At 37.6% G+C, this 72,089-nt stretch overlaps 1 protein-coding gene across 1 annotated transcript; it reads right to left on the bottom strand.

Moving 5' to 3' along the window:
* Nucleotides 1-43,907: 43,907 nt before the first annotated feature.
* Nucleotides 43,908-45,428, bottom strand: LOC110571297 (M-phase inducer phosphatase 2-like). The gene is given in 1 exon segment (XM_044912763.1): nucleotides 43,908-45,428. A coding segment is annotated over 1 exon segment (1,506 nt). The 5' UTR covers nucleotides 45,414-45,428.
* Between the last annotated feature and the right edge of the window lie 26,661 nt (nucleotides 45,429-72,089).

Raw genomic sequence — 72,089 nt, 5'->3', positions numbered from 1 at the left:
CATTTTTAGGAAAAAAAATCAAGAAAAATGACACATTATAAAATTGGAAGTCCTTTTTAGAATTTTCTGAGAAATCTCTATAATTCTATACAATCCTATTCCAAAGAATACTTACAAACTGTTTTCCCTTAGATGACAGCTTAGCCTAGCTATGATCAGAGTAAGTGGCTTTGATTCCCAGCTATATGACCTCCGAACTGTGTGATTGTGGATAAATTACTTAATCTCTCCAAGGCTTAACTCTGCAGAAAGGTGAAAACAATTGTAATAGTGAAGGATAAAAAGATAAGGAATGTAAAGTACTTAGCACGGGTCTGATATATGTCCTCTCAATAATAAAAATATTAAACTTATATGTTATATATACATTATTTGGAACCAGACTGCCTAGTTCTAAATCCTGACTTTGCAACTTACTAGCCAAAGAATCTTAAACAAGTGACAATCATTTTGTGACTTGGTTTCTCGGCTACTAAAAAGGTAATAATAACAGGCCCTCCCTCTTAGAGTTGTTATAAGGATTAAATATGTTAGGGTATGAAAAACCTTTCATGTATAAAGCCCTGGCATTTAATAAGTACCACATAGGAGTTAGCAAGTACTATTGATATTGTTTTCATTAGGAATATTACTCTTTGAGATTTTCATCTTTTCCTACCAAATCATAGTGATGGTACAGAGTGGGACAAAAGTTGAACAGGTATTATTATACACCTAAAAATAAATGAATATTTTTTGATTTTCTCTTCTAGAAAGAGTTCACCTTTTCTTGCATCCAGGGCTCTGCCATGATTTCCCTGCCATCTAAAGACTATATTTTCACCTCCTCTCCTTCCTTAGCTCTCTGAACTTGTCCTTCAGCCTCCATGTCACATTTTACTCTAGAAAGCCTTCCCTCCACCTTCTCCCAGCATGCATCCTGCTGTGGTCCTGGAGTGCAAGTGCTGTATTGTACTCCCCATATCACAACATTGCACTGCTGTCCATGGCCTGATTAATTACCCTTGTTTCTTACAAAATGATAACCACTTTGCAGGAGAGGTCCCTATTTATTTTACTTCTCATTAGAGATCCTCTGTGGCATAATACATGGCCATAAGATATTGCCTTGGGTATTCATTAAATTAACAGAGGAATCTGAACAGGCCAGTGTGTAACATTTGCATGGCTTGGGACAAAGATACAAATTAATGACTATCTCAATATCACTTTATTTTTTTATTACTATCTGCACTTTATTTTTTTGTATAGTTTTTTTATTAACATATAATGTATTAGTTATTTCAGGGGTACAGGTCTGTGATTCATCAGACTTACACAATACGTAGCACTCACCACAACACATATGCTCCCCAGTGTCCATCATCCAGCCACCCCATTCCTCTTACCCCCCTCCCCTCCAGCAACCCTCAGTTTGTTTCCTGAGATTAAGAGTCTCTTATGGTTTGTCTCCCTCTCTGGTTTTGTCTTGTTTCATTTTTTCCTCTCTTCCCCTATGATCCTCTGCCTTGTTTCTTAAATGCCACATACCAGTGAGATCATATGATAATTGTCGTTCTCTGATTGACTCAATATCACTTTAAAAGCAATAACAGAAATATCTACTTTCTTACTTTGATATGCTTAAGGTTATTGTTTTTATAGAACTAAAATTTAGGAAAATATGAAAAATTAATATATTATCACAAGTATGTAAATATTTTATTGATGTTCTGGAGGTATCTGGAAGAAAAGCAAAAAGCAGTGGAAATATATACAAAGTCCTATATTTTTATTGCAGTAAAATCAGTGTGTTGCTATAAACAACTTCATATAATGTGTGTACAATTATAGATATCTAAAAAATGAAAGTAAAATGGAACTGTATCTAAGATGTTGACAATCCGAATATATATTCACTAAAAGTAAAACTTAGCTATAAAAACAGAAAATTTAATTTTATGCTTTTCAAAAACAACTTTTCTGAAATTCTAAAAAAAAATTAAAAGGCTAAATACAGAAATTAATAGCAAATTTTAAACTAAACAAAGCTGAAATTCTGATTTTAATTTTAAATTAGGTACTATATTAGTTACTATATATTTTATATTATAATTATAAATATGTAACACTTATGTATTATGTATGTATATCTACGTATCCATGAAATACATATTGGACCTTTGGGATATACAAACGATTGACATTTTGATATGCAAGAATATATTCTATCCATGCTATCTCAGATCAGAATTTGACCAGTTAACTTGTCTCTGCTCTTATTTAAGCACTGCACAGTCAAGTCTTCCCTGAAATCAAAAGCAGTGTTCACCTCAGACATCAGAGGCATGACAACTACAGTCTTTACAGAATTCAGATGCGGTTGTCTTTCATTTGAATGACATAGGGGCAGAGGAGTGAAGAAATATTTCTCTAGGGCCTCAGTGGGGTCGGTCATGACAGCAGATGTTTAGGGTTTCTGGATTGTGTTTCAATGTGCTGAGTACTGGACCCCAAGTCACAGAAGCATCCATGAGTTCTTTAATAAATGTACTTACTTTTTTTTTCTGTTAGTGATACGTTGGGAGCTCCAAAGAAAAGGACACAAGGAAAAGACCCTCTTGGCCAGACCTCAGGATGTACTGAGCGGGAGTCATCTTGTATACTGTAAATAGGTCATCGATAGCCTGACTGCTTAACCCCAAGTGAAACAAAACATGGCTCCCTGAAGATGGAAACTGAGACTTTTCATCATCTTAAATCAAGCAAGTAGCAAAGTGCCTGGTACCAGATCTCAATGCAAATTTAACAAACAAATGAATGAATAATTGAATGGACAAGTTAATGCCACAGTGGTAGGCTCCTTCTAACTTCTGTAAAAACTTAAGAAAAGATAGACTGGCTTAGCATTCTTTTGGGACTTTAATACTCTAGTATATCCTTCCTTACCTCCCCTTACTTTCCACCCCAATTGTTATAATGCACTTCGTGGACATTCAAGAGTGAGAATTCGAGTTTTCCATCTATCTTTACTCGTTATAGACAGGAAAATAATTCTTCCTTGATTTGGACTAGTATAGCATTCATATTCTATTTATATCCTATGAACATTAAAGCATTCACCTTGAATAAAAAACATTCACTTTGGTCTATATGTATTATATTGCATGAAAATCTGTGTATTAAAAATTTTTTCCTCCATATTTACCGCTGAAACATATACAAGATTACTAGATGGCTTGTAATCTTAATCTCTTTTAAAATGAATCCTGGTACTACTGCGTTATCTGACAAAACCATATTTCAGGAATTTTTCTGAAATACCAGAAACTCTGTAGGTATGTCCATGTGACATATACACACATGCACACACATAATCCTGTAAGATGAAGAAGCATCAGTGATGTTCATCATGAAAAGCTTTTGTATGTATGTTTGTGTATGACCTATATTAACAAAACGTCTCCAAGAGAACTAAGTGAAACCAGACAATTGTGGGTTTTTATTTTCTCTTTTTAGAACAGTTTGTCTTATAAGATATTCAAAGAGTATAGCTGTCAAATGTCTTTTTGCAAGTTCACCTAACGTATTGTTTCCACATGTGTTAAACTTACAGCTCACTGCTGACTTGGACACAAGAGGGTATCCAGTTGCCAAAGCTTTCATTGAAAGGCAATTTTATTCTGTTTCACTGTGGAGATATTTGGGGAACATTCTGATTCAAGAAATTCTGAAAGGTTTCTTCATACAAACAATAGCTTAACTTTATAGAAACTTTCCGTTAATTATACCTAGATGTTTCATATATGTGCCTGTGGTGGGATTTTCGGGCATATTCTTAATCTTTGTGGAGTTTCCACATCTTTGAGTGTGGTCCCACACAGCAAAACTAAGCCAACAAGCAGCAGCAAAGTCCATTAATGTGCTGCCTGCTCAGCACAAATATTTTTCTTTTTTAGATCATCATCTCTGATATTTTATATCTGATGACCCAGAGGCAAGGATAGGTTTTAAGTGAAAAAATAGTCCAGGTGTACACACACACACACACACACATGATTATGATATCCTACTTGTCATTAAAAAAAAAATCAAACACACATTGGTCTATAGTTATTATGGCCAAAAGCTGTTGTGTATATTCAAATAGTATTCTCCCACTCTTCCTCAGTCTCTTCCTCCCTCTTTCCCCCTCTCCTTCCCCATCTCTTCTTTAACTCAACAGATAATTGAGTGCTGAGTATGTGCTAGGTGTTATTTCAGGTTTTCAGTGGCAGAGTTAGAATACTATATAAGATAAATAGGGCCCCTGACATCAGGGACTTTGTATTTGAAAGGCAAGAAAGCTTGCCTAGTCACAAGTAAGCAAGTTGATAGGTTGGATAAAGTTAGAGAATGATTGGTCTCAGGAAGAAGATAAAAGACAATGGAGGGACAGAAAGTTATTTGGGGAACCAGGGAAGTGGGACAGAAAGGGAAACCTGTTTGAAGTGACAAGACAGGGATGTGCTGCTTCAGGTCTAAAGCTGATTGAGGTCTTCCTCTATTGATTTAGTACTTCCCTGACCTGTATCTTTGATTTCTGGGCTGGAGATCTATTATATTTTGCTGCCAAGCCTCCCGCTTTCCCTCCTCCTGGGAACATCAGCCATTGTACTGACAACAATTCCTTCACCAACTCTTAACTGTTCCCAGAGGGTTCCAAGTCATAGTGCCAGCCTGACCCTATAGCGGTACATGTGGCAGGCTTAGTCAATTATATTTCACCATCCTCTAGTCATAGCTAGTGGCCCATTGATGGACAGGTGGGTACCGTCTGGTCAGACAAGGTCTTTCTCTAAGATTGTACATGCTGATGCTGACTGAGAGAATTTCTCTTATTTTTATGGAACGTGAAACAATATTGTTTGGATCCCTAGACTCAGCCCCAACCTCAGATGTCACAGTTTGAGTTAGTATTTAAATTTTCTTCCTAAAGTTATTTGATATGGGTCATTGTCACTTGCAACCAGAAAAGTCCTGACTGTATATGCACACTCTGCTGATTTATTTCCATTATATGAATATACCCAAGCTTCTCTTGTTAAAAACAAGACAAATTACATTTTCCAATACCATGTCCTCATCCAGATACCATGTCTCATTCTTTTTCTCTTGTCCTCTGTCTTCTTTTTCACTAACTCCTTATTAAGTTGTATGCCCTCAATCTATTTCTTTACTTTCCATTAACCAGTCGTATTTCAGTCTGCCTCTGTTTCCACCACACAACTCTGAATTTGTTTTTAGCAAAATCAGTACAATGATAACCTTGTTGCAAAATCCAATAGATACTGTTCAGATATTGCTCTGTATCGGCCTAAAATAAAGAGATTTTCTGCCATGCTGGTTAAACCATCATTTTGACTTGGTTTTCTACCTACCTCTCTGATGATTCTTCCTCTCTTGATTACTATTCACCTTTAGTACCTGTGTCTCTCTTAAATGTTGTTGTTCCCCCATTGGTGCTCTCTTTGGAACTCTTCTCTTGATGTTCTTTCTCTAGACCATCGTAGGCCTTCTCTGGGTTTTAATTGCCACATATTCCCAACAATTCCCAAGTCAATATTTCCTGCCCAAACCTGACTTCAAAGATCCAGACACATACATAAAGTAGCCCTTTAGACACTAACTATAGTTTAATAGAACCCTCACATTCAATATTTGCCAAACGTAGATCATATTCTTCATGAAGCTCAGTCCACCCCCTGTGTTCCCCAGCTCAGTAAAAAGCACCAGATGCCACCCCGTGTTCCAAGCCAGATACCGGAATCTATGAGGCAGTTAAACCTGTAGGGCTATCCTGAGCCTGAAATGAATTATGTAACACACTGGGCTGAAACGCTCAACAAAGAGTAGGTACAAAAGAATGAAAGATATGAAGAGAATCAAACCCATTTTAAGGAACTGTGATATATACAAGACATAAATGACTCGTAAACCAGGTACATAGACACAGGACCACATTAACTCATTTATTTAGTCTTCTATTAAAAGAAAAAAAAAACTCTTCTCCACTTCCTCAGCACAAAACCCATACTGCTTCTTAACATAGGCTACAGGAATGCCTGAAAAATCCCTGCTCATCCTTCACTGGCATGTTAAGCTTTATCTTCTCTTGGGGACCTCTGGGCATTGCTTGCTGCCTTCTGAGGGCTCCCCCACTTCCTGTGCATTCCTCTGTATGAACATTTATCACATTGTGTAGCTATTATTTGTTTATAAGCCTCTCTCCACTATAGGCTTTGAACTTCTTAAGTTTGAGGGCCCTGTCTTAACCATGATGTCTCTAAGTTTGATGTGATGCGAAGTTCTCTGAGAAACATGCACATTTTAAGTGGCCTATAAAATCCTCCCTCCCCTAATTACAAACTTGTGAACCGGGAGGCATTCCCAGAAAAGCAAAATGACTAAAACGTTCAATGCATTTTCCCCTTTGTGTTTCACAGACATGTAGCAAAGCAACATCAGCTTACCTTCGTCCAGTAACAATAAATATATGTAAATTTGGTGAATTTAACAATTAGGTTTTCATATTGAATACCTGCAAATTTGTACTGAGGATTGGCCCCACCATCAGCTCAGACTGAGAAAATTTGTTATGAGGAACATTTGCTTATCTCAGCTGTCTTTGATTTACTCTGTAGCTTGACTCCCAAGTGGAACCTTTTGATTTGAGTTCATTTCATGACTAATGCTATAAGATGCTGATTGCTTGAATTAAAGTCTCTGCTTCTCAAGCTATTCACATGCAATCACTAACAAAAGAACAAAACAATGTCAGCCTTCCAAGATCTAAAGCGCTCCATGTAGCGTTCCCAGGTTGGCTACAATACGAAAGAACTGAGAGTGGTAGTAGGAAGGTGTCTGGCCTCTTGATCTTCCTTGAAGGGTATTTTCTAGGTCTTGGTTCAGATTTTTGAAACTCTTTCATTAAATTATCACAATATGAGAATAAATGGATTCAGCCTACCTATTGCTCAATGACCACCAAAGTCTTCATGAAAACACGGGTATTACTTTCCTATAGCTTCCATAAAAAAAAAAAAGCAAAAAAACAAACCACAATTTCATGTCTGAAAAACAACACAAACTTATTACGTTATAGTTCTGGAGGTCAGAAGCCCAACAAGTCCTCACTGGGCTAAAATCAAGATGTCTGAGGGGTTGAATTCCTTACTGGAGGCTCTATGCGAGAGTACATTTTCTTGCTTTTTCCAGTTTCTAGAGCCCACTTTCCTTGTCTCATGGCTCTTTCCTTCACCGTCAACACTAGCAATGTTGAGCCAAATTGCTTACACTTCCATCTCTCTGGTTCTCTCTCTATCCATCTTTCTCTCTCTCTCTTTTTTTAAGATTTTATTTATTTATTTGACAGAGAGACAGAGAGAGAGCACAAGTAAGCAGAGCGGCAGGCAGAGGCAGAGGGAGAGGGAGAAGCAGACTCCCTGCTAAGCGGGGAGCCCAATGTGGGGCTCGATCCCAGGACCCTGACCCATGACCTCAGGTCATGAGCCGAAGGCAGATGCTTAACTGGCTGAGCCGCCCAGGCTCCCCTCTAGTCCATCTTTCATTTATAAGGACACTTGTGATTACCTTGAGCCCAGCTGGATAGTCTCCCCATATCAACATCAGCTGATTAGCAATCTGAATTCCATCTGTAACATTAGTCTCCTTTGCCATGTAACCTTACAGGTTCTGGGGATTAGAATATGGACATTTTGAGGGGCCATTATTTGGCCTACCACAATTTGTAAGAAAAATCTTGATTGACAGTTGCCAGGGAAAATACAGGATGCCCCAATATATTTGAATTTCAATTAAACAATAAAATTTTTTTAGTCTAAGTATGTCCCATGAAATATTTAAAATTTACTAAAAATGCATGGGTCATACTTAGACTAAAAAAATTTTATTGTTTAATTGAAATTCAAATTTAACTGGGTGTTTCTTATTTTTATTTGTTAAATCTGGCAACTCTACCAGGGATAGAAGTAAGTAATCCTGATTTCTGATCTAGAAACAAAAGCATCACTGAAACTCATTACAGTGTTGTATTTAAAAGTGAAATTTATGACTCTAACCCTATGGGAATTGTTAAGTAAAATGTAAAATATCTTTTTGATGGAATAAATGTGCCAATTAAAATGTTATCTTATTAATTCTCTAACAGAGAAGTCATGTGACAGTGTTATGAAAAAAAACAGGATACAATATTGCGTACAAATTATAACAACATAAACAGAATAGTTTAGGACCATGAAGATACTGGAAGCAAATACTCCAAAACATCAAGAGTGGTTTCACTTTCTTGGTAGGAATAAGGGTGATTGTTTTAAATTTTCTTTGTACTTTTTTTCTCCTTCCTTAATTTATTTCATGTATTGCTTTCATTATATAAAGATATAATAATATGTGATGTGAGCAGATAATGGTAAAGTGTATCCTGCATCTCCAAGAAGTATTATTTTTATGATAGAGATAGTTAGGCTACATTGGAGCAATACCAGGATACTTAGTATATATGAAATTTGTTCACCATTTATGAGTGGAAAATATTACATATTAGTGTATTGTGGCCATTCTGCAAATTTTTTTTACACTCCATTCTGTCCAAAAGTAAACATCAAAATATAGTCTGTTTCTTTTAAATTAAATTCATTCAAATGTCTATTGGCTTAATAACACTTAAGAAAACATATCTCATTGGGGGCATTTAAAACTGTGATACAATCATGCAGATAACAGCATCAGGAATCATTGTCACACAACTTCAATGCCTTTGTTAATTAGCAACATTTGTGAGAACCTGGTCATTTCCAGCAACTTGCTCTTTTGATTAATGTCTTGAAAGTAAAGCCAGCTGTTAATTATGTTAACAACCAATTCCTTGGGAATCATCATAATCCATTTTAATGGACTGACAATTATTATTAATCAAACCCAGAGACCTGAAGAAGTGTTACAAATTTGAAAATTCAGCTTTGCTGAGCATCAGGGGATAAGACATGTGTGCAAGCAAAGAATGACAGAAAATTTATTCTCTTTTTTTTTAATGAAGAAAGCAGTGCTTTTTTCTAATTATGTGAGTAGTCCTTTGATTGTAGTATTCAGCTAAGCCTCCTTTCGTGATGCAAAACAGCAAGCTACAGAGTGGAAAAAATAATTCAGAATTAGTTGTTTGGCATACTGCAGAAAGAAAAAGGATGTTAGACAGAATTCAGCAAGAAACAGAAAAATAAACAAAACCTGATACTGTGGCCATGAGTTCAGAAGAAAGGTCAATGGAAGTAGTAATAAGCTAGAAAAGAGGACCAAGGAGAACTCTGGGTTTTCCTTCCTGCCCTCATCCTCTATCATTTGTTACTTCTAGTCATTTGTTTTGGTAAGTGGATCAAGAGATTTATGACTTTCAAACCATTGACAGCATAGATAATGTCACATACATTAATTCCTGGTTCTGGAGCCACAGGCTTTATTGATGGTAAAATATTTAGTACATTTGAAAAAGACTCAAGTAAAAGAGTATTAATGCATTCTATTTTGCATTTCTGGTTAACAAATCTATATGAATAGCATTCATTCATTCATTCATCCAGTGCTAATTATCTAGCTTCTACTCTGTGAAAGACTCTGCTGTAGGTCCTACAGATATTCAGATGAGCAAGAGAGATAAGGCCTTGCCCTCAAGGAGCTCACTGTGTGTTGAGAGGAAAGCAAACATGTAATTAAGTGAATAAATATATAATTCAAATAACTGTAATTTGCTAATAAGAAGTGTAGAGAAAATTAACAAGGATGATGTGATAGAGGTTCAGTAATAGGGAGGGCATGTTAATTTAATGGTATAAACAAGGGATGATTCCTTTAGAATGTGATATTTGTACATAAACCTGAATGACTGGAGTCAGCTAGGCAAAGATTTGGGGAAACAGCGTTCTGGGCAAAGGGTGCTAGCACAAAGTTTCTAATGTAGTAAGGGGCTTGGTGTGCTTAAGGAACCAAAAGACCTGTGAGCTTGGAGCATAATGAACATTGAGGTGGAGAGTTGTAAAATTTGAGCTGTAGACTGGCAACGCCCAGATCTTAGAGGGAGTGCATGACCAAAGGAAGGCTCTATTCTGATTGCATTGGAAAGCAATTGGCAGAGTGTTTAGCAGGTCAGAGACATGATCTGAAGTTAGTCTGTTCCTAAGAGCAAAGGTTTTTCATGTGAATAATGGCAGAGACAATTGATGATATAAACACAGGAGTAGATTCTAAAATCAAATTCTATGTTTTTCATATCTTTCCAACAAAACACAGTTAACATTTAACAAAAAAGAGTTTGGCTTTGAATTGATAGGCATTAATTTATTGAATACTCTTTTCTTTGTGAAGCTGATTGATTATTCCAAAATTTCTGCTCAATTATAAATACCCCATTATATATCATAATAATGATCCATCCTAACTAGTTTGTGTCTGAAGCTGGAAGAAAGCTTTCTGGTTATATATTCAGGGTTCTCAGCACAGACAGGGTATTGGAATATGGCAAAAACAAGGGCCCCCATATATTAGGCAGGAACTATACCCACTACAGGCTGGATCTCCATTGACCACTGCCTCCTTGATGTGTTTGGTTTCCAACCTTACGCTCTATCTTTGTATCACTTGCTTAAGATTCAAAGGTCTTTGGTAAACATCTGGACAGCCTGTTAGGAAGAGTTCCAGTGGGAAAGTTTGAGGACTTACCCAGGGGGTTAAAAAAAAAAGTGATAAATTCCTATGAATTCCTTAAACGAACAAATGAAGAGATTGATAACGGAATCATAAAAGAACTTGCTCTAGATACCTGAGCTAATTGGGACAGAAATATAACTAGAATCCAGGTCCTTCATCTTTTATATCATTTACTTTCCACTGCACCGCAGGGCACATCTTACTGTGTTTTTATGGAAATCCAGGCTTATCCACACAGGCTAGACCTTCTTCCAGGAACTTTGTACTTCCTTGCTAATGTTTAAATGAATAAAATGGCTAAAAATCCCAGAGAAATTCTGAAAACAAGATTGAACACAATTAAGAAACGAGGTGCTCTTATTCTTGACAGATAGTTATTTTTCTTCCCTGGCATGACAAAGTTCTGCCTCGATTGATATTTCAATAATATGTAAGTATTGGATCAAGTTTTACTCCAATACTGCTGGTCATAACTGTGACGTAGGTAAGAGTTAGACTAACTTCTTGCTTTTGCAGGAAAAATGTACTGACTGGGATACAGGAGTCCTGGCTGCTCATTCCAGGCAAGTTCTAGAAAGCTCTCTGATCTAGAGGAAAATACTGGTTTGCACTAAGTTCTCAATTAACCCTTTGTAAAATGAGATGGTTGTAGGGAAAGTTTTCTAACATCCCTCTTTATTTCTATAATTCTATGAGGTTGCATAATTGGAAAAAGTCATGGATTGTGAAGCTAGTCTTAACTGAGGCACTAACTAGCTGTGTGACTTGGTGCACATCTCCTTCCTCCTCTGAGTTCCAGCCTTTTTATCCTTACACAAAAAGGACTATGACTTGCAATTTTCCTTATGGATTAAAAATTCAATTTAATGATGCAAAGAAGATAAGGCTTTTTGAATTATGTTGTTTTCCTGTTCAGAAGATGATTTTGTGCTGTATCTGTCTTCCCAGGCCCCTTGCCCATTAAATGTACATGTTTATAGGGTGAGCAGCTGGGTTTTGTAGCACACACTATGATATAAGAAAAGATATCATAGACAGGACAATGTACAGTTTTTAAGAGATGTATGTATATTTTTTTTCTATGTTTGGAAAAAATTAACCTGAAAAGAATTTGAACCTCTAATTATTCACATGATATTTTAACTAGTTGATAATTTCTGAATATAGATAGGGCTTAAGTGGGTCCTAATGCATTTCTTATTGTATAGCATTATCAAAAGATAAAAAGGCGTATGGGCCTTTTCTACACATAATAATAATAAATGTTTTCTTATGTATTTTAGACTATAGAAAAACATAAAATATAACTCAGTTCTAATTCTGTCACCATAGGCATATTGAGTTCCTATCATATTGGGGTACTACTCTCTTGTATTTTTATATTTGTTTATAATTTGGACTATAATATAAATGCTTGGTATCAGGTTTAATTTTAAAATGTAATTATTTTTGATATGGCAATATGGTTTTTAATATCTTAGAGATCTTTCTTGGCAGTAAATAAAAATTAACCCTTATCATTGAATTTTTTTCTATTTTATTGATTCTTAATTATTTAATTGTTTTATGTTTCTAATTTTCCTATTATTTTATACTTTAGCTTTGCCATGTTGTATTATATATAATTCATTCATGCGTTAAACTCTTACTAAGTGCTTTCTATGTGTCTGGCAGAGTGTTAGGTTCTGGGAAACCCAATAATAAATAGCACATGGTCCCTGTCTTTGAGGAATTTACATTTTAGCTAGGGAAAAGTCATGCAAAGAATGTAAGAGGTATCACTGTAAAAAATAAATAGATAAATAAAGACCTAGAATAACAGAAAACAAAGGGAACTTAAATCTATCTAGTCATGATTGAGGAAAGAAATGAAGTAAAGTTGGAACTGCATCAGAAATAAGGAATGAAAATTTATCAGACCAAATGTGTGGAAAGAGCCTATATATGCAAGTACATAATGAAAAGCTCACCATGATAGGGGACATGTCTATAGTTTCCCAGACCAGCTCAAACAATGATGAGTGACTGGTAATGAGTTAATAAAATAAGCTAGGGCCAACCAGAAAGCTGTATGTACTATGGGAATGGATTTTGAAAAATATCTAATAACAACACTAATGACAAAGATAACATTTACTTAATATTTGCTCTGGGCTAAGTACCGTGTTAACCACTCAATATGATGTGGTGTTCCCTACTATTACTGTATTCATCTTAGAAAGAAGTAAACTAAGTCACAAATAGAATAAGTAACTCAATTGCACAGAAATGATGGTGAAGCGATAACTCAGTGGTATGGGACTCTACAGGCAGTGTTCTCACCGACTTCTGAGCCAGAGCCCCACAATGCCTCCCTGTAGGCTATGACAAGCTTCTCTGTAGACAGCAAAGAATTAGAAGGATAGAAGTGAAAAACCATGCTCTACAAAGATCTCTCTATTGGGAAGGAAATACTTGTTTCTTCCTCTGGCAATCTCCCTTGCTTCCTATATTGTGGCATCCTTGAATTACAATAAAGAGAACTCCTTTGATTTATATTTAGATGAATTTGCTTCCCAGCACACATCTCCAGAAAGTTCCCTGCAATTGTTTAAAGCTTTGTTTTTTGACCACAGGCCAAGAAAAATGCTTTTCTCACCAACTTCCCTCATTTATCATTTTTGTATTAGGGCCTCAAGCAAATAACCTTATTCTTCTATGATATTAACTTACTTATAGTAATGATAATATTTATGTAGTAGCTTCACCCATGAATACCATTATGTTCAACTAATATTGATCATGAGCTGAATGTCATAATTTCAGGACCAAGGTTATGCCTTTCATGTGGACCTTGACTGGTAAATAAAGGGGCCACTGGAAAGTCCATTAGCATTTAGCAGCATGGCTTCAGTGGTAGATTTGCAGGAAAAAGGGACTCTGGATAAATGTTTTAGAACTTTTGACCAATCTGTTTATGAGACCAAGGTATATGAGTAAAGCTTTATAAATTTCCCTAAATTTAACCTCAACTCAGAGTCTTCTTACTCTTCCTCTAACTGCTTTAACCAACTGGATTTTTTCAAAAGCAATTGGAGTATTTTTCCACTTTGTGAACCTACAGTTTATTGCAGATATAGAGATGTGAATAATTTAGAAAATGCCTATGAGAAGGTAATGGAAGTGATTAAAAGTTTGGAAAGTAGGTCATAAAGGAAAACCAGGGAAGCCAGGAAGAAGTAAAGAAGAAAGGGTACTTAATAAATTTTTATGTTCTGGAAGAGATGGTATACAGATGGAGACAGTGAATGTTTCCTCTTTTCTCATTTAGACCAAAAGAAAAGAAGTTGTGCTAAAGCTGAAATATGAGGAATTAAGGTCTGACTTAAATATATATAGAATATATATATTATAGAATCTTCTCTGCAGTTTTTTTTTAAACATGGTAGTTTATTCAATTTAATCAATACAACACAAATAATGACTCGAGCACAAGTACTATGTAGAGATAAATAAGTCATCTAGCAGTTTGGGTGGATGGGGGACCATAAAGAATAAGTAAATTAATGCTAAAAGAGAGATAAGTAGAAGGAAGAATGGCAGTGCTGCTATATCTAGTATATAATTAGAAATTGGAGATGAGAATCAGGGGCTATAGATAAATATGTAGAAGTCATCAGGGTATAAGTGATATTTTGAGAAAATAAAAGTGAATGAGATCTTGAAAGAATTTTCAACAAAAACTGAGTCTTCGTTTTGATGAATTTAATCATATGACCAGATCCTAGATTTTCTGTTTTGTGATTATAGAACGAAGTTTTCTCCTAGAAAACCCATATATACAACCATTGCAGATGTGTATTTTATTTTAAATGTATTCTTTCCTTGTGTGTGTGTGTGTGTGTGTGCTATAATAGGTTTTAAGAGATAAAGAAAAAATAATGCTGACAATTCTAAGTAGGATTTATACAAATGTTTACATTGGCGAGCCAGACAGCATATGTTGAGATTATTCTAAAGTTGAGCCGATGTAACAGGTGAAATGGTGATAAAGCATTTGACTCAATGCCTTCTCTTCCAAGAGCTGATAATCTACTTGGGAGAGAAACAAACATAAGAAATGGTGAAAGTAGATTATTTTAACACATGGCACCAGAATTCATAGAGGGGTTTCTTTCCTTATATAGTCTAAAAAAAAGAGACATCTACCTTTCAAATATGAGGGAAGGATTTTATAACAATAGAATATTTGAGATCTTCTGTAGGAGACATGAGGAGAACTTTGCTTTTGTTTCTGATGTGAAAATGCGGGTGGTGACTGAAAATAGATGTTCAAAAAAAAAAAAAGGAATAGAAAGTAGAAATCTTAATGATCCATCATCTATTATCTTAATAAAGAGAAAAAGCCAAGAAATGTGATGGTCTTTTTTAATAGTGTGATGCTTAAATTAACTTAAAATAGTTTCTCTTGATAAACCCCCCCTCTGTCTTCTAAGTAGACAAAATAAGTATACTCAGTGTCACCTTTAACCACTGGTAGTAACAAGGCTAGGTGTGATGGTTCATTTTATGTACTAACTTGACTGGGCCAAAGGATACCCAGATAGTTGGTAAAACATTATTTCTAGGCATGTCTGTGAGGTTTCCAGAAGGGATTAGCATTTGAATCAGTGGACTGAGTAAAGAAGTTCTGCCCTCCCCAGGTCAGGCATCATCCAAACCACTGAGGGACCAAACAGAACAAAAAACTTGGAGGAAGGGTGCATTTTTGTTCTTTCTTCTTGAGCTGGGATGATGATCTTCTCCTGCCCTCTGACATCAGAGCTCCTGGTCTCAGGCCTTCAGATTCTGGCTATCAACTTCCCATGTTCTCAGGTCTTTGGTCTCAAACTCAATTATACCAACTGGCTTTCCTTGTTCTCCAGCTTGCATAACCACATGAGTTGATTCCTAAAATGGTCTCTTTCCTCTCTCTCTCTCTCTCAATCTTTCTATTCTATTCTATTCTATTCTATTCTATTCTATTCTATTCTTCTATTCTATTCTATTCCCTCTATTTCTCTGAAGAACCCTGGCTAATACACTAGGTGATTCAGATTAAACATCTGTTCATGATAGCAAAAAGTGACAGGCAAGAGTTTTCTTTGCTCAAAAGTATCAAGAAGTTAACAAGGAAAAAAGGATGATGGGGACAGGAGTTAGGAGAATATAGTCCTGTGCTTGCTCTAGGAGCACATGTTAGTTGCAAGGAACTGCTGAGAACCCAAGAGGTCCTGAGATCCTCATAAACCAGGGGATCTAAAATGTGGAGTTCAAGGCTGCCCATAGGAAGGGGCATGAGAAAATCTACACACATTAGGACAGGACCCTGAAAGGCTACATTTTTAAAGAAAGGGTGAACTGGAAATAGAAACTTCTGGCATGGCTGAAAACATCTCAATGCATATTAACCCCTAAAATTAGACCTATGTCATATGGAGTCACCAGCACCTCCAGACACCTTGAAGAAGCAAGTTTGCATCCGACCTGATGAAATATAATATTATTCTAAGTCTCAAATTATCTTTACAATTTGTTCACATACATTGTCTAGTAGTCAATAAAAAATCATCAGACATGCAAGAAAAAAAGACAGTATAAACACTAGAAAAACACTCAAAAGGACTTAAGATAGTAGAGTTATCTGGAATAATTTTAAAGTAGCTTAGGATGTTTAAGGTGATAAATGATAAGATTGAAAATTTTGGCATAGAACTAGAAATTATTTTTTTAAAAAATGAAAGAACCAAATAGAAATCCTAGAACTGAAAATACCATATTAGAAATTAAAAACTCAATAGATTTGCTTAACAGAGGACTTGACATAGAAGAAGTGAGAATAAAGTAGACAATAGGTCAGAGGAAAAATTTAAAAAGGACAGAGAAATGCAAAAGAGAAAATAAAAGACATAGTGAATACAGTGAGAAGAAATAACATGAGTAATTGGGGTCCCAAAGTAGAGGAGAGAAAAAAAAAAGGAGAGAGAGAGACAGAGAATATGTTAAGGAATAATAACAGAAAAAATTTACCAACTTTTAAAGACATCAAATCACTGCATCAAAATGGGGCTTCTGATTCTAGATATAATATAAATACATTCCACCATACTCATCTCACAAACTACAACAACAAAACAGAACCATAGAGCCAAATTTTCTAAAACAACTGACAGAACACTTTGAAAGTTGCAGAAAAGGAAGACTGTCCAGGAGTCTCAGGATTTGAGGAACAATACAATGGTATTTCCTTTCTGCATCTTCAAAGACTATGGACAGCACCCAGTCTTTCTTCACAACTGTGCAATAAGGAGGTAATGCACATTCCCTCCTCCCCAACAATAGAGCTGGGGGAGGAGTTCAGAAGGGAGGGAGTTGCAGAAAGAAATTTGCAAAATCTGTGTATGAATTCCTGAGGGGACCTCTAAGTGGCTCATGCATGAAACTGACAAGAAACAACAGAGCAAGAGTTGAGAACTGAGCAGGGATCTGAAATACAAGGGAGGATTCAGGTTAGCCTCTGGGAAACACACAAATGCAGCAGAGCGAAATAGCACTGCAAAGGCTTTGAAAACAAATTGACATTTTAATTACAGTTCACAAAAATGTGCATTTTTTTGTGGCCTAAACAGGTTGACTGCCTGCTAAATAGATTTTAGGAGCTGGGGTCTCATAACATAACACACATAATTTATAGGATAAAATCCCAAATTACGCATCATAGCAAGAACCTCTATGACCTCAGTATCAATGAGAAAAGGCAGTAGAAGATTGCTAACACTGAGATGGCACAAATGTTGGAATTGTCTGACAAGGATTTTAAAGCAATATATGGACTGAATGTATGTGTCTCCCCCTACCCCAAATTCATACCTTGGTCCCTAAGCCCCAATGTGATGATATTTTGAGATAAGTCCCTTTGGAAGGTAATTAGAATTAGATGAGGTCATGAGGGCAGGGATTAGTGCCCTTGTAAGAGAAGATACCAGAGAACTTCCTTAAGCTCTCTCTCTCTTTCTCTTTTCTCTCTCTCATTTCCCATCATGTGAGGACACAGTAAGAAAGCAGCCATCTGCTAGCCCAGAAGAGAACTCTCACCAGAACCTGACCATGACGGCACCCTATTTTGGACTTCTAGCATCCAAAACTATAAGAAAATAAATTTCTGTTATGTAAACCACTCAGTCTGTGGTATTTTTTTAATAGAAGCTTGTAACAGACTAGAAAAGCAACTTTCGTAAAAGTGCTCCAGCAAACAATTACAAATCATCTTGAAAACAAATGAAGAAAATAGAAGTCCTTGGTAAAGAAACAAAAGATATAACATAGAACCAAAAGAAAGTTTTGAACTGAAAAATACAGTAATGACAAGCGCAACAACAAAACATCACTGGATGGGCTTAATAAAAGAATGGAGATGACTGGAGAAATTATCAGTGAACTAGAAGACATATCTAAATGAATTGTCCAATCTGAAAGCAAAGAGAAAGTAAACTGAAAAAAAATTGAATAGAACTTCAAACCACAAATATCTCAGGAAAAATAACAAACATGGCATTCATGTGAGCAGAGTCCCAGAAGAAAAGAAGAAAACATAAGTCTGGAAAAATATGTGATATATTGGCATAAGTGTAGGTATGTAGAATGATAAAATAGTATAGATTCCAGAAATAGAGAGTACATAAAAGTCAATTGAGTTTTGTCAAAAGTATTAAAGTAATTTAATGGATAAAGGAAAATCTTTTCCATAAACGGGGTTGACACTAGACATCCATATTTAGAAAAAATAATAATCTTAAAACTTTACCACATATATATAAAAGTTAATTTGAAATGGAACATGGACATAAACACAAAATCTATAACTATAAAAGTTCTAAAAGAAAACATCAAAGGAAATCTTTGTGACCATGTGGCAAACAACTTTTTTTAGACATAGTTCCAAAAGAAACAAACATAAGGAAAACATTAATAAATTATATCTAATAAAATTTTTTTTAAATGCTGCTTTTTAAAAGACACTGTGAAGAAAAAAAAAAAAAGGACAAGCCCGTAAGTGACATATTAGGATAAAATATTTGCAAAATATATTTGTAACAAGAGACTTTATCCAGATTATACAAACAATTCATAGTAAGAAAACAACCCAGTTTTTAAAAATGGCCCAAAATTTGAACAGTCCACTAAAGAAAATACACAAACAGCTAATAAGCACATGAAAAATTTCTCAACAACATTAGTTATTGGGGAAATGGAAATTAAAACCACAGGAACTATCAACATACTCACTAGACAGATAAAAAGCTAAAAACTAAAAAGACTGGAGATAGCAACTTTTGGTAAAGATGTGGAACAACTGAAATTAGTACACATTGCAAGGGGTATAAAATGTGAAAACCACTTTGCAGTATCGAACTACTTTGAGTGTTTCTTATAAATGTAAATAAATAATTTCTGAAAGATAGAATTCTACTCCTAGATATCTACCAATAGAAATGAGAATATATGTACAAATAAATATTTGTACAAGAATGCCCATAGAAGCTTTACACATAATAACTCCAAATTGGAAACAACCAAGTTGTTTATCAGTAGGTAATAGATAAACAAACTGTGCTATTCATTCAACCAAATAACTATTCAACAAGAGAGAAAATAACATGCAAAAATCTCAAAAACTCTATGATGAGTGAATGCAGACATATGCAAAAACATGTGCATACTGTGTTTCTCCATACAATTCTAGAACAGGAAAAATTAATCTCTAGTGACAGAGAGCAGATATTCATTTGCCTCATCTGGAATGAAATTGTGGAAATAGGTATAAAGGAGAACAAAGGAAATTTTTGGGATGATGAAATATTGTATATTTTGACTATGGTGATGGATACAATATTCTATACATTTTTCAAAATTTACCAACTTCTATGCTTAAATGAATGTATTTTTTTTAAAGATTTTATTTATTTATTTGAGAGAGAGAGAATGAGAGACAGAGAGCATGAGAGGGAGGAGGGTCAGAGGGAGAAGCAGACTCCCTGCCGAGCAGGGAGCCCGATGCGGGACTCGATCCAGGGACTCCGGGATCATGACCTGAGCTGAAGGCAGTCGCCTAACCAACTGAGCCACCCAGGTGCCCTAAATGAATGTATTTTATTGATATATATTATACCTCACTAAATTTATGTATATATTATGCATATGTATACACCCAATTTGATACATATAGTGTATATGTATGTGTATTTACTTATGTGTTTATAGTATGTGTGTGTGTGTGAATATATATTTTTTCATAGAAAAAAAAAAGGAGAGTGAAAACTTTATCAGTGTTCCTTAAAGAAAGATTTTTATAGGAATATAATTCTTCTAGAAAGTCCACTACTATAATATAGCATGCAAAGTAAGAAAATTAAAAATAAATTCAAGATGGATTAAAGACCTAAATTGAGACCTAAAACCATAAAAATCCTACAAGAGAACACAGGTAGTAACCTCTATGACCTTGGCCGTAGCAACATTTTTCTAGATATCTCCTGAGGCAAGGGAAGTAAAAGCAAAAACTCCTAGGATACATACAAATAAAAAGCTTCTGCACTGTGAAGGAAACAATCAACAAAACAAAAAGGCAACCTATGGAATGGGAAAAGATATTTGCAAATGACACACCTGATAAAGGGTTAGGATCCAAAATATATAAAGAACTTAGACAACTCAATACCCAAAAACCAAATAATCCAATTAAAAAGGGGCAAAAGACATGAAAAGACATTTCTTCAGTGAAGACATCCAGTTCGTGTGGCCAACGAACACATTGAAAAGATGTTTATTGTCACTTACCATCAGGGAAATGCATATCAATGCTACAATGAGATATCACCTCACACCTGTCAGAATGGCTAAAATCAACAACACAAGCAGCAACAGGTGTTGGTGAGGATGTGGAGAAAAAGGAACCCACATGCACTGTTGGTGGGAATGTAACCTGGTGCAGGCACTGTGGAAAACAGTATGGAGGTTCTTCAAAAAGTTAAAAATAGAACTACCCTATGACCCAGCAATCACACTGCTGTGTATTTACAAAAACTACAAAAACACTAATTCAAAGGGATACACGTACTCCTGTTTATTGCAGCATTATTTACAATAGCCAAATTATGGAAGCAGCCCAAGTGTCTGTCCATTGATAGATGAATGGATAAAGAAGATGTGATATATATACAATGTGATAGATACATATATATACACACACACACAATGGCATGCTATCATTATATATATATATGTGATGTGATATATATATATGATATATATATGTGATGTGATACACACACACACACACACACACACACAATGACATACTATAGTATTCAGCCATAAACATAATGAGATTTTGCCATTTGCAACAACATGGATGGATCTGGAGAGGATAATGCTAAGCAAAATAAGTCAGAGAATGACAAATACCATATGATTCCACTCATGTGGAATTTAAGAAACAAGACAAATGAGCAAAGGTGGGTGGGGAGAGAGAGAAAGAGAGAAAGAGAGAGAGAGACAGACCAAGAAACAGACTCTTAACTATAAAGAACAAACTATAGTTACCAGAGAGGAGGTGGGTGGGGGGATGGGTGAAATAGGTGATGGGGATCAAGGAGTGCACTTGTGATGAGCACCAGGTGATGTATGGAAGTGTTGAATCTCTATACTATACACCTGAAACTAATATTACACTGTATGTTAACTGGAATTAACATAAAAACTTAAAAAAAAGAAGAAACTGAAAACAGAAAAGAAAATTAATGCCCACAGAATTAGATACCTTGAAAATCAGAAAAATAATGACTGCAACAGAGAACAAACTGAGGTTGCCACAGGGAAGGGGGTAAAGGGATGGGCAAAATGGGTGGGGGAGAGTGGGACATAGAGGTTTCCAGTATGGCATAATTAAGTCATGGGAATAAGAGGTACAGCATGAGGAATATAATCAATGATTCTGTAATAGCATTTTATGGTGACAGATAGTGGCTACAGTTAAGGTGAGCGTAGTATGTAGAAATGTTGAATAGGTATATTGTATACCTAAAACTGATGCAATGTTGTGCGTCAACCATAGTCAAATAAAAAGTTTTAAAAGATTCATTATATTACCATCAGTTATACAATCAGTGACCTTCATAATTATTTATCTTAAAATTAAATTAACTAATTAAATGCAGCAAAGAATGTATTGTTTAGAGGCACTTATAGTAGTAATTGATGGAATAAATACTGATTTTCTAAGGCAAGCAAGGTTCTCAATGTGACAATTTTGTAAAGCTGAATTATTTTAACAAGCTCTTAAAATTCAAATATATTTTTATGTGTTATAGACACATATGGAAATGATATATTTCATTTTCTTCAGCAGCCAGAAAGATGGTTATCAATGTTAATTTCCTTTGTTAAGAAAATTTGGAATGATCTCTTGGATTAGCTTTCATAAAATTGTTGCTTCACTATTAACATGGTTGTGATATTCTTTAACAGGCACATTTCTACATCTTAAATGGCTATTAAATATAGAAAAAAGGGAACCTCAAATTTGATGTAAATGATATTTGATAAGTGTGTCCTTTAGTGACAATTAATTATTTTAGTCCTTGATAATATTCCCAGGTCTCTAGAAAAAGATGGGGGAATGCCAATTTCCTTTAAAAAAAAAAGAAAAACCTGTGTTTGGGTTAATGTTCCTTTCTAAATGAAATTGTGTTGCTTATTTCACAATCTCAAAAGTTTACAATTTTTAAAACAAGTAACTTGTGTTTCAAAGATAATTTGAGATTTCCAGGTCATTGAAAAACTGTTTCCTTTTGTATAAATGTAGTAAACACTTTAAGAAGATAAAGAAAAAATGCAAAACACCTAAACAAAATTAGGCACTTTTTTGTTTTTAGCTAGCTGGCATATACTCCTCAACTCTACTTCAAACAGATTTAACAAAATTTGAAGGGCTTAATAATTTTCAAAGAAAAATATTGCCTCTGGAAGTCAAGGGCCTTTTGTGTCATGAGCCAAACCTGTCTTCTGTGTTCCAAATACCTCTCAACTTTCTGGTGGGAATTTTGCAACATGCCGTTTTTATAAAGGTTAAGAATTATTGGATCAAATGCGGATGTAATTCCTAATTTTAAAATATAATTAACAATACATACTTGAAAATCTTTATTTTATTTCCCTAGGACTATTTGTTCCTCATGTGAACAGGTCTAAATTTTGTGCAACTCTGCAGAGAGCACTTTCTATGCCGGCCAGCAATCCTGCCTGGTAGCATATCCATTGAGTCTATCCAGGGTTGTGTGTTTAGGGAATACAAATCAGAATTCTTTGTTTTTCCTTTCTCCCACTGACTCAGGAAATAACATACAAAAGGTAAAAAATGAGTAATTTCACCCTTCTTGAACCCACACTTTCTCCTCACCTCACTCCAGCCCCATCACAAATATCACAAATCTTAGTGTATGTTGAATATCTTGGCCTTTTTCTAATTAAAGGCGGCTGCCCAATTCCCCAGGCAGTGCAAAAACCCTTCAGGTCCTAAAAAGAAGTGACTTTCAAATCAAAAAGCTAGTAAATAAGTCAGTTTGAAGCCTAAAAGCAATTATCATTAAAGGGAAGTATTCTGTTAAAAGTCTATCTTGAGTTGGCTAGTTTGGGTTTTCTAGTAATTGGAAGGCAGACAGACAGCAATTTCGATCCCAAACATTCATACAAAGACAATTTCTCCACATTATAATGACACTTAGGTAAAGATATTTATGCTAGAGTTGCCTAAACAGCAACAGTGTTTGTCACTCTCAAAAACTCTGTGGGAAAGAGATGATTTTATCTTAAACTGCATTTATATAATTCTAATTATACCCATATTACTGGAAATTTTAACTGGTTATATAATACAATTCAATTCAGGATTTGAATCTTTATTTGATGCAAATCACAGCACTTAACTTCAGAAAGGAGATGATTATCAAGGTGGTTAAAGTACAAGTAATTTAAAATTTGCAAGGAAGGAGACGAAATCCCATTACACAAAGCATAGGAGAAATTTTGTAAACAAAGGGCAAAGGGCCATGGAGATGCAAGGAAAAAAAAAAACTGTAGCAGCTGGTCCTGGGAAAAGGGTGAGGTAATGAAGGAAGATTTCATGGAGAAAGTGACATGTGAGAAAGTCTTGCAAGACAACTTTATTTCCACAGGCAAAGATGGAGCAAGAGGGCTTTCTAGAAAAAGGAATGGTTAAAAGCCTGGAGATGGAAAAGCGTGGGGGTGTGTTATGGAAGCAGAAGCCATAAGGTTTCAATAAAGGGGAGAACATGAATAAGGTAAAAGCAGGCAATGTGTCTTCACTGCAATCTGCAACAAATATGTGAAATTTCCCATTTTGAAGACATGGGCAGCCAATATATTATATTTTGCAGGGAGTAATATGATAAGGGCCATTTGGGGATAAATAAATATATCGACATGGAGAATAGAATGTTGGAACTGGAGACACCAAATGGAGAGTTGTGACTCACCAGAGGTGGCTGAAGCAAGAGAACTAAAGGAAATGCAGGTTGCATTCAGTCAGGCGCCCTTGGCATAAAGAAAGGGAGCAAATGAGAAAGGTGTAGAATGAACAATTTACAAAATGCTCGAAAAGGGTGAAAGAAAGGGAAGGGTGTCATTATGAATCAAGGTTTAAGACCTAAAGATTTGGCAAGATGATTGGATAGAAACAAACTTGGGGAATTCAGTTGGAGATATATTTAAATGAAGTGGCAGTGAGGATAAATGAACAAGAATTCCTCTCACTACCATAGCATGAGCCATCACTGCTATAAAGACAAGACACTAAAATTACATTCATTCATTCAGAAATTCATTCAGAAAGCACTTATTCTCATTGTGTGTCAACTATATTTCAGTAAAAAAGCACCTCTTCTAAAAGAGAAAATAATTGAAAATTCTGTATGCATTTTTATATGTACTTCACATGATAAAAATAATAGCTAATATTTATTTAGGATTTTTTTATATGCCAGGGCCATTCTCAATTATGTAGTCATTTAATCCTCATATCTCCACCTGATAGAAGATCAGGTTTAGCAGGGCTGGGACACTTAGCCAAGGATACACAGCTAGTATATATCACAAGCTTGGCTGAAATCAGTACCTATTTGTTTCCAAAAAAGATGCTTTTCGTCTGTGTTATGCTATCTAAATTGCTATTGGAATCCAAGGAGTTGCAGTGGGTAAAATGATAACAAGAAGGTATCTTAGAAGACACTGAATATGTAACTGAGTCTCGAAGAATTATGGAGGCAGTTGGATGTAAGGCAGATCAGGAGAGAGTGCCAGGGGAGGAAGGGCTTTCTAGAGAGTGAAAGCAGCCTATGCAAAGGCCTGGAGGTAAGAAGCAAGGCATGTATAGGGACCTGCAACACATCACAAGTTTATTATTCTGTCCTAAGATATCTCTCGGGAAGTGAGCACTATTAGTCACCCTGCCATTACTCTTTGAAAATGATATCAGAAAGTTATTAGAGAAGAAAAAATAAAATAAGATGAAAATTGGGAGGGAGGCAAACCATAAGAGACCCTGAACTCTAGGAAACAAACTGAGGGTTGCTGGAGGGGAGGTGGGTAGGGGGGTTGGGATAATTGGGTGATGGGCATTAAGAAGAGCACTTGCTGTAATGAGCACTGGGTGTTATAGGCAGCTGATGAATCACTAAATTCTACCTCTGAAGCTAATAAAAAATAAAAATTCCTTGTTCAAGAAAAAAAAACTTATTAAATTAGATCTCAATTAAACAGAGGCCTCAATTAGATTGTGTCTCACAAAATATTATTTTTCAATAAGAAAAAGAAGAATGACAAGTGTTCAACCCTCTTTCAGGCAGTCAGTTGGGCTAGAGCACAACTGAACCTCAATCTCTCATCTGTTAGGTAAGGTTTGGCAAGAACGACTCTGAGGTCTAATAACTAGAAGAAAACAAACTCCATTACTCTGATTTACTGTTTCTATTAAAGAGCATCCATGACAGGAACTATTTGAAGTGAGATATGGAGGTTTTGACCTCCTCTTTTATCAGAGTTATTTTGGGGTGGGGATGGTAATCAAAGGTTTGTGGTCTGTGATACTGTGTGGTTAAGACAAGCAACAGGAGGTACATTTAAAACTATTGATCCTGCTGCGTACTGTCAGAGTTGGGATCCTGATTTTTATGAACTGTGTGACTTCTGGCAAGTGTAATTGTCATAGCTTGCTGTGTAACAAGCTATCCCAAATTTGGAAGCTTAAAAATAACAAATATTTATCACACACAATCTATAAAGGTCAGCAATACAGGAGAGGCTTAGCTAGCTAGATTTGGTTTAGGATCTCTAATGATTCGGAGTCATCTGAACACGCCCAAGAATCCAAGTTGACTTCTGTGGCTATTGGCAGGAGGTTTTAATTCCTCACTATATAGGTCACTTCATAGAGCTGCTCACAGGTTTGGTAATTGGCTTTCCCTAGAACAAGTGATCAGAGAGATAGAGACAGACAGAAAGAGACCAAGGCACAGTGTTTTTATAATTTAGTCTTAAGAGGGGCATCCCATCACAACTATTCATTAGAAATGAATCACTAATAGCAGAAAGAGAAATTAAGAAAATGATCCCATTTAAATTGCACCAAAAATAATACCATATCTAGGAATAAACTTAACCAAACAGGTGAAAGATCTATACTCTGAAAACTATAAAACATCGATGAAAGAAATTGAAGATGTCATAAAGAAATGGAAAGATGTTCCATGCTCATGTATTAGAACAAATATTGTTAAAATGTCTTTACTACTCCAAGCAATATACACATTTAATGCAATCCTTATCAATATATCAACAGCATGGGGCACCTGGATGGCTCAGTTGGTTAAGCGTCTGTCTTTGGCTGGGGTCATGATCCCAGCATCCTGGGATTGAGCCCCACATCTGGCTCCCTGCTCAGTGGGGAGCCTGCTTCTCCCTCTCCCTCTGTCTGCCGCTCACCCTGCTTGTGCACTCTCCTTGAGAAAAAAAAAATCAAAAGCATTTTTCACAGAATTAGAACAAACAATCCTAAAATTTGTATGGAACCACAAAAGACATCAAATAACTAGAGCAATCATTAAAAAGAAAAACAAAACTGGAGGTATCACAATTCCAGACTTCCAAGTTATATTACAAAGCTATAGTAATCAAAATGGTATAGTACTGGCATAAAATAGACACATAGATCAATGCAACAGAATAGAAAATCCAGAAATAAACTCACAATTATATGATCAATTAATCTTCAACAACAAGAAAGAATATCCAATGGGGAAAAGACAGTCTCTTCAACAAATGGTGTTGGGAAAACTGGACAGCTACATACAAAAGAATAAAAATGGACTACTTTCTTACACCCTAGAGAAAAATAAACTCAAAATGGTTTAAAGACCTAAATGTGAGACCTGAAACCATAAAAATCCTAGAAGAGAGCATAGGCAGTAGTTTCTCTGACATTGGCTTTAGCAACATTTTTCTAGATAATGTCTCCCGAGGCAAGGAAAATAAAAACAAAAATAAACTATTAGGACTTCATAAAAATAAGAAGCTCCTTTACAGTGAACAAAAATAAAAGATATCCTACTGAATGGGAGAAGATATTTGCAAATGATATGCCTGCTAAAGGGTTAGCATTCCAAATATTTAAAGAACTTCTACAACTCAACACCCCCCAAATAATCTAATTAAAAATGGACAGAAGACATGAACAGATATTTCCTCAAAGAAGATATCCAGATGGCCAACAGATGCATAAAAAGATGTTCAATATCACTTACCTTTAGGGAAATGCAAATCAAAACTACAATGAGATATCACCTCACACCTGTCAGAATGGCTAAAATCAACAACACAAGCAGCAACAGGTGTTGGTGAGGATGTGGAGAAAAAGGAACCCGCATGCACTGTTGGTGGGAATGTAACCTGGTGCAGGCACTGTGGAGAACAGTATGGAGGTTCTTCAAAAAGTTAAAAATAGAACTACCCTCCTATCCAGCAATCGTGAGGCTGGGTATTTACCCAAAGAATTAAAAAAACACTAATTCAAAGGGATACATGCACCTCTATGTTTACAGCAGCATTATTTATAATAGACAAATTATGGAAGCAGCCTAAGTATCTGTCCATTGATAGATGAATGGATAAAGATGTGGTATATATTCACAATGGAATATTATTCAGCCATAGAAAAGAATGAAATATTGCATTTACAATGACATGGATGGAGTTAGAGAGTATAATGCTAAGTGAAATAAGTCAGTCAGAGAAAGACAAATACCACATGATTTCACTCATATGTGGAATTTAAGAAACAACACAAAGGAGCAAAGGAAAGGAAAAGAGAGAGAGAGGGGCAAACCAAGAAACAGACTCTTGATTAGAGAACAAACTGATGGTTACCAGAGGAGAGGTTGGTGTGTGTGTGGGGGGGTGAAATAGGTGATAGGGATTAAAGAGTACACTTACCATGATGAGCACTGAGTAATGTATAGAATTGTTGAGTCATTATATTGTACACCTAAAACTAGTATAACACTGCATGTTAGCTATACTGGAACTAAAATAAAAACTTATTAAAAAAAAAAAAAGAAATGAATCACTAAGTCCAGACCAAACTCAAGGGGACAGGGATTAACCTTCACTTTTTGGGATAGGAGTATCAAAGAATCTATGGACCTACTTTTAAACTGTCACAGAAAGTTATCTAATTTCTTAGTGTGAGCTTCCCCTTCTGTAAAATAGAGACACCAATAATATCTACTACACAGGTTTCCTGTTAGCCAGAGAACAGAACCAATAGGATGTGTGCGTGTATGTGTGTGTGTGTCTGTGACTGTGTGTAAGTAGAAAGAAAGAGGAAGAGATTTATTTATTGTAAGTAATTGACTCACACAATTATGGAGGCCAATAAGTCACAGGACTTATAGATGGCAAGCTGGAAACTCACAAGAGCCAATGTGTATTCCAGTCTGAATTTGAGGGCCTGAGAGAGTCACTCGTATAAGTGCTAGTATGAAAGCCATCAGGCTCAAGACCTAAGAAGAGCCAGTGTTTCAGTCTGAGTCTGAAGGCTAGAAAAGACCAATGACCCAACTCAAACACTGAAACAGAAGGGCCCCCCCCCTTAATCCATCTTTTTGTTCCATTCAGGTCTTCAACTAATTGGATGAGAACCCCCCACCCCCACCACTAGAGAGGCAAACTGCTTTACTCAGTGTGCCAGTTCAAATGTTAATCTCATCCAGGCACAACCTGACAAACACACCTAGAATAATGTTTGACCAAATGTCTGGGCACTTTGTAGCCCATTCTAGTTGACACAAAACTTACCATCCCAGGATTGTGACATAAATTTAGTTCATTGATAGTTGAAGAATGCTTAGAACAATGCATAATGAGCATTTGTTACTCTCATTTTCAGATGAGACTAATTTCTACAGAAGTAAAGTGACTTGGTGGTTAGCAACACATAAACTATTAAATCTTAATTTTTCTTTCTATTACTGTTCTTCTTTTCCATGACTTTATAGGCAATCAGGGAACTCTAATTCCCTTGCCCTATAAGCAAAGTAGCATTTGCATTCATTGATGGTGATATAAGATGTTGACTATATTTATACTTTTCTGAATTAATCATTACCTTCTCCAGGTGATTTCCTTGGAAATAAAAGGGAGTTCATTAAAATATACTGATAGGGGCAGCTGGGTGGCTCAGTTGGTTAAGCGTCTGCCTTTGGCTCAGGTTATGATCTCAGGGTCCTGGGATGGAGCCCCACTTGGGAGCTCCCCCTGCTTGTGCTCCCTCTATCTCTCTCTGTGTTAAATAAATACATAAAGTCTTAAAAAATGTATTAATAAATTGCCAATATATGAGTCTAACATCCAAGGAGGGAAACGTATTAGGTCAGGTTCACCACAGTGTGTGACAGCTTCATTGGGTTGTGCTCTCCTTTATAAAAGCACCGAGAATTTCAGAGAGGGAATGCAGTTATATGATATAAGGATATAAAGAAAGAGGGAGCTGGACACAGCAAGCCTTCAACTTTCCCCGAATTAACTCTCTATCAGAGTGTGTGGAGAAATGAGAAAACACTGTAAACCAAAGGAACACTTGAAGCTCAGCTCCTGTGTTCTTACCGCTGGTCTGTAGGCTTCCTCTCAGTGAGGTTTGTGTGGGACCCATTAACTGAACATGAAGAATCCACCCCAGCAGCTTCCCATTGCACAGCTGTTTCTGAATGCCTTGGTTCTGGTCTCTGAAGAAGACATAACCTAGGGAATATTCCTTCAAATACATAAAATCTCCATAAATTCCAAAGTGCAGGTCCCTCTCACTTTTGGCAGGCAGCAAGATGTTTCAGCTCTTAAGCTAGAATTGCCTCTTCAGGGTCACCAGGTTATTATGGAATTGCAGTAAAACAAAGACAGGCTTCCCGTGGAGAGTTTTCAATAAAGTCTTCTTTGTACACGAGGAAAATGCATCAACATATTAGCCCCCATTGTCTTCTCAGGCTCTTAGTTGAAGGGAAAAGGACAATAAAAAATAGAGGGGAAAAAAGGAAACAGATCTTTGAGTAGCAAATGGATGAAGTTATGCTCCAGGTCTTGAGAGCAATGTCAGGATATGCTTTTTAATTTTTTAAAAATGTATCATGTCATTTGAATAAGGCAAGGCCACGTGGAAAACAGAAAGCTATGAACAAATTTGTTGATCAATAAAAGATGAAACAATGTGAAGTTATCATTTGCATAAATTAGACTCCTTAAGTCTCCTTCTCTTCTCAGATCCAAATTTTTCTACACCTGAAGAGATTTGAACAATCTGCTGGCCTGGATAGTACTAACTTTGGCAGGCATGCCGATTTAGATGGGGAAAGAGAAGATGGTCCACATTCATGGTCCTCTACTTTGATGGGTTATATCAGAATCACGTGGAGGGCTTGTTAAAACAGACTGTGGAATGCTACCCTCAGAGTTTCTAATTCATTAGATCTAACTGGGGCCCAGCAATTTGCATTTCTACTAAGTTCCCATGTGATGCTGATCCAGGACTACACTCCCAGAACCACTTCTGTAAGGAAAGAAATAATGGTCTGAAAGTTCAAAAATGGGTTTTGTTTTGTTTTGTTTTCTAATACCAAGATATACTAGTTTGGATACTTCACACCTTGAAAACTACTTATGTATAATAAACTATACAAATCTACCATGTATGCATATACAGTCTTTCACAATTAAAAATTTTCCATGTATATTATCAAATTTGCTTCTCCAAGAAGCTTAATGATATGGAAAGGGCAGTAACTATGATAATGACACAGTCAATAAATGAGAAAACGTGACACTTATGTGGCCTAAGAGTAAACACCTTGAAGTCAGTGATCATATCTTATTTATATTAGTATCCTTAAAACTTAGCAATGTGAACAAAGCATTTACAGGTCAAGAAGTCTTTCATTAGTCAGTCACGTTTGCACATAACTCCTAAATAATGGAACCAGAGATCAGAGTCCTGTGACTCCAAGTGCGGTGTTCTTTCTAATTTTCCATAATACTGTCCTATCAGAGTTTCTCTGCTCCTAATCCCCCTTCTATTTGTACAACGTGTAATAGATCAAGAGCAGCAGTGAATAAGCCACAAACACTAACCTACTTGAGTGGCAACAATGGCATCTTCACCTCTTCCTTCATAGGAAGATGCCTGACACACAGTAGGTACACCACTCATGTTTTTGGGGTTGAATTGCATGTTTCTCTTCCCTACCAGCTTTACAAAATCACGACTGTATGTGTCTGCCATCACAGAATCTCTGGCATGCCTCAAGCTTGGGGAATAAGTTTCAGGGAAATCACAAGCCGTGGAAGAGAGCCACCTGGGGTTTGGTCCATATGGTTCTGGCTTCTTCCTTGTGGGAGGGAAGCAGCCTCTTTAAACCAAAAAGCTTAGGAGGGGTGCCTGCCAATTCTGCTAACTGGCAGCTCCACTCTGCAACCCTTGAGCTTGCTCTGCTATGTTTCCAAGTCCTCAAATGTGTTCAAATCAAGGGAATGCTGCTGAATTGAAATGGATTTCCCCATCACTGCAAGGAAACAAGGAAAGCCTTAATTTTGACTTCTAAGCAGAGTCCCAGAGGGAGTATGCCTAATTAGACCAAGGATCAAACTCCTTCATGCCCTGCCAGAGAGGCTCACTGAGTTTCTATGGGCCGGTGGCCATAGAATCTGTTTTCTGCTCACCGTGGCCTGGCTTCCCAGAAAAAAAAACAAAGCAAAACACAAACAAAACAAAAAAACATAATGCATGTTATCTTATCCAAATAATTTATAATGTTGGAAGATGTTTCCTATATCAGTAATAGTCTAAACTCTGTGTTTCTGGTATTTTCACAGAAAGTAACAGCTCTCATAAATGTCCCATTAATCATAGCTATACAATTTACTTGGCTATTTGAATAATTATATGCTAAATAAAAAGTTAGGCCTTCTTTGCAAAATATGAGCAACTTTAAATAACTTCCACAAAATCCAAGCCATTTGTCTTTATTTACAAAACTAGCTGTAATATTCATATAACCAACAATCTCCATATAAAACTGAAAGTTTTCTGAAAGCATTTTAAAACTAAAAATCAGGCTGTACTTCTTTAAAGAACTCATAACCTTAAATAGACATAAAGTTATCTCTACAAAAACTAGATATAATTGTACAAATATTTTCCTTCCCAGGGTCTCAGTGACAAAGCTGTGTATTTATAAATCAAACGAACACTTTGAGCACTCTATTTGTATTATTAAACCCCACAAAATAGAGCTGTCTGGACATCGTTATGTTCTGACCAACTTTGAAAATCCCAGTTGCCCCAGGAGAAGGGCCTAAGATGCTGAGGATTAGAAAGACAAGCCTCCAAGGGCCAGGTACATGGGGCCAAGAGTGGGGTAAGCAAGAGTGAAGACAAAAGTGAAGGTTAGAAGTGATTTGTAAAGGGCAGCTGTAGCTGATGCAACAGCAAGTTATGAGAAAAAAATAAAATTAAATTAAAAAAAAAGTTTACCATGGGAACGGGGACAGAAAGAAGCCAGATGAGAGAAAGGTTATGTGTTAGGAAAGTGGATTGGACCGTAGTCAGGTACTCAAGAAGGGCCTACTGAACAATGTGACAAGTCCTAGCTGCTGTACATTGCTTCTTTTGTGATTTCAACTCCTCTGATATAAAAAGACGGTAAATACGGGCTCTTCTTGCCTGACATCGACATGGTTTCTAGGAAACTGTCTTGTAAAAGGAGACAAATTTATGCAACAAATATTTATTAAGCATTAATATACACCAGACACTACACGACGTGCTATTTATACATTGTGTTTGCACTGTGAAAACTCATAACCCAGTTGGGGAAACAAGCATTTAATATTATTTGAATCCAAGTAAATGTTTTCTGAATTATTGATTGAACGTGTGTGCATATGTGTATATGTGCATACACAAACAATCAGAAACCTGTAATTGGAATAATTTCAGCAAAACATCCTGAAATAATACCAGATTAAATATTCAGCAAGACAGGTCAACCACTGAAATACTTCCAAAATGATCCAAATTCACACGTTGGTGTCTCAGATTTACTGAGCTTTTGGAGCCTGGAAGTTTGTGTTTCTCTCTTGTTACTATCCCTACTTGAATCCCTTGAACCACTTAGAGTCTGTTTTTATTCCATCTTATTGATATGTAAAAATCAGATCCAATATGTGGAACATAGAAAATATTTATCAAATGCTTACTATTTGTATGATAAGAAGTACTAATGTCACATCATGAGGTAACCAAACCCTTTATCCATTCTCTGAGTGGAGAAGTCTCATCAGCTGCTTGCATGGAGTAGGGTCATGTTCAGAGGAAGGGATCCTTCTTGTTACTTCCCCATACTCTTTACACTTACCTATCTACCACAAGTCCTCCCCTGCATGACTTCTTTGCCAGGAGTGGAGTGTCTTCACTAATTTACACCCCCAACACATACACACACACACACACACACACATACACACACCAGGAGTGATTATTCAAAGATCTAAATTTATATACAGTCTGCAAGAGACTCATTTTAGACCCAAAGACACCCCCAGATTGAAAGTGAGGGGGTGGAAAACCATTTACCATGCTAATGGACACCAAAAGAAAGCTGGGGTGGCAATACTTATATCAGACAAATTAGATTTTAAACCAAAGACTGTAATAAGAGATGAGGAAGGACATTATATCCTACTTAAAGGGTCTATCCAATAAGAAGATCTAACAATTGTAAATATCTATGCCCCTAACATGGGAGCAGCCAATAATATAAGGCAATTAATAACAAAAGCAAAGAAACACATCGACAACAATACAATAATAGTGGGGGACTTTAACACCCCCCCCTCACTGAAATGGGCAGATCGTCTAAGCAAAAGATCAACAAGGAAATAAAGACTTTAAATGACACACTGGACCAAATGGACTTCACAGACATATTCAGAACATTCCATCCCAAAGCAAGGGAATACACATTCTTCTCTAGTGCCCATGGAACATTCTCCAGAATAGATCACATCCTAGGTCATAAATCAGGTCTCAACCGGTACCAAAAGATTGGGATCATTCCCTGCCTATTTTCAGATCACAATGCTTTGAAACTAGAACTCAATCACAAGAGGAAAGTCGGAAAGAACTCAAATACATGGAGGCTAAAGAGCATCCTACTGAAGAATGAATGGGTCAACCAGGAAATTAAAGAAGAATTAACAAAATACATGGAAACCAATGAAAATGAAAACACAACTATTCAAAATCTTTGGGATGCAGCAAAGGCAGTCCTAAGAGGAAAGTATATAGCAATACAAGCCTTTCTCAAGAAACAAGAAAGGTCTCAAGTACACAACCTAACCCTACACCTAAAGGAGCTGGAGAAAGAACAGCAAATAAAGCCTAAACCCAGCAGGAGAAGAGAAATCATAAAAGTCAGAGCAGAAATCAATGAAATAGAAACCAAAAGAACAGTAGAACAGATCAACGAAACTAGGAGCTGGTTCTTTGAAAGAATTAACAAGATTGATAAACCCCTGGCCAGACTTATCAAAAAGAAAAGAGAAATGACCCAAATCAACAAAATCATGAATGAAAGAGGAGAGATCACAACCAACACCAAAGAAATACAAACAATTATAAGAACATATTATGAGCAACTCTATGCCAGCAAATTAGATAACCTGGAAGAAATGGATGCATTCCTAGAGATGTATCAACTACCAAAACTGAACCAGGAAGACATAGAAAACCTGAACAGACCTATAACCACTAAGGAAATTGAAGCAGTCATCAAAAATCTCCCAACAAACAAAAGCCCAGGGCCAGATGGCTTCCCAGGGGAATTCTACCAAACATTTCAAGAGGAATTAATACCTATTCTTCTAAAACTGTTCCAAAAAATAGAAATGGAAGGAAAACTTCCAAACTCATTTTATGAGGCCAGCATTACCTTGATCCCCAAACCAGACAAAGACCCCATCAAAAAGGAGAATTACAGACCAATATCCCTGATGAACATGGATGCAAAAATTCTCACCAAAATACTAGCCAATAGGATCCAACAGTACATTAAAAGGATTATTCACCACGACCAAGTGGGATTTATCCCTGGGCTGCAAGGTTGGTTCAACATCCGCAAATCAATCAATGTGATACAATACATTAACAAAAGAAAGAACAAGAATCATATGATCCTCTCAATAGATGCAGAAAAAGCTTTTGACAAAGCACAGCATCCTTTCTTGATCAAAACTCTTCAGAGTATAGGCATAGAGGGTACATACCTCAATATCATAAAAGCCATCTATGAAAAACCTACAGCGAATATCATTCTCAATGGGGAAAAACTGAGAGCTTTCCCCCTAAGGTCAGGAAAGAGGCAGGGATGTCCACTATCACCACTGCTATTCAACATAGTATTGGAAGTCCTAGCCACAGCAATCAGACAACAAAAAGAAATCAAAGGCATCCAAATCGGCAAAGAAGAAGTCAAACTCTCACTCTTTGCAGATGATATGATACTTTATGTGGAAAACCCGAAAGACTCCACCCCAAAACTGCTAGAACTCATACAGGAATTCAGTCAAGTGGCAGGATATAAAATCAATGCACAGAAATCAGTGGCATTCCTATACACCAACAACAAGACAGAAGAAAGAGAAATTAAGGAGTCGATCCCATTTACAATTGCACCCAAAACCCTAAGATACCTAGGAATAAATCTAACCAAAGAGACAAAGGATCTGTACTCAGAAAACTATAAAATACTCATGAAAGAAATTGAGGAAGACACAAAGAAATGGAAAAACGTTCCATGCTCATGGATTGGAAGAACAAATATTGTGAAGATGTCAATGCTACCTAGAGCAATCTACACATTCAATGCAATCCCCATCAAAATACCATCCACTTTTTTCAAAGAAATGGAACAAATAATCCTAAAATTTGTATGGAACCAGAAAAGATCCCGGATAGCCAGAGGAATGTTGAAAAAGAAAAGCAAAGCTGGCGGCATCACAATTCCGGACTTCCAGCTCTACTACAAAGCTGTCATCATCAAAACAGCATGGTACTGGCACAAAAACAGACACATAGATCAATGGAACAGAATAGAGAGCCCAGAAATGGACCCTCAACTCTATGGTCAACTCATCTTTGGCAAAGCAGGAAAGAATGTCCAATGGAAAAAAGACAGTCTCTTCAACAAATGATGTTGGGAAAACTGGACATCCACATGCAGAAGAATGAAACTGGACCATTTCCTTACACCACACACAAAAATAGACTCCAAATGGTTGAAAGACCTCAATGTGAGACAGGAGTCCATCAAAATCCTAAAGGAGAACACAGGCAGCAACCTCTTTGACCTCAGCTGCAGCAACTTCTGCCTAGAAACATCGCCAAAGACAAGGGAAGCAAGAGCAAAAATGAACTATTGGGACTTCATCAAGATAAAAAGCTTTTGCAAAGCAAAGGAAACAGTCAACAAAACCAAAAGTCAACCGACAGAATGGAAGAAGATATTTGCAAATGACATATCAGATAAAGGGCTAGTATCCAAAATCTATAAAGAACTCATCAAACTCAACACCCAAAGAACAAAGAATCCCATCAAGAAATGGGCAGAAGACATGAAAAGACATTTTACCAAAGAAGACATCCAAATGGCCAACAGACACATGAAAAAGTGCTCAACATCGCTTGGCATCAGGGAAATCCAAATCAAAACCTCAATGAGATACCACCTCACACCAGTCAGAATGGCTAAAATTAACAAGTCAGGAAACGACAGATGTTGGCGGGGATGCGGAGAAAGGGGAACCCTCCTACACTGTTGGTGGGAATGCAAGCTGGTGCAGCCACTCTGGAAAACAGTATGGAGGTTCCTCAAAAAGTTGAAAATAGAGCTACCATATGATCCAGCAATTGCACTACTGGGTATTTACCCCAAAGATACAAAAGTAGGGATCCAAACGGGTACGTGCACCCCGATGTTTATAGCAGCAATGTCCACAATAGCCAAACTGTGGAAAGAGCCAAGATATCCATCGACAGATGAATGGATAAAGAAGATGTGGTATATATATACAATGGAATATCAAAAGGAATGAGATCTTGCCATTTGCAACAACATGGATGGAACTGGAGGGTATTATGTTGAGCGAAATAAGTCAAACAGAGAAAGACATGTATCATATGATCTCACTGATATGAGGAATTCTTAATCTCAGGAAACAAACTGAGGGTTGCTGGAGTGGGGGGTGGGATGGGAGGGATGGGGTGACTGGGTGATAGACACTGGGGAGGGTATGTGCTCTGGTAAGCGCTGTGAATTGTGCAAGACTGTTGAATCTCAGATCTGTACCTCTGAAACAAATAATGCAATATATGTTAAGGAAAAAAAAAAAGAAGAAGATAGCAGGAGGGGAAGAATGAAGCGGGGGAAATCGGAGGGGTAGACGAACCATGAGAGACGATGGACTCTGGAAAACAAACTGAGGGTTCTAGAGGGGAGGGGGGTGGGAGGATGGGTTAGCCTGGTGATGGGTATTGAGGAGGGCAAGTTCTGCATGGAGCACTGGGTGTTATGCACAAACAATGAATCATGGAACACTACATCTAAAACTAATGATGTAATGTAGGGGATTAACATAAGAATAAAAAAAATAAATTTATATACATCACCACTACTACATAAGCTTCTGAAATATCATTTCTGCCTATACAACTGTGATTTTCTGTTTATTTTCAATCCCTCAGTATCTGAGGAATATTGTGCTTCTTTAACAGTGAATTCTAGAGCTGGCATTCCAGTTCAAGGAGAGGACTAGAATCTCCTTGGTTTGTTGGAATAAGGATGTGGAGGGCAATGCTACAGGTGTCTGAAAAAGCACCCCAGTTGATGTTCTTCTGTAGAGGCAAGCACAGCAATCCCCTTCCCCAGCCTCACTGAGACTCACTGAGTTCCTTGGCATGATCTGATAGCCTTAACAATCAGGCTAATTAGTGCGTTTCCCTGAGTACAGTGTCCTTTTTAGTAAAATCAAGCTAACAATACCTGTTTTGCAGGGTCCTTTATTATAAGTACTTACAAAATGAGGTATGGGTGGTGCCTGGCACAGTGCCTACAAGGAGTAAGCACTCAATGCCTGAGACTAGAGGGCCCTTTATGGTCTGGCTCTAGACTAATAATCGATTTATTTATCTCTTCCTTATTCCTCTCATGTACCATATGCTCTAGTTACACTTTCCAGGATGACTTTTTGCCTCCTCATCTGGCTAAAGAATATTTCTCTGTTTTCTACTGTTTTTAAACCAGTGGGCTCCTATTCATCCTTTGCTGTCCAATACAAATGTTAGTTTTTCTCCTTAGCTCTTTTGTTGGATTTACCCACCAAAGCACAGGGGAATTAATCCTGATCTATGCTTCCTGTATTTACATTGAATGTTTTGTATTTCTTTATTATAATAGAAATCATAATTTTAGACAGATAAAGAGATAGATTCATGGGTGATAGAAACGCAGGTAGATAGATGATAGACAGACAGACAGAGAGGTAACTCAAGTCACCAGAAACTCTCTAAGATCAAGGACAGTTTCTTATTCATCTTTTTTTTCTTTTTAAATTAATAAACTTTGGTATTTTTAGAGCAGTTTTATGTTCATAGCCAAACTGAGGAAAGCACAGAACTTACACATACCCAACCTTCCCCTCCTACACATTGCCTCCCCACCATCAACATTCCCCTTTAGTGTGGAACATTCATTATAATTGATGAACCAACATAATTATCAATGCAAGTCCAATGTTTATGTTAGGGTTCATTCTTTGTGTCATACATTCTCTGGATCTTTACAAATATATTATGACATGTATCTACAATTACACTGTCATATAGAATAGTTTCACTGTCTAAAAATACCCCCTACTCCACCCATGCATCCTTCCTTCCTCATCCTTGACCTCTAACAACCTCTAATCTTTTCACTGTCTCCATTATTTTTCCTTTTCCCCAATGTCATACAGTTGGAATGATATAGTGTATACCTTTACAGATTGACTTCTTTCACCTAGCAATATACATTTAAGTTTCCACTGCGTGGTTTTGTGACTTGATAGCTCACTTCTCTTTTTTGTTGAATAATATTCCATTGTTGGATATACCACAGTTTGTTTATCCATTAAATCTATGGAAAGATATCTTGGCTACTTCCAAGTTTGAGCAATCATGAATCATATTTATGTGGGTCTAGTTTTCGGTTATCTTCTATGTTTCATTGATCTGTATGTCTATGCATGTCTATCTTTCACCAATACCACACTATCTTGATTATTCTAGTTTTATAGTAAGACTTAAAGTTTGGGGTCTTTTGCTTTTCTGTATAAACTTTAGAATTTGTTTGTCAATATCTACAAAATAACTGGCTAGGATTTTGATGGGGATTATCCTGAATCTATAAATCAAGTTTATCTTTATACTACCTGAAGCCAGCATAGTCCTTGGCATATTTGGGGGGCCCCATTTATTTTTATTGATTCTAGATATCCACTGAGACAAATTAAAATGGATAATTTTCCACCTCCCCTAAATCTTAAAATATGTCTTCAGTGGTTGCTGTTGCAAAATAATCATCCCCTCTTCCCTATAGGGTTGGAGGGAGGAGGGAAGGGGGAATCATGAAGAAGGATTGTGTCATATGCTCCACAAGGACAAGGAAACTTCTTTGCCGATAGTCATACCCTAACACCTGGAGCACTTCCTTCTCTATCATAGAACAAAAAAATAGATATTTTTGAATGTTGAATGAATATGTTTTTTGGCCAGAGACCAACATGCTGAAACAATTGCAGTTCCCCAATACACCATGATTTCTCTGCTCTAAGTCCCTGGCCTGAGCTATTTCCTCTACCTGGGACCCTCTTCTTTCCCCACTTTTCACCTAACTAAATTCTACTCAACCTTCAAGTACCTGCTGCTACATTGCATCTTCCTTGTCTATATCTTCCATGTGCTTTGTTCCCTATTCTCTTTCCAAGGATTAGCACACTTTGGCATGCATTAGGTACTCAACACATAATTACTGTTCAAAATAATATATTTCACCCTGTTAAAGGATTCACTCAATATCATAAAATACATGTTTATAAATTGTAATTCCTGAATGAGTTATTCATACACAAAGGCCAAATCATTACTCTAGATTAGGGTCCATAATATGTTTTTGGATGTAGTATTGTAAGAGTATTTGGCATTTTCATTTCCCAGATCTATGGTGCAAACAGAATGGACACTCCAGATTTAAATTCTCTCTCTTATTGGAAAAATTGTCTCTAATATAGGAAGGCATCTTTCATCTCATCACCTTAAAGGCAGCTGTACTCCATTTCCTGACTGTTCCAGTTGCAGCTTCTGGTCTTCTGCTGAAAGATTTCATTCCATTATTTATTACTCGACCTATTTTTTTTAATTTTTTTATTGTTACATTAATCCCCATACATTACATCATTAGTTTTAGATGTAGTGTTCCATGATTCATTGTTTGTGCATAACACCCAGTGCTCCATGCAGAACTTGCCCTCCTCAATACCCATCACCAGGCTAACCCATCCTCCCACCCCCCTCCCCTCTAGAACCCTCAGTTTGTTTTCCAGAGTCCATCGTCTCTCATGGTTCGTCTACCCCTCCGATTTCCCCCGCTTCATTCTTCCCCTCCTGCTATCTTCTTCTTTTTTTTTTCCTTAACATATATTGCATTATTTGTTTCAGAGGTACAGATCTGAGATTCAACAGTCTTGCACAATTCACAGCGCTTACCAGAGCACATACCCTCCCCAGTGTCTATCACCCAGTCACCCCATCCCTCCCATCCCACCCCCCACTCCAGCAACCCTCAGTTTGTTTCCTGTATTACTCGACCTATTAAATGTCAGTGGGAAGATTCCCTGGAAAGGTGTGTTACTGGGGTTACCAAGGGCTTCTCTCATCCCAAGAAGAGTCTGCTTTCTGGGGTGCAGAACAGGCTTTAAAATCAGCAGGAACAACACATGCTGAAGCAGAGATGTATGAAGCGCACAAAGAACCTGCTATTATTTTTAAAGCATCCTGGGAAATGCTGGAAAGGATTCTAGAGTTTTCTTTCAAAATGATAACTTATGGACAGTTTGAAGCAAAGCCATGGAAATGAAAAGATTTGATTCTCCTGCCATAGATGGAACAGTGACTTTTTATTCTCCTGCTATCTTCCCCCGCCTCAAAAAATGCATTTTTTATGAGAAAGTCAAATTAGCCTTGTCTTGCAGGCAAACACTCCTCACAGAACAAATAAGCCTTTTTTGTTGTTGTTGTTAAATTACAGAAACAGTGAAAGATTTATGATTCTCCTGGACAAAATCCTTTTGTTTTAAATAGTTGCCATTTTTCCATAAAGAAATCAGACACCTTGTTGGTGTTTTCTTATAGTAAACATAAGGTCACTGAAAGAACAGGCTAGATGAAAGATCACCCTGGTATTAAATTTCTTCCATCTGCAAACACTGTAAATCCCGTAGACATAAAAAGAGAAGTTATGGTTAGAGTTCTGAAGTGTCATGTTTTTGGACTTGAAAAAAGTCCTTCTGCTGCGAACTTTATTCTATTGCCAAGATTAAGAAACATAAAGTCGTGACGCAGTAACTGGACCATGTCAAAAGCATTTTGCAGTAGAAATCTCTCTTGCTCACTTTTTCTCAGCCTTTTCCCTCCATTCACTTCTTGCATTATCTAACATTCGAGTTTATATTGGAAGAAATTGCTATGAATTAAAGTCCCATAGTGTTAGTTCTCAACAGGTTTTTAAGAACTTATTCAAGGCATACAATTACTCTCCTCGGCTTTTCTTTTTACTGATTATACATTGTTTATGCTTGGGATGGAAATCAAAATAGTATTTTTTAGAAACAAGGTCATTTACATTTGTAATCAATTGATGTTATCCACAGTTGCAATTTGACTAAATTGCATGGTAGTCTTTAAGTAGGACTTTTTCTCATCCAAGGTTATTAGTATTACTGTAAGAGAGGGCAGTGACTGTTGTGCTCTTTTGGCTTCTAAGCATCTGAACTTCATTCCTAGTTTTGAGAAATATATTATTGCATGAGTGCAACCATCTAAGGCTGGATATTTGCTTCTGAATCCCCTGAAGACAGGACATGGACATGAGCTATCCACATCCAAGATTTGAATCTGGAACAAGAGATGCAAAGTGGTGGGCAAGTGCCTAGTGCCCAGTGGCAGTAAAGATGGTGGTGAGACAAGCACTTCATGGTCGGTAGTAGAAGAAGGCATTATGAGAAGAATATATCCTATGATGTGGTCTTTACTGCTGTCCCAGCTCTCCCATTCAATAGTTCAATGTTTTTGGACAAAAGCTTTAATAACTCTGCTTCAGTTCTTTCATCTGTAAAGTAGGAGTATGAATAGTTACTATCCCACAGTACTGATTCAAGGGTTGAATGTGTTAGTGCATGTTGAACAGTATCTAGCACATAGGAAGGTCTTCACTAGCATTACCTGTATGAGACACGATGACCTTCCTGTGGGTGTCCGCATAGACTGAACCACATTCCTCAGCCTTCTTATTCATTCTCTCCAGTGTTATGTTTCTTAAATTAACCAGAATAATTTTCAGTTGAATACAACCAAGAATCCTGACTGAAGTCCATCTCTAAACTGATTTGTATTTTCAACCATGAAACACTTTCACACTAGAGACTCATTTTAAGTTCACAAGTGGGGTATTTGTGAAAAAAATTGTTTCTCTTGATAGTGCTCTATTTGTGAAATGCTATTACATAAAATTTCTGTGTTTGGCAGTAGCTATTCTGGCAATATTGCCATGTTTATTTCTTTCTGTGGTATAATTAAGAGGTGAGTTACAAGCATGCAGGTAACACTGAAACAGGAAAGAGTAAGAGCTTCTGTTTGTGCTAGAGGTGTTCACGTGGAAGGACAGGAAAGAGAGGAAGAGAAAGGGAACATGGCAAACACACCCAAGAGTGCCAATGCCCTGGGCAGGGAGAGGTTCTGCTTTGGCCCATCCCGGGGTGGGGGGGGGCGCTGTGGACTTTCCCCCAGCCGCTTACAGAGTGCCTAGGAAAGGGGGGGGGGGTTCTGGACACAAGACAAAGGGTTAACTCAAACAAGGAAGGAAAAAAAGCAAAAAGGTTCCTGCTGGACACAAAATACTTCCTTTGAGCTGGACTTAATCCAGTTTCACCAAGTCAACAGGCTGGGCTCTCCCAGGGGCTGGGCTGGGGTTGGGGGTGGCAGAGGATATGGAGTATGATCACAGTGAGACATGGGGATCGGGGCTGGGGGCAGATGCACAGGACACCCTCACTGTCCTTCCCCTGGATGGCAGCTGGGGCCTCCAGCAGACCCTCAGCCCTGCAGGCGCCCGGGTGGCTGGCACCTAGGCAGTGAGGCCAAGAAGGTAGGCAGGACCGGTGCTGGCCCTTCACTGATCCTGCAGGCGGCTACAGAGCTCCCGCAGGCTCCGCTCCCCAGCCCAGCTGCAGGTCTTGAGGCGGAAGGTCTTCAGCTCATCCCTGAAGGCTTCGTGGTTCATGGGCCGGTAGTCCTGGGGCTCACAGAAAGTCGGGTGCTGCGGGAAGAACTCCTTGTAGCCGCCATTGAGGATGTACATCTCAGGATAGTAGAGGCTGGGGTAGTCGTTGGCGGCTCTGTCACGCTCCGTGATGAAACGACACATGCAGGGACCACGCTCAGATGAGAATTCACAGTGGAAAATGAGGATGATTCTCTTGTCCAGATTACAGGGTGTGATGGAGCTCTGTAGCAGGAAGGTCTCAGCATCCCGTTCCAGGGGCAGGTTCACGGCAGTCTTGATGTGCCCGCCTTCATACTCGTAGGGGTACCTGCAGTCCACAATCACAAACCTCTCCACGATGTTGCTGAACTTGCCTGCCAGTAAGGCTGCCATCATTTCTGGTGAGATGTACTTGAGATCTTGGTGCTTCCCATCCACAGTCTGCAGAAGGAAGGCCTTGGAGTAATCCCCAATCAGTTCGCAGTGGTCACTGTCCAGGATAGTCTCAATCTCCTCGTGACACAAGGACTTGGAGCAGAGGACACGGGCTTTAGGTTCTTCAGCCTCCTGTTGCTCCTCTGGAGGGGTCACGCTCCTCCTCCGCTTGTTCTGTATGGGCAGGTCCCTGTCGTGGGGCCGCTCCAGCCTCTTGAGGATGGGTCAGATCATGCTGCAGGGCATGGACGGAGAGCGGAAGAGCCTCTGGCACTTGCTGTACATGATGAGGTCCTGCTCTTCCTCCTTTTCTGAGGTCTTGACCAGTGGGGCGCTAATGAGGCTCTCCATGCCTGGGGGTACCGCGTTGTCGTCCTTTAAGTCACTCTCCAGGATGTCCACAAATCCATCATCTTCTTCAGAGGCCCCCTGGGTGGCAGTCAGGGAGAAGCTGCATCGGGCTGGGGGACTCAGCTCCTCTACTTCCCTCTTGCGCTCAGGGGTGAGACACATCAGGTCGGGAGCTGAGTTTGGTCTCTGGGCAAAGGCTTCTCTGCGGTTGGCCCACCCTGCCAAAGCATGGGCATGGCTGGGATGCGGGGGTTTCCATGGCATCCTGAAGACAAATCCATCCTCACTCTTCCTGCAGCTGCCAGGTGCTTGGGAGTTGGTGATGTTCCGTAGCACAGGGCTGTGGCCCAGAAGCCTCACCAGCAAGGACTGGAAACATCGAATGGTAAACTGCTAGTTTCGGATGACCCGGCTGGCTGCTTGGATGGTCTGCTCAAACGTCTGCTCTGCCATTTGGGGGTCCATGGGGCTGGGAGAATCCATACACAGACCTGCATCAGAAGATTCAGAGGATTCAGACGACAGGGAGGATTCAGATGCCTGCCGCCGGGACAGGGATAGGCATGTGAGCGGGCTGCCTACCTGACGCTTTGGAGTCTCACTGCCAAGCCCGGCAAGGTCGTGCATGGTCTGGGTCAGGGTGGTGACCGGTGAGGAAGCGGCCGCGCACTCCGGGGACCCCACGAGGGCGTGAGCTCCCAGCTGGAGGCCCAGGAGGTGGCTGGGACGTGGGGCGACACCGCGCACGCCAGCAGGACTGAGAGAACTTTTGAAGTTCTTATGTCAAAGCAGAATGATTTTTTTAGTTCTGCTGAAAATAGAGAGGTAGTTTGCCTATTTGTATTTGCCTATGAGTCCACAAATATGCCTCAGGGAAAGAAGAATAACAAGCAATATTTATATGCTCATAAGGACGACATGGATCTTCAACTCCTGAAAACACAGGGCATAGGTCAAAGCTCTGTTTGGCTTTTGTCCAACACAGCCTGAAGATATTATGGAGACATCATCAGGGAGAAAACACCACTGCAAACCACGTCATGACTGTCAGAAATCTGGTTCCATGTTTTAAGAATTCCAGAAAGTTGTCTGGGAAATAGTAACACCAGAAGCTTCCTTTGATTCCCTCTTTGATAAGATCTCTTCTCAGAGGGCTTGAAGGGAAAGAGAGAGATAAAAGATGATATTGACAAAAGTTCTAGCTGCTTCAAAGGAAATCCATGTGGTTTACATGCCTTATATAACTCTTCCTAAAAAAGGAAGACAGCTGTTTGCTGTACAAAGTTCCAGACTGCTGTGGCCAGTAGCTTCAGGCCACTAATTACAGTTTCAGAGGCATGACAGAGGCACACTCTTTTAAATCTATCTCATATCCTTCAATATCCTCAATTTCTTCTAAGTGTGGGCTGCTTCTCGTGGCCTGAGATTAACCTAGAAGAATCAGATATTTCTCTAACTTGCTATATAATCGTTATTATAATTTTTACTGATGAAGGGTAGAATGTAGGGCTCTTGATGGGCACTTGTTGAGTTTCTACCCTGCATAGAGTACTAAGCAGATGTTGCACACATTTGAATAACCAGTTAGCTGGAAAAGCTTTTCTCTATCAACAATGACATATTTGCACTGCAGCAGCATGGTGGGGCTGGAAAGCACTGGGATAGGATTCAGTCCACCTCAACTCTTGCTCTGGCTCAAGTACAAACTGCCAGTGTGAGTTTAAAGGAGACCTGTCCCTCTTTGTCATCGGTGTCCTTACTTAAAAAAATGTGAGAGCTGACTGAGATCACCTCCAAGACAGTATCCAAGTCTAAACCATACATATAACACTTAATTTCAGAGAAAACTTTTTCCTAGTTAACAACAATGACAAAAATTCACAACACTCAGGTAGACCATATGTATCAGAAAATAGGATAATACCTTCCTTGTAGTTACAATCATTCCATTTATAACATGGATACATATTATGTTTGATCTGTTATGAAAAATACTTTACATACAAAATATCAGCAAATATTTTATTAATAATATCTGGTTATCAGGGAATATATTGAACCATTCATAAATATCATACAATGATAATAATACTGAAGATAGTGTTCACAGAGTATTTATCATGTGCCAAGCCCTGGTATAATTGTTTTAGTTATATTCACTCATTTGGTCTTCAAACCAGCCTTGGTATTAGACAGAATTTATAACTCTTATTTTAGAAATTAGAAAATTGAGACAAGGCACAGAATAAATGTGTAGGAACTGGGATTTGAATTGTGGCAGTCCAGCTCCAGATTCTCTGCTTTTCAGCACTCTGTTACTTAAAGTTGAAGGTATATCTGGAGAGCAGGCTAATCCAACAATTTATTTTGTAAGACTTGGATGAAAGAGTTAAAGCAGAATTAGTTCACATTCTAATTGTATAGTTTATTACTTCTGCAGCCTGAGAAAACTATTTGATTCTTCTAATATTTATTTAGTGCCTTCACCTGTAAAATGGGGATAATATTATACAGAATCATCAAATGGATTTGATGAGAGCAAAAAATGTAAAATTGTCCAGCTCAGTTAACAAAGTAATTTATTCATTTTAGCAAATACTTATGGAATGCCTACTACGTGCCAAGCACTGGTATAAAGGTTATAGCAATAAACAAAATTCATGCCATTATGGAACTGACATTCTTGTGGGGAGACAGAGACTTTTAAAAACATTAAAATAAAAAAGATAATTTCTGTGTAGCAAACATAGGAATTCTGTAAGTCAGGAATTCTGAAAATATGTTCCATGGAATAACATGAATGCTTGAGATATAGAACAGCTGGGACTGGAGGAAGACTTCCAGGACTGTTTCTTTACCTACATACCTGTTATCAGGACTGAGATGCCTGACACTCAGGCTCAACTGGGTTGCAAACATGTGGCATCTCCAACATGTTGAGATTTATGCAGAGAATTAAAATAGGATGATATGATACTGAGTGACTGGGAGACTGGAAAACGTTCAAGGAAAGCCTCTCTGAGGAATTAATGAAGTTGACACCTGATGATGAAGGAGGATCCAGGTAAGTGAAGATGAGGGGGGAGGATTCCAGGCAGAACTAGTACAAAAGGCTTGAGGAGAAAACATGGAGCACAGTAAGATATAGAATGAGATAAGGCCAATGACGTGGACAGGGACCAGGGTAACTGTGGCTCTCTAAGCCAGGTTAAAGGGTTAGGATGCTATTTATAAATCCATGGAAGCCATTGTGAAATTCTAAGTTGGAGAATGATAGGATATTAAAACAAACAAACAAACAAACAAAACACAAACAGGGGTGCCTGGGTGGCTCAGTCATTGTGTCTGCCTTCAGCTCAGGTCATGATCCCAGGGTCCTGGGATTGAGCCCTGCATCAGGCTCCCTGCTCGGCGGGAAGCCTTCTTCTCCCTCTTCCACTCCCCCTGCTTGTGTTCCTGCTCTTGCTATCTCTCTCTCTGTCAAATAAATAAGTAAAATCTTAAAAAAACACAAACAAAAGAAAAGAAAGAAATATAATAAAAGAAAGAGCAATAAAATGGAATCCTACTTCAATTTCTTCTGGTCATGTCCACTACAATCCACTTCTAGTATATTCACAGTGGCTCTTAATTACTGACTTTCTTTGTCTCCTATTCTGATCATTTATGAAGTAGAACATTCAAATCTCTTTCCTTTTCCAACAATATGCATAGATTATGTTTACAAAATTAATGTACATCTAAAATGGGGTCAGAATATTTGGGAGCTGCTGAATCTTATAAAAAGATACTACTGGTTTCACTCCAAATCTAGACAAAAACATGTCATTCATGTATTATTCATTCAGGCATCTATTTACTCAGCCATCTTTCCATTGATCACCAAGTATCAATAAGTGTCAATAACAGAAAAATGACCATGACACAGTTTCTGTTTTCATAGCATTTCTATGGCACAGAGTAATTTTTTTTTTTTTGGTAGAAAGTTGTATTGGAACACAAAGGAAGAAAAACAGTATCTGATACCTCAAAGTAGTAAACATCGAAGACTGTTTAGCAAGTTATGTGCCCTGGGAAAATACACTTAAGCTCATTAAAGTGGAATTTATGTCAACTGCTTATTCTTGACCCGAGAAGCTCCTGTCATACTCGTAGAAAACACTATATTTGGGTACTTCTATTAAGATTACTTAAGTGAACTGAAAATGGAAGTCTTCCTTATGGTCTTTCTGTGCAGTGTTTGTCCATCATCAACAGTCCTCAGGAGCTGGATTCCTTCCACATGAAAGGAATTCCAAAACTCAACACATTCCTTAGCTTCCAAAGCAGAACCAAAACCTTAGACAATTGTTCCAGATGAATGGGAAAAACCCATGTGCTTGCACACACACACACACACACACACACACACACACTTATTTTGCAGAGAGCAGACTGGTGAGAAATGTGCCTTAGCAATTACTTCCTTCATTTTGTTGTTATCTCTTATCTTTCACCTAACTCATAAATAGTTTTTTTCTAGGTAAATATATTTGTCCAGACTTCAAAGATTTTAAGGCTAGGATTGACCAAAATAAACATTTCAGACTTGAAATTCTCAGTGGTCAATTTATTCTCCATAATTTATTACTGGCTTTCCAAATGGAATGGATCACCCCAAAGTCAGAGGTGGTGTCAAAGCCTCAAAATCAAGGTCATTAGAAGTCTGTCATCCATTTTTATTTTTTCTGAATTTGATATTTAAATATTTGGAACTAAGTTTTTTTTTTTCCTTTCTTTGTCAAAAACATAGAAGCAGAATTTATACCAGTACCTATCCTTCCATAACTTACCTTCCATAACCCATGCAGGCACCCATTGTTATACCAATCTTTGTATACACAATCATAATAATCATGTTACCTCATTTTCTCTTTCTATGGTCATAATGCCTAATCATTTAGAACATGGTGTCTAGAGTCGAATATTTGGAAGCTAATCCTGTCTGCACACTTGCTATGTGACTTGGGCAGAATGACTTAACCTCTGTGTCTCAGTGTTTCAATGGAATATAATATGTTATAAAGTTATTAAGAATAATTAACTTGGTTAAAACACATGCAGTATTTAGAAGTTCCTAGAATACCATTTATATTTAATCAATGCAATATTACTAGAAATTCAGTTTTTGTTTTGTTTTCTTTGGGACTCTCATTTCCCATTCTAGTGTCCCTGTCTACTTTCTTTTTTTCTTTTTTTTTTCTTTCTTTCTTTTTCTTCCATTCTTTCTTTCTCCCCTTTTTCTTCCTTCCTTCCTTCCTTCCTTCTTTCCTTCTTTTTTCTTTTCTTTTTTCTTTTCTTCTTTCTTTCTCTTTCTCTCCTTCCTTCCTTCCTTCCTTCCTTCCTTCCTTCCTTCCTTCCTTTTTCTCTTTCTTTCTTTCTTCTTTCTTTTTTTCCTTTCTTCTTTTCTTGTAGGCTTCACACCCAGCATGGATCCCAGCATGGGGCTCAGACTCAGGACCCTGAGATCAAGGCCTGAGCCAAGATCAGGAGTCAGACATTCAACTAACTGAACCATCCAAGTACCCCCATCTCTGTCCACTTTCTTATTTCCAAAACTAAAATTATAACCTCTTATTTTCAAGAATATACCTTTTATCAGGTCTCATTGTAAAAAGCCTTATAGCTTTGCACAGGAGTTTGAGCATTTCCTGCAAACAAGAAGAACTGAGAAGCAAAGTGAGGGAGGTAGGGAACTCTAGCAATAGATATGCAGGAGCTGTCAGAACACCAGGAACTCTGATATAATTAATGGTTCATTGTTATAGAGGTATCTGACCAGTTATCATAAGGACTTTCAAACAGTCTTCTACTCATACATTTGTCAGTTCAACATTAGTGTTAGAGCAATGGTAGATATGAAAACATAAAAGATAATTCTCTAGATTCTAACAAACTCAGATGACTGTATGTATGTGAAGAATAGGGAGAAGAATGATAAATCAACTTCTTAAGAATTAGGTTATTAGTTACATTCTTCTCAGGGAATACTAGAAGGATGAGAGGCAAGAAAAATATAGCTTTGTGGAGATAGGATCAAGGAAAGAAAAATTAAAATATCTGAGGAATGAGGAAATTTCATGTACGAATCTGAGTATTAAGGAATAGTAGAAAGATGTTGGTGGACAGGGAGGGTAGGTTGGGATGGTAGTGAGTCAGGCTTCAAAAATACAAATGATGGCCTGATATGGAGAGTCAAGAATCCAAAGACCTGGTTCTCTTAGCTAATTATAATTATGTCAAACACTGATTTTGAGAACACAAAGCCAGAGACTGTTATTTTAGTGACAGTTACTCTGACCTTGCTCAGGAGCCCAGAGAGGTTCACCAATTCCTATTTTCAAACCAAATTTAGTTTTCACACTTGCCTGGCCAGTGAAGTATGAGATGGTACCATACAATGTCTTCCACAGTGATGTTGCCCAGTATAAAAACAAGTTGGCTGGGAAAAAAACTCATATTTTTCTGAGACTAGTAACACAATTACTCATTAATCACAGATTAATACACAAGGCATAGATTTTGAGCTCAAACACTCTAACAAGTCTTGTACCGGTAAAAAAAAAAAAATGCAACAGTTGAAAATGTGGCCCCACACATTTGAATGACCTGAAGTCAGATTTCCAATCATCGAATTAGTCTCTTTGATATCACAATTTATCTGCCTATACCTAAGGTGATCATCAGTGGATTATTAACAAAACATCCTACTTCTGAAACCTATGTTCCTTTCTTAGAGACTTCTAACTGAAGAATGGCCCAGAAGATGGGTTTCTAGAAGCACACATCTATTTGATTATTTTTTTGTATCTCCAGTACCCAACATATATAAACAGAAGTAAGATATTCAATGCAGCTTTGTTGAATGAGTGAATTAATAAATATACAAATTGGCTGTTGAGAAAATGGAAAAATGAATGATTACATGAATGATGAATGAAAAAATAGTAGCTTTGTTTAGAGATCTTTGACAAAATAATGAGTAAATAAATCAGTGAGCTAATGAGTTATGCATTATCCCCATTATTACTACTCCTGATAGCTGCTATGCTATGGAGAGTAAACTGTATATTTTGTACAGTTAAGTCAGGTGCAGTCAGCTGACTACTTTTGTTAAGTATGTGTGGGTTCAGCATATTTTTCTGCCCCATTGAAAACAGTTTTGTTGTAGAAGTCAGCTTTAAATTGATCCTTGAAGAAGGCCATCCAAAAATAGCCCAGCATGAGAAGTCCAGCATGCTGTTTCTTTCACTTCCCTAGGCTACTCCCCTATGAAAAATATTTTGATTTAGTTGGTTCATTTCATGTGATGGCAGTATGAATGATCACTTTATAACGGACACCAGCAAAAGGATAGGAATTTACCATTAAAACAGAGTGAAACTGAAACTATTTTGGCTTCCTTCTGCTTTCCTTGAAGATAAATGATTATGATGTCAATACAATTTGAAAGAATATTAAATCAGAAGCTGAATATACCTAACAGTTCCAACTCCTTCATGTCACAAGAGCTGGATTCTCTTGAACTCTAAAACTAAGATGATTCTCTCATCTTCAAAATCCAAATGGCATTCTGTAACTAGTTTTAGGACACACTGAGCGAAAAAATTCACTCATGATGGTTTTACACTTAAAATTGACTACATAATTTGGTTTTCTTCCAGATGTTTCCCAAACATAACTCAGATATGGAAAACACACCAGACCCTAAACACTCATTAAGGAGGAAACAAATATACACCATAAATATAAGACTTCTTCTTTCTTATGGTTTTTAAGGCTTTCCCATTTTGCTCTTAGAGGATCCCTTTGGCATTTCTTTTTGGACCTCTGAGGATTTTGTTCAAGGTGATGGTAAATTGGGAGAAAGAGTGATTAGGTCCACCTTGCCTCCAATTCTGATGGGAGAAGAGGAGACAGGGGCTGAAATTTGTTGCATGCCTGTTTGTGCTAATACTTGTGCTAAATATTTGTGGTAGGCTGCATCATAGCCCTGAAAAGATGACCACATGCTGATTCCTGGAACCTGTGACCATGTTACCTTATGGAAAAATGGACTTTGTAGATGTGATTATGTTAATGATTTTGAGATAGGTAGATTATTGTAGTGGATGTGATGTAATCACAAAGTTCCTTATGAGAGGAAGGTAGGAGGTTAGAGAGGGCAGAAGATAATGTGATGACAGAATTAAAGATTGGAGAAAGGTGGTCACAAGCCAAGGAATGACAGATGACAGCCTCTAATAGCTGAGAGAAGCAGGGAACGAGTTCTCTCCTGGAGCCTCCAGATGAAACCCTCTCTACTGACCCCTTAATTTTAGTCTTCTAAGACTAATTTTTGGACTTCCGATCTCCAGAATTGTCAGACTATAAATGTGTGTTGTTTTATACCACTAAGTTTGTGATCATTATTTACAGCAATAATAGGAAACTAGTATAGTGTTTTGCAGTATTTTATGAAGGATTCATAGCACTATGAATGAAGAGTACCTTCTCCATTTTATAGTGATATCAAAGGCACAGAAAGGCTCCTTAAGTTCTCACTGCTAATTAATAATGGGGCTAAAGCTCCAATCCAGATTTGTCAGCCAATAAAGCCCATGATTTTTCCCCCAGGACTATGTAACCAATAATTTGGTCCAGATTTCCCCCTCTCACCTATGTCAACCAGATAGATTGTTCACACATATGAGTTACCTAGGAGTCCATTCTGCCCCATAACCCATTGCTTCCATTGGATAAACACCACTCTTAGTGGATTATCCTGAAATCTTGCTTTAATTGATGTCTTCCTTCACCCAGCTACAAATTTTGGAACTATTTGCTTTGCAAGGGGCGGCAGGGAAGAAAGGAGAAAAAAGTGAAAGTCAAGATAGACGTTACTGTACGAATCATGGCCCAGAATCTGTTTCCCAGCATCAGAGTGTGGAGGAATGAATATAGGAATTTTATTTTTCCTCTATAACTTCAGCAGGAAGTTACCCAACACCCACCCCCTCCTGCCAAAAACATTGGTTTTGAGGGATGTTCTTGGAAATGATTGAAAAGGATCCCTTTTCCCTGAGCTACTAGGAGCTGTAGCTAACATCTTTAAGGGCAGCTTGGCCTTCTTCCAGAAGAGATGCTATCTGATTTACTGCAATGCCTACTGTGATGCCTGCACGGCTTGACTTCCCACCTGAGCAGTGGGAAACATCTGCAAGAGAGTGCCTCCCTTGGCAGCTCTGTTCTGAGGGAAGGGAGGAGGCCAGCCCAACAGCTGTCTTTCTTATCTGTTACTGATGTGCACAAGAGTGCACATTTCTTGGTTGTTGTTTGTCAAAGAAGCTTTCAAGCATGGAAGTCATTCCTGCTCTACTTCTTGTTGAGATCCTTCTGCAATTCATTTGGGATCTTCAAAAAATAAAAACAATTCCTCCTTCATGGAGCTCAACTAGAGGACGTTAAAGCAGAGACACATTTTATGGATTAGTCCCTCCCAATATATTTCCACTGTTTTCATTATAAAAATGAAGTCATGGGGAGCAGGACGAAAACATGTGGATATGCAGCATTTCAGCCACCATCACACTGGTAATGAGACTTGGCATCTTGGCAAAAGTGAGATCGGGTGCTAAGAAGTGCAACGGTAATTAGTGTTTCCTTTACACGTTTCTTCCATCAGTTTTCCAACTTCTCCTCCCCCTGCCATCAAATATTTTCATTTGAGAGTGGGTGAAACAGTCTTCAGCAGCTTTTGTAACATATACCTAGCCTGTTTGATCAGTTTCAAACTTGGCTTATTTTACACAATCCTGTTGTTCTGGAGTATGCATGCAGAAAAGGAAAGGGAAGGTAATGTGGAATAAGGGAGACTAAGGAACAATACGGAGTGCCTAATATGTTTCAATAAAACCTATTATTAGGTATTAAAGTTTTTTGGGGAAAAAGTAAAACAGAACTCTAGAATGAACTCTATAACTCTAGAATCTTGAGCCTAGTAGTGCTTTCTTTTTTATGATATTCTAGTTCTTTACCAAACAGAGGAGGGTAAAAAGAGAAATCTGTTGTGTATTTTAAGAAAAGTTGGAAGAAGATTTTAAATGGATAATGTGAATTTGGGGAGGAAAATGCTGGTGAGAAGCAAATAGGGGGTAGATGGTAAATAAATTTTTAAAAAATCAGCCATTGAGAATGTACCAGAAGTTAACATTAGTTGTTTTGATTTATAATTTTAAAAACACATAGAGAGAAACATTTGGAAAAAAGTGAAATTTACCAAAACATACATACTTATATGTATTATAATTTGTTTCTTAATAACTGAAAAGAAATGAAAATTGAAAAATTCATGTTGATTTCCAGAGCAGAGAAATCCAGTGAGGTGAATTTTCTTAGAAGAAAATTCTAGAACATTTTCATACCCATTTTTAGTAAAAATTGAAGATAATAATGCATACCTTTGAGTAAGACTTTGGAGAGTATGCTGTGAATCAGCTTATCCTATGAAGCTTATAGTTTTCAGACTCTTCCACTGATTTCTTAATAGAACAACAAGGAAGTTTTATCTGCTTTGCTATCTCATGGGCTTTTCCATTTCAGTCTTATTGGGTCATATTTAGTTGCCGTGATACAGGCCACAGCCTTGCCTGGACCTCCTATTGCAGAGAGGGATCTCCCCTTGCCTGGTGAATCCTGATTCATTTTCTCAGCCCTCATTTCAAGCACATCATCTTCCATATGGATACCTCTCTTCCTTAGGAATCCAACACAGGTTGCAACTATGTATGTCAAGGATGGCACTTAAAATCTACTTGGAATTATATTTATCTACATACTTACACTTTCTATTAGTTGACAAACTCCTTGAGAAGATGAATGGTGTCATTTTTATCTTATATCCTCTCAAGTAAATCCTACAATGCCTAGAACAGAAATGACATAAAATACATATTTATTACAAATGGAAGTTCACAGTTTTTTTTTTACTTTCTATTACCTAATTGCATAAATATTCTTAAGTATGAGATATGTGATAGAAAAGGAACAACTATAAATGATAGCCACTTTTAATTGAAGGTACGATGCTAAAGGCTCTATGCCAATCTCTTTATTTATAATACTTCATTTAATTCTTACAATTATTTGTTTTTTCAAGAAAAAATGAGGACCTACTAAGTGCAAATCTAAGTACACATTATATGCCCATTTTGCATATGAAGAAAATAAGGCCTAGAAAAATTAAGGTCGCAAAACTAGTAAATAGAAAGACCAAGATTCAAATGTGGGTATGTTTTATTTTATTTTATTTTTTATTTTATTATTTTTAAAGATTTTATTTATTTATTTGAGAGAGAGAATGAGAAACAGCATGAGAGGGAGGAGGGTCAGAGGGAGAAGCAGACTCCCTGCCGAGCAGGAAGCCCGATGTGGGACTCGATCCCGGGACTCCAAGATCATGACCTGAGCCGAAGGCAGTCGCTTAACCAACTGAGCCACCCAGGCGCCCGAAATGTGGGTATGTTTTAATCCTCATCTTTCAATCTTTTCATGAAAGTACTTAATTAGACATGAATCTTCTTAACTGAAACAAAAAGATGACTTCAAAATTTATTCTTAGCACATCACTGGCACATTTATTTGTATTTCTTTTCTAAAAATATTAGAGGAAAAGCATTCTGAAACATCCCTCAAAAATATTTATGTTTTTAATTTCTATTCAATTTCTAGAATTTATTTTATAGACAACAAATTCTAAACCCCTAATAAACTATTAGTCTATTCCTTCTTGCAACTAAGAAAGAAGAAAACATACCACCATCTTCTATGGTCAATGTTTTATGACATTCATCTTTTGTTTTAGGATTCCTTTATTTAGAAATAACAGAAAATCAGCTCCAATTAGCTAAAGAAAAGAAAGACAAAAGAAAGAGGTAGTTTATTGGCTTATGGACCAAAAAAAGCCGAGGTAAATTTGTTTTAGGCACTGCTAAAACCCAAGGGTTCATATGTGCACCAAGTCCCAGTACCTCTTTCTCATTCTTGTTTTTTCTCTCTCCTTTTTTTCCTCTCTCTCTCCTCTATTTTTATCTTGTTCTATCTCTTAACTTTGATTTCTTTTCTCTTGCTTTTATTCTCAGACAGGATTTCTCTGACTTTAGGAAGGTAGCTACCAACAGCACTACAGTTCAATACTATCAGCAATGTGATAGAAAAAGTCCTCTTCCCAATGAGCTCAAACAAAAGTCCATGGAAATACAGTCAGTTTTCTTTATTTGCATTAACTATGTTCTAGACAGTTGCCACAAGCACTGAATTAATAAATTCTAAACTGTGGCTCTTAAGTGAAATACAGGGACACGGGTTCTGTTCCTGTGAACCTCTGGTCACAGCATTCTGATAAACCAAAAAGTATTTAACCTTGTTTTACGTGGGTTTCTATTTAAACACATCTTATTTAATATGTATGTTGATTCATAAACATTAAACTCATAGCCAATAGCACTGAACCTCATGCTCAAATGAAGATTATCTAACACATGTATTTTTACATAAAGTACACCACACAGCCTTCTTGTTGTTAGGAACATTAGACAGCATTTCAGCTACTGCTTGGGGCCATTTTAAACAGTAAAGTCACCAACAAAAGTCACAAAAATGTGAAAAAAAAACTTGGCACTAAATAGACCTTGGAAAGGAAACTTGTTTATAGTAGGAGAGCTGAAACAAATTCAGAGCTTCATCATGTTCGACCTCAGCTGGGAATGTATACATTGGATGACAAGCATTTTGCTGTTTTGTGCATGTCTGTGAATGACTGGGGAAACATTGGGAGTGTTTATTTGGGTATTACAAACACATTTTAGCAAGTAGGGGAATTCGAAATATGGAGTCCATGAGTAAAGTGGATGGACCCTAAATCTTACTGGCTGTGTGTGACTAAGCCTGAGTTACTTCTGGACAAAAAGAGAATGATATCCGTTCCTTCTGAGTCACATGGACAGTTAAGTCAATTCAGCATAGTCACCTAAGGAAAAATAGATGTGATGAGATCAGATGATAGGCAGGAAATAGATCTACTAAATATCCATCAAACACCCTCTCAGGCTTCTCAAGCAAGAGAGATCATTTCTTAAGACTTTGACCTTTTTAAAATTCTCTCCTCTTAGCTTCTAGCTTTCTACATATATAATTGAAAGGTGTACCCTAAGTAGTATTTATTATTTTTTAATTTTTTAAAAAGATTTTATTTATTAATTTTACAGAGAGAGTGAGAGACAGAGACAGAGCCTGAGCAGGGGGGAGAAGGCGGAGGGAGAGGGAGAAGCAGACTCTCTGTTGAGCAGGGAGCCCGATGTGGGGCTCGATCCCAGGATCCTGAAGGCAGACGCTTAACTGACTGAGCCACCCAGGCGCCCCAGTAGTATTTATTAATTATAAAAACATCAAACTATCCTATATAATAGTATACATTCTATCAAAAATTTTTTTAAAAGATTTTATTTACTTATTTGACAGAGAGAAATACAGTGAGAGAGGAAACCCAAGCAGGGGGAGTGAGAGAGGGAGAAGTAGGTTTCCCGCCGAGCAAGGAGCCCAATGTGGGGCTCTATCCCAGGACCCCGGGACCACGACCTGAGCCAAAGGCAGACGCTTAATGACTGAGCCACCCAGGCGCCTCTCAAAAAATTTTTTTTGAGGAAGAGCGGCGGTGGGAGAGACAGAGGGAGAGGGAGAGAGAGAGAATCTTAAGCAGGCTCCATCCTCAGCACAGAGCCTGATGAAGGGCTCTATCTCAAGACCCTGAGATGATGACCTGAACTGAAATCAAGAGTTGGATGCTTAACCAGCCAAGCCCCCAGGTGCCTCTATACTCTATCAATTTTATCCACAATTTCCCCTAAAGGATCAAATTTAATTTGGGATAACTCTGTTCTTATTTCTTTTATTGGAGGTTAATAACTAGTGAAGTCCCTGTTACCTGAAAAAAAAAAAAAACTGATTGCTTTGTACTTATGTCAGGCCAAATTCATCTTTGTTATTTCAAAGATAGGGTAATAATGCTATTTTGCCTTATTATGTATCAAGTCATGGATTTGTTGCTTTCATAGATGGTGTCTTCATCATCAGAAATACTTCTGAGATGAGCAATCTGAGGCTCAGTTTGGTAAAGTATTTTCCCTCATTTATATAAAGATTCAGTGAGCACTTATCGAGTATATTCTTGATGTTAGGCCTGTGCTTGGTGTTGGAGATGGAGTGCTCCCAAAGACAAAGAAGTTAACAGAGGATTAATTAATGCATCCATTCAGGAAATAATTAATTCTTAAAGGAGGCTTCATGCTAACATTGGACGAGGGGGGGGGGGGGAGGGAATAAAAAGTCTCTGTGTTTTAAGGAGTGTACAGTCAAGCAAGAAATACTTCAGCATAGTATGCAAAGTGCTATTTCAGAGGTGAGCACAGTTTACATCAGTAGCACAATATGGAAGCAGAGATGAGGATGGGCAAAAAATGACATTTTAGTAACATCTTAAATGATGAGCAAATGTGTCTGAGGTGATCAAAAGATTTGGAACTCAATATAGCAGCTTACCAATATTTGGTTGACTCTAGTCCTTTGGGTTTATATAAGATGGTATTTCCCTTCTCTGTTGACCTTAAGCCCTGTGAAATCTGAGTGGGAGTGGTACTTCAAGGTAAAAGCATTCAGAGCCAACATGCTGGAGGAACATCAGATGCTCCCATGCATTGGGATCATGGCTTCTCATGGTAATGCAGGACTTCTCAAATATTATTCATCAGAATAATAATTGACTGAAACATTGGGAATTATTCTTTTGGGCAAGTGGTTTTGGGACCAAATAAATACCAAAATCATTGTGTTAAAGAGGTTAAATGTGTAACTTCCTCAGTATGCTGGTAAGTCTTGTGAAGTAACAAGATGAAGCTCAAATATGTAGCATTCCTGATATTTGTTTTACCTACATCACTAAATCCAACATATATTTTCCAATCCTCACATTGTTTGACCATTTGAGGATATTTGACACTATTGCCCCCCTTTACATTCATCCAAGTGTGTATTAGCTATTCCAGTAACTATTTGTTGACCATGTGGCATGTGCTAGGCTTTGTGCTCATCACCGAAGACAAAGCATGAACACAAATAGGCATGATCCATTCTTTCATGGAGCTTGCATCTACTGGTGAAGGTGGAGTTTACATCAACAAAAGGATGCTTAATTAAAAAAAAAAGGATGTTTAATTTAGTTCAAGATCAGTAATCTTGAAGGAAATAATCTTATAACCAAGGAGACTGATCTATCTAGAAGGGTGATGAAAAGGAGTTACTGAGGTTAAGAACATGGGGGTGATAGGACAGAGGAAGAAACATTTCAAAGGACACAAAATGGATAGGAAAAGATCAGAGCAAGACTAAGAAAATGTTAATAAGAGTAGTGTGGCTCAAGCACAGAAGGAATAATTACTTGGCAGTAATCACAGGTCATGAAAACCTGAGGTAGGTTGTTAGGATTTGGTTCTAAGCAGTCTGGGAATCCACTGAAGGAGTTTGGGATGGAGAGGTGCTTGTGGAGAAGAGGTGCTCTTTCTGGAATTTATCACAGTTGCTTGTTACACAATTATATGGGAATAGGGACTCCACCTGTAAATGTTCACCATTTTGTTCCTGGAATCCACTCTAGTGACTAGTCCAGAGTATTCTACACATTTTTATTGAATGATTGACAGAATGAATTACGTAGTACTTTCTACCTTAAGTCATCTCCACAATTTGAAAAGAATTACCTTAAGTCATTTCCACAATTTGAAAAGAAATGGTCTGATTTGCAAATTTTCAAGTTCCATGATTTAAAAAGCAACATCCTAATTGAATGTTTTTCAAACTCTAATGTGAATATGAATCATCCAAGGGTCTTGTTAAACTGCAGCAAGTCTAGGGTGGGGAATAAGTTTCTTCAATCCTAACAATTCTTGGTGAGGGTGATATTGGCAGTCCCTGGAATACACTTGAATAGCAATGTCCTGTGCATTGTATCCAAACTTGGATGTACAGAGCAGAATGAATTCTGCATATTACCTTCTCTATCAGTGGTTCTCATAATTGACTGCCCATAAAAATAATCTGGAAAGTTTAAAAAAAATACATCTCTCTAGACCCCATCACTAGAGATTTGGAATCAATTGATCTGGAATAAGGTGTGAGCATTGAAAGTCTGAAACAGTTGCCCTTGGAAGCCTAATAAACAGGCATGGCTGAGACTTAGTGTTTTATATGAAAGTTCACCTCTGGATTGCTTGGAGTTAAATCCAGCCACCTTGCCCTCTCCCCTCACTGCCAATCTCTCGCCAGCCCCTACTTATTTTGCTCATTAGCCTAGCTCCTGCACAGATGGTGCTTGTGGGCATGCTGATGACTTCCATCACCATCAGACTGCTCATTGCCTGAGGATGTAGCAAATAAATCGTCTGTGCAGGTGTAATAGAGAGAGGAGGAATGTCTTCTCCTGTGATATATTCTATCAAAATCAAAATCCCCTTGGCTGACTTGCAAGGAAGTATACTTTGTCATGTTAATATGAAAGAGAGCAAATGACACCTACATATGTTTACTTTTCTTTCTTCTCCCTTTTTAAAAAAGCCTTCCAGATGTTCAGAAGCTCAGCATTTAATATGCCATCTTTGACCTTTGAGTCTTCTGCCATCTGCCACAAAGGGTGTTTCAGCAAGCTAATTTGAAGAGGCATTGGATAACAGACTAACTCAATTGTGACACATTTTGATGACCCCAAGTCAAGGTAAAGATTTCAATACTAATAATTAATTAAATAAGAGTTCTCATGTATCTCCCCAAAATTTCCTGACAGCATAAGCCTCTTGCCACTGTGTGAGACAGGATTTCATTTCAACATAGTCTCTTAGGTTTTTGTTAAATTATACCTTTTCCCTATTACACTGGTGCCAAGGATGGCTTACTTCTAGTTTGTAAGCAGAACTTCATTTGGCCTTTGAAGAGTTAAGAAATTTCTGGAAAATGCAATATCAGTAAGACTAATAACAAAATATCAATGATGAAAATTGAATATTAAGATATTAACATTCAAGTATAAGTTAGCTTAATCAATCAATAAAGTAATGCAAACAATTCATATTTTAGGGAAAAGGAAAAAAAAAAACCCTAAAAACTAGGAGTATTGTGTCTTCCTATGATCCATGCGCTTGAGCCCAATTGCTTACAGCATCTAACATGTTTTAAAAAGTCTCACTGACAGCTCATCATTGACATTGTCTCATGTTATAACTTCTATTTTTTAATCTTTTGAATGAAGTGCCCCTCCTTTTAGGCTGGGACGTTTTTAAATTTCCTATCCGTTTTAAATTTCCTATCTTTTCCCCTCTGATTATTCATTCTGAGCAAACAAAGATCTCACCAGGTTTATGGTTTGCTCTTCAACCAGAACATGGATCTTCTCACTTTCACTTGGATGCTAATACAATTCATATCTCCTGCATTCAACTTGAGGACAAGTACAATTCCAAATTTTGTTTCTGGATATAAGAGGAATTTAACCAGTGCAAGGATAGCTGGTGGTGGGTGTGTACTAATGAATCTCTGGCCCATTGGATGCAAAAAGAATAATTTCTGAGATCATAGGGGAGTTTTGTGACTTGGAAAGTAGTTTTCTGGCAATTGAGTGGAGCAGATAGTAAAATTTTCAAGTTGGGGTAGGACTGAGGTCTTTCAGTCCTATCACTGAGATGTGTAAATGCCTTTTTCTTGAGTCTCAAGCTGTATTCTATTTCAGAACTTAGACTCTGAGCTGTGGACTGCTGGTTCCTCATTCATCCTCTGGCCTGTGGTCTCATTAGTAGGAATGTCTCCTAGAAACTAGAGTGTTGATTAATATTCTTAGATTCCAACTCAATTGCTATTTTGAGCATTTTTAGTGTGACTTGTGCAACTAACTGGTAAATTGGATTTTGAATGAAGTATTCTTGAGAGCTTATCTATTATGGTTATCAACATAGTACATGTCACTATTCATTGATCTCCTAATACTCATAAAGACAGGAGGACACTAACAAAATTCTTCTATAGTCAAAATAACTAGTTACCTTACCACAGAAAGTCTGAAGGAATTCTTCCTTGAGAAGGACATTTCTTCCTTCTTATAAGCTCTTCCTGAAGACATTCTTCCTCCTGAAATGGCTTCTAATCCTCTGAGTTATTTTGTAGTGTCTTTTTATCAAGTTGGAGTTATCTTATTTGTTCTAACATATCATTATACATACAGCTTGAACTAGAATCAGACTTTGAATCTGGATTTGAATCCTATTCAATGTGTGTAACTTTGGGCAAGTTTTTTCATTAACTGTACTTCTGTAAAATGGAAATAAGAATACACGTTAACATTGAGTGCCTGGGAGGCTCAGTCGGTTGAGCATCCAACTCTTGGTTTTGGCTCAGGTCATGATTTCAGGGTCATGAGACTGATGGAACCCTACATGTGGCTTCACGCTCAGCAGGGTTCTGCTTGAGATTCTCTCTCTCCCTCTGCCCATTCCCCCCCAACTTGCACATGCCCACACTCTCTCTCTGTCTAAAATAAATAGAAGTTTAAACAAAAAAAAGGATACACTTTAACTAATAATGTCATCTTAATTTTTAGATAGTATGAGGTATAGTAGATACATTACCTTGTACATAGCGAGTCCTAATAATCATCAGCTATGATTATGATTATCATCATTACCATATTGTCTGTGGCTGTATTAATATTTTAACAGGTTAGCATTATTTTGAGACATATAAATGAAGATTGTAGCAACTTGAAATATTAAGCAAGTAGGTTTATTTATATGAAGGGAGATTTCTTCATATGTACAGGTAGTAAATGTTTAAAATGCATTTATCAAAAATGAAAGAAACTGGGGCGCCTGGGTGGCTCAGTCGTTAAGTGTCTGCCTTCAGCTCAGGTCATGATCTCACGGTCCTTGGATCGAGCCCCGCATCGGGCTCCCTGCTCAGCGAGAAGCCTGCTTCTCCCTCTCCCATTCCCCCTGCTTGTGTTCCTGCTCTCGCTGTCTCTCTTTCAAATAAATAAAATCTTAAAAAAAAAAAGAGGAAACTGATCTATAAATTGATCGATGAGTGAATACATACATATAAACTACAAAAATGTTTACATGCTTATCATTGCATGCCAAAATTACATTGAGTTTCTTATTCTACATATCAGGATCTTCCAACCTTTTCTCAGCTGTGCTTTTGGATTCAGATAAACGTGATATATTTTGAGAAAGCAAGAGCACCATTGTTAGAAAACTCATTGTATTAAAAAGAAAGTTATCTCAATTTTATAACACTCATATCAGAACGCCTCCACCAGAGGCATGGACACATTTTTCAAACATCAAGCCTCTAGATGGAAACTCTGCAAAGTAATGGCCCTCTTTTAATTCTGTTCTTCATTCCCCTGATAGGTAAGGATCTCTAGCCTGCTGACACTTGCCTGATTCCCTTCAAAGGTCTTTCAAATTCTCCAGCTATCATGCATCAATAGGTACCCCACATTAAGTGTTCCAAATCATGGAGATGGATAATCATATTCTTTTAGGAAATACCAGCCTGGGGATTCATAATACCTAAATTTATCTGACTCAGGCTCCCCATAAGTCACAAAATCTGAGCCTTCTTCTATGTTTTGAGTGTCCTACAGAGGCAGTTCTTATGCTCTTAGAGCCCTCATAATTATTGAGTTGATTCATACCTTTCTCTTCTATTCCAGTTCTCTTCTTTAAGAGAGGTCATTGTCATGGACAAGACAGCCCCTGACAAAGGCACCATCACTCCTACCAGAGCTGCTAATACCCAACATCAAAAATTTTGTGCCCCTGTGAGTATGCCACTGTGAGTAAAGTCTTGCATCTCCAAGGTGTGGCCATGGATGTTGAAACAACATTCTCTTATTATAAACCTCTGTAAACAGTTTGACTTGGAGGTTAATCTCAACACCAGTAATTCTGCAGCTAAAAAAACATCTAATTCTGACCCACAATTTTTAGAACTTGTATAATTCTTGGCTTTCTCTGACTTAAGCATAAATTATTTCTGGGCAGCTTCCTAATCCCTCTTCTAAATAGTTTCCTAACTGCCCCCTTCTCTACCACCAATCCCAGCCAACTGGCGTACCAGACATTTCTGATTATCAGGGGACATCTAGCTGACATTCATTATAGACGTTCCTAAAATTAAGCCCTGGTCACATAAATTAGAAGTATCCAAAAGCCCAGCTATCAGTACAATCTTAAACTCCATCAGTGTAATTTGAGTTATAAAATGCACAGACATGAGTGGTGTAGTTATTTATTCATTCTGGTGTGGTGTACCAGAAAGAACATTGAAGTGAAAATCAAGAAATGGATTAGGGCTTGTTGGTCCCTGAATTAGCTTTATAAGCCTGGGCAAGTCTCAAAATTCTTAGCTCATTTGAAAAATTAGGGGGTCGAATTCAAAATCTCTAAGGTTTCTTCCAGGTTCCTTTCAGATCCAAATGAAAACACTTCAAGGAAACTTATTTTGAGGATCAACAGAGAGAACGTGCCTGACAACAGAATTTGGGTTCTTTCATTTAATACTGGAGCATCAGTTTGCATGATCTGTGCTAGCATAACCAGAGGGGGAAGCTCATCAGCCAGATGTTGTACGACACACTTTCGAATTTTTGTTTCAAAGCTTGTAGTAGGAAACAGGCTTTAACATTGCTTTCAAGTTATATTTATATCTATACAAGAGAAAATAGGTCTTCAAAAGAATACTAAAGTCTGAGGACTGTCACAATGCAATTTAGGAAAAGATGGCAAGCAAAACAGTTTAAGAATACAATATAAAGTAGAGAGCCAAATTCAAAGAAAAAGACATTTATAAGTTTAGCAAGTACATTCGGCCACTGTTTATTCAATGAATATAAATCTTTTGAAAAAACTCCCACTGAGATTCAAATTACATAGAGAAAGAGAATATATGAGTTATTTAGGGCAGTGTTACTAAGGTAAATGCAAATGGCACTACAAAATGGCTGTGTTCATAATAGTGTTATGTAGGTTATATAAATTTTTTTTTCCAGCATCTACTACTGGATTTGAAAGTAAAACTGCAATTACAATTTGAATTGAAGACTGAGAAGTTTTCCTACCTGGAAAAAAGATTAATCTCTCTTTAATTGACTCTTTGATCAGAACAAGGATTTATAAGAAAAAAATGCAATATGCCTTTGATAAGGAATTAGGAATGATGAATGAGGGAGTCATTAGCATTATGGGATTCCGGGAAAGCGTAAGTTTCCAGATGAAGTAACCTTTATTGAAGCAAGATAATTGAAGAAGTGAACGTGTTGGTTAGATTTGAATTTATTTGCAAAGTACTTCTTAAACTTCATAGTAACAAAATCCCAGTTCTCACATTGTTACAATAGCAATTTAGAACAAGTTCTTCTCCCCTTTATTAGGTACTTGACAAAAGCTCAGGGTAGCCTGTAAAGCTCCATAAAAGCAGGGAGAATGTTTATGTTTTCCATAAAGGTCTCAGCTCACTATGAATGCTAAGTGGATGCTAAATCCTCCTCATGAAAATGTCTCTCTAATGAGTACTAAAGAATTCCCAGAGTAAGATAATGTCTTTGTAACCAGTGTCAAAAATCAACCTTTCCTGTTTTTGCATCAAAATGGTTCTCAGAAGCTCTCTGCCCATAATCTTTTATCATCCACAGACCAGGTACTCGGTAAATGTTGATTAAATTAATTTGAGAGTTTTGTTCAAATAAGATGGTCCAGCAAAGAGAGGTCTTAGTAGAACCCAGATTTCCAGCTCTATTACCTTAATGAAAAGTTGTGGGTTTTTTGTTTGTTTGTTTGTTTTTTTAAGCTATGACACAATAATAGTAAAATCCCAGCTTCAGTTTCATGGGCAATCATTATAATCAATCCCTGCACACAGTCCCAACTTTTTCCCCTTTTGTTTTTTTTATTCTACTCAATTTACAACACTAGCCCTGGTTAAATTTTACCTTGCATCTTCACCCACACAGCTAAACATGGTTGGAGACTAGAGGCTATGCTGGCTGGCCTCATTTTAAATTCATGATTACTAACGTCAAGTGGGCCCCTAATGCTACCCAGTGGTCAGAACACATTTTCCTAATCTAATTAGTTTCTCTCCCTCCAAGAAAACTACGTCACACTTTCTCTTGTCCCCTCAATCATCCCACATATTGGCTCCCAATCTTACTTTCTGCTAATGACCTTGTGTCCTGTTTCACTTAAAAAATAGAAACAGTCTCACCATTACATCTACTCACATAATGGTATCAGTTCAACATATTCTGCCATCTCTCCTAACTCTGTTGGTAAAATTTCCCCTCAAGGACATTGCTCTAGCAATTCCCCCCTCAATCCTCCAACATTTTTTCTCTCTCTCTACTGGATCATTCCTAACAGCATACAGACATGCTGTTACATGTCCCATATTAAAAAATAAAAACAAAACAAAACAAAAATCTTTCTACTTCTCTCTTTTAAAGAAATGATTTATTTATTTGAAAGGCAGAGAGAGAGTACAAGCAGTGTAGGGAGGAGCAGAGGGAGGGGGAGAAACAGACTCCTCGCCTGACATGGGGCTCGAACCCAGGACCCTGGGATGATCTGAGACTAAAGCAGATGCCTAGCTGACTGAGCCACCCAGGTGCTCCTCTGCTTCTCTTAACCCTACTCATCCAACCACATTCCCTCTTTCTCTTTGCCCTATAACAGCAAACCTCCTTGAAAGAACTGTTTATGCTTGCACCTCTAACTCCTCTTCTCCATTTTCCTTTGAACCCAGTCTAAAGAGGCTTTTGCCTCTACCACTCCACTGAAGCTACTTTGTGAAGATCACCATGACGTCCATATGTTAAGTCCAAAGATCAATTTAGTCCTCCTCTGACTTGATCTGTCAACATCATTTGAGAGTCACCCCTCCTTCATCTTTATTCTTTTTCTTCCTTGTCCTGACTCTCCTAACAACACTTCTATCTCATTGGCCTATCTTCCTCAACCTTCTTTTCTAGTTTCTTGTTTTCTCTCCAATCACCTAAAGTAGGAGTTTCCCAGGGCATAATTCTTTGGCTTCTTCTCTTATTTATTTATGGTTCTTTCTCGGGGTGCCTGAGTGGCTCAGTTGGTTAAGCGTCCGACTCCTGATTTCTGCTCAGGTCATGATCTCAGGGTCATGGGATCAAGCCCCACCTCTAGCTCTGTGCTCAGCGTGGTCTGCTTGTCCCTTGTCCCTTTTCCTCTGATCCCCCTGCCCTGCTCATGCTATCTCTCTCTCTAAAGTAAATAAATAAAATCTTAAAGAAAAAAGTCTTCTCTGTATTGTTCCAATTTTAGTATATGTGCTGCCAAAGTGAGCACTCAAATGTCTGTCTCTGGCACCGCATTCTCACCTAACTCCAGACTCAAACAGAGAACCGCACACTTGATATTTCTACATACATGTCTAATTGGCATCTCAAAATTAACATCCCCCACACCAAAGTCTTAATTTCTACCACTTCTGTTAGCTGCCAGACCTGCAGTTTCTTGAACAAAAATTTTGGAATCATTCTTTACTCCTCTATTTATCTTACACTCCACAGTTAATCCATTAACAAAATGTATTACCTCTACCTTAAAAACATATCCAGGAGCTGACTCCTTTTTACTTTCATATTTAACTCCCCTGGTCTACGTTCTCTACTCTCATGTAAGGATTATTTTACCAGACTCCTAACTAGTCCATCTAATTTTACTTCTGTGCCATTTATTTTTAAGACAACAAGAAGAGTGATCCTCTTACCTCAATATCATAAAAGCCATCTATGAAAAACCTACAGCGAATATCATTCTCAATGGGGAAAAACTGAGAACTTTCCCCCTAAGGTCAGGAACGCGGCAGGGATGTCCACTATCACCACTGCTATTCAACATAGTATTGGAAGTCCTAGCCACAGCAATCAGACAACAAAAAGAAATCAAAGGCATCCAAATTGGCAAGGAAGAAGTCAAACTCTCACTCTTTGCAGATGATATGATACTTTATGTGGAAAACCCGAAAGACTCCACCCCAAAACTGCTAGAACTCATACAGGAATTCAGTAAAGTGGCAGGATATAAAATCAATGCACAGAAGTCAGTGGCATTCCTATACACCAACAACAAGACAGAAGAAAGAGAAATTAAGGAGTCCATCCCATTTACAATTGCACCCAAAACCATAAGATACCTAGGAATAAATCTAACCAAAGAGACAAAGGATCTTTACTCAGAAAACTATAAAATACTCATGAAGGAAATTGAGGAAGACACAAAGAAATGGAAAAACGTTCCATGCTCATGGATTGGAAGAACAAATATTGTGAAGATGTCAATGCTACCTAGAGCAATCTACACATTCAATGCAATCCCCATCAAAATACCATCCACTTTTTTCAAAGAAATGGAACAAATAATCCTAAAATTTGTATGGAACCAGAAAAGATCCCGGATAGCCAGAGGAATGTTGAAAAAGAAAAGCAAAGCTGGCGGCATCACAATTCCGGACTTCCAGCTCTACTACAAAGCTGTCATCATCAAAACAGCATGGTACTGGCACAAAAACAGACACATAGATCAATGGAACAGAATAGAGAGCCCAGAAATGGACCCTCAACTCTATGGTCAACTCATCTTTGGCAAAGCAGGAAAGAATGTCCAATGGAAAAAAGACAGTCTCTTCAACAAATGATGTTGGGAAAACTGGACATCCACATGCAGAAGAATGAAACTGGACCATTTCCTTACACCACACACAAAAATAGACTCCAAATGGTTGAAAGACCTCAATGTGAGACAGGAGTCCATCAAAATCCTAAAGGAGAACACAGGCAGCAACCTCTTTGACCTCAGCCGAAGCAACTTCTTCCTAGAAACATCGCCAAAGGCAAGGGAGGCAAGGGCAAAAATGAACTATTGGGACTTCATCAAGATAAAAAGCTTTTGCAAAGCAAAGGAAACAGTCAACAAAACCTCTTAAAATTCAAGTCAGATCATGACTCCAATAATAAACCTGCAATAAATACTGTTATGACTATCTATTACTGCATAACAAACTACATTAAAATATAATGGTTTTAAACAACATTTTTAAAATTATCTCCTGTGAATCTGTGTGTTGACTGGTTACAGCCAAGTGGCTCTGCCTGGGACCTTTTAGGCAGGTCCTGACTGATAACAGATAGTGATCGGGGCTGAAGTCATCTAAAGGCTTGACTGGGCTGGATGTTCAAAATAACTCATCCACATGGCTGGCAGTAGATTCTGGCAGTTGACTGGAAGCTCAGCTAGCTGTCGATCATATTGCCTATCATGGTCTATCCATTTGGGTTGGGCTTCTCAGAGTATGATGTCTTCTAAGAATGAGTATTCCAAATAACAGGAAGTAGAGGCTTCCAGTCTGTAAAGACCTGGGCCCAGGGACTGGCATAGACCCACTTCTGTTGTGTCCTATTAGTCAAAGCAGTTAGAAACCCCACCCAGATTCAGAGGAAGGGACATGCACCCTACCTCTCCATGGAGGGCACAGCAAAGATTTTTATGACCATTCTTAATCTACCACAGCTTCCATTTCATTTACAGTATAAAGGTATATTCTTATAGTGGTCTTCAAATAACTAACTACATAATAAAAACTCTAGTTACTCCTCTGATCTCATCCTCTGCTAACTTCCCATTGTTCCACTATGCTTCAACTACATTGACCTCCCAGCTATTCCTCAAAGTTTTAATGTTTATAATTTTCTCTTTTCATATCTCTCAGGTATTTATATATCCATATCCATGGCTTGGTCCTTTTTTAAGTATCTATTCACATGTGACCTTCTCAGTGAGGCCTTCCCTGACAACTCTCTCTATATATACATATTTTTGGTGTGTTGTCTGTCTTCCATCACTAGAAAGCAAGATCCAAAGGATAGAGATTTTTTACTGTTTTATTTACTGCTGCATCTGTTATGTCTACAATAGTTCTTGGAACATTGAGGAAGCGCAATAATTTTTTTGAATGAGAGAACATATGCCATATTAATTTAGTAGTTTTATTCCATTCAATTGCAGTAATTTAAGATTTAAGATTTTGCCTACTTGAGTTACTTTGACTTCATTAAAAAACTGTTCATGGAAGGGATGCTCATTCCCCAACTACTTGATCACACTCAGTGAACAACTCATAGTATATTTGGCATTAGGAGATTGACTTGTTCTGAACACATAAAGGTTGAACTATTGACAATGATAAAATGAGATCTCATTAAAAAACAAACATGGTGTTAGGAGATAATAAATTCACTCTCCAACACCACCTTAGAATTTGAAAAATCCAAATAATTAAAATTATTGGGTGTGGTATTTTAAGGTATACAACCCTATTTCCCAGGATTTTTATGTACGTAGACTTAAATCAGATAAATTCAGCCTAAATGTTATAAGCTCAGAAGCCATCCACTGAAGACTTTGTTTCTCCTGACCTTCAGTCAATCCAGACTTTCTCTCTCCATCCAACAATATTACCTCTAGCAAACAAATCAGGGCCTCAATAGGTGAGCACTCACTTTAAACCTTCACTTATAAGGCCTTCCTAAGATTTATCACAAGCTCAGCTTGATTTAAAACTGCAAGATATAAAAAAACAAAACCTGCAAGATATATAAAGAAATTGTTGAATTGCCAAAACTGTCCTTTTCACCATGGACAAGAGTCATTATTAAAAATGGTAAATTCCACAGTTAATTCAAATTCTATGGTGGCTGATGTTAATTATTTTTCAGAGCAATGCTGTCAATATACCATTGCTTAGAGCATGTTCATTAGTTAACTTACCAATAGTGCAGCCAGAAATATGTGACACAAAATGAAGTTGTCCAAAGCCACTTTTGCCTGAACAAAATTTGACCCTCGACTACATGTCAAAAGGATTAAAGAGGAAGTTTCTAGTAAAAACATGTTATTGAAGGGGCACCTGGGTGGCTCAGAGACTGCCTTCGGCTCAGGTCATGATCCCAGGGTCCTGGGATTGAGCCCCACATCGGGCTCCCTGCTCCACGGGAAGCCTGCTTCTCCCTCTCCCACTCCCCCCGCTTGTGTTCCTGCTATCGCTGTCTCGCTCTGTCAAATAAATAAACAAAATCTTTAAAAAGAAAAAAAAATATGTTAT

Source organism: Neomonachus schauinslandi, chromosome 2 (assembly GCF_002201575.2).
Source record: "Neomonachus schauinslandi chromosome 2, ASM220157v2, whole genome shotgun sequence".
Classification (NCBI taxonomy): Eukaryota; Metazoa; Chordata; class Mammalia; order Carnivora; family Phocidae; genus Neomonachus; species Neomonachus schauinslandi.
Note: the sequence above shows the minus strand (reverse complement) of the source record. Positions and strands in the feature narration are given on the sequence as shown.